Genomic DNA, 71,806 nt, shown 5'->3' on the forward strand with positions numbered 1-71,806 from the left:
CCAATATTGTACAATCCATTTGTGCAAAGCTCAGAGATTTACCCAGAAAGACTCAGAGCTGCAATTGCTGCCAAAGGTGAATCTAACATTCCCCAACAAAAAAAAATAAGAAAATTGACGCTCAAACAGAAGGGGGAACTAACAAAGAGTCACTGACAACAACCAAAACAAAACAGGTGGGGTTTTAGGAGGGGGTTCTGAAAGAAACTCATGGGGGTGCCCACTGAAAGTTGACTAGTAACCACAACTGGGACCTAATAGACACCCACCATGAGTGCCCACTAAATTTGCCCAAATAGAGGCAAACAAAAGAAAAACCCACAATAAACTTGGACAGGAAGCAAACCAAAGAGTGGAGCTAAACGAAACAGGGATGAGCAGCTAAAGGATTGTTTTTCTAGAACTCAAATAGGGCTCTCTCTCTCTCAAGAACACTGGGCCAGCCACTCTTAAATATCCCCTGGGCCAGCACAGGTGAAACACCTTCCCACTAACGAGATGACAAACCAGCACAGGTGTAACACATACTGACTAACGAGGTGACACCAATCGGTGTGCCTCACATGCTAATGTCCAACCTCGAAATATAAATGGAAAGCCAAAACCTGTCAATTGACTCAGTAGTGTGAATACTTATGTAAATTTGATATTTCTGTATTTCATTTTCAATAGATGTGCAAAAAACTTTTTTTCACTTTGTCATAATGGGGTATTGTGTGTAGATGGGTGAGAGAAAAAAAATATGCAATCCATTGTATGTTATTGAGAACATTTTATTGTTTGAAGTGTCTCCCCACACAACAATATGACCATGTATACTTTTACACTGCTGTCTACTGGCTTGCTTCTGAAGCGAAGCAGAGAATGCTCCCTGCTCTCCACCATAGAGCTCAACCCTTGGGAATTCTCTCTGGTCTGGGAGACACAAAATTCCATATTGGGAGTATTTTACCCAAAAGGCTCAGACTTTTCTGTTTCCATCTACGCAGGCTGCCCCCCGTGTCTCACTAGGCCATGACTCCGGCAGATCTGCTCTCACTTGGGGCCAAAGCCAGGCCACTGGTACTTTCAGCTGGCATTTACTTAAATGGCTAACTGTGAACTTGAAGATAAAGATGGCGCGACAGATGGCAGCATCGCGTCTAGCTCTTAGGAAACTTTGCAGTATTATTATTTTTTTTTATGTATTATTTTTTACATTATTAACTCAGGAAATGTTTTGTGTCATTACATACAGCCGGGAAGAACTATTGGATATTAGAGCGGTGGAAACTCACCAGAACTACCAACATTACGACCAGGATTACGACTTCCTTGGAGCAGATCCTTTGTTCACTCTCCCCAGAGGAATTGAACTAATTCCAGAGGCCGACCCAAAACATTGTCGGTGGAGAGGCACTCGATGCGGCCTGCTGGTTCGACTTAGGAGGCGCGCACACCACCCACCACTTCCGGGTATATTACTTGCTAATGTTCAGTCCTTGTATAACAAAGTTGATGAGCTTAGAGCAAGGATTTCTTTCCAGAGAGACATCGGGGCCTGTAATATACTTTGTTTCACAGAAACATGGCTCTCTCGGGATTCTCTGTTGGAGTCGGTAAAGCCAGCAGGATTCTCAGTACATCACGCAGACAGGAATAAATATCTCTCCGGGAAGCAGAAGGGCGGAGGGGTGTGTTTCATGATTATCGACTCATGGTGTAATTCTAGGAACATACAGGAACTCAAGTCATTTTGTTCACCCGACCTAGAATACCTCACAGTTAAATGCCGACCATATTATCTCCCAGGAGAATTCTCATCCGTCATTGCCAATGCCGTTTACATCCCACCTCAAGCCGAAACCTCGACGGCCCTCAAAGAACTTCACTGGACTCTATGCAAACTGGAAACCACATATCCTGAGGCTGCATTTATTGTAGATGGGGATTTTAACGTAGCAAATCTGAAGACTAGCCTGACAAAGTTCTATCAACATATCGACTGTCCTACTCGCGCTACTAAGACTCTCGACCATTGCTGTTCAAACTTCAAATCTGATTACGACTCCATCTGGCTCCTTCCGTCCTATAGGCAGAAACTCAAACAGGAAGTGCCCGTGCTTCATACTATTCAACGCTGGTCTGACCAATCGGAATCCATGCTTCACGATTGTTTTGATCACGTGGACTGGGATATGTTCCGGGGAGCTTGCGAAAATAATCTAGATGCATACACGGATACGGTGACTGAGGTTTTAAGGAAGTGTATATGAGATGTAGTTCCCAATGTGACTATTAAAACCTACCCTAACCAGAAACCGTGGATAGATGGTAGCATTTGCGCAAAACTGAAAGCGCGAACCACCGCATTTAACCATGGCAAGGTGACTAGTAATATGGCAGAATATAAACAGTGTAGTTATTCACTCCGCAAGGCAATCAAACAAGCTAAACGTCAGTATAGAGATAAAGTGGAGTCGCAATTCAACGGCTCAGACACAAGACGTATGTGGCAGGGACTACAGACAATCACGGACTACAAAAGGAAAACGTTGCCGAGACCGACGTCTTGTTTCCGGACAGGCTAAACGCATTCTTCGCACACTTTGAGGATAACACAGTGCCACCGACACGGCCCGCTACCAAGGACTGTGGGCTCTCCTTCTCTGTGGCTGACGTGACTAAAACATTTAAACGTGTTAACCCTCGCAAGGCTGCCGGCCCAGACGGCACCCCTATCCGAGTACTCAGAGCATGCGCAGAGCAGCTGGCTGGTGTGTTTATGGGCATATTCAATCTCTCCCCATCCCAGTCTGCTGTCCCCAAATGCTTCAAGATGGCCACCATTGTTCCTGTACCCAAGAAGGAGGTACCCAAGAAGGCAAAGGTAACTGAACTTAATGACTATTGCCCCGTAGCACTCACCTCTGTCATCATGAAGAGCTTTGAGAGACTAATCAAGGATTATTTCACTTCTACCTTACCTGCCACCCTAGACCCACTTCAATTTGCTTACCGCCCCAATAGATCCACAGACGATGCAATCACCATCACTCTGCACACTGCCCTATCCCATCTGGACAAGAGGAATACATATGTAAGAATGCGGTTTATTGACTACAGTGCCTTGCAAAAGTATTCATCCCCCTTGGCTTTTTTCCTATTTTGTTGCATTACAACCTGTAATTTAAATGGATTTAGTTTAGAATTCATGTAATGGACATACACAAAATAGTCTAAATTGGTGAAGTGAAACGAAGAAAAAAAAACATGTTAAAAAATAATAATAATAATTTAAATGGAAAAGTGGTGTGTGCATATGTATTCACCCCCGTTGCTATGAAGCCCCTAAATAAGATCTGGTGCAACCAATTACCTTCAGAATTCACATAATTAGTTAAATAAAGTCCACCTGTGTGCAATCTAAGTGTCACAGGATCTCAGTATATATACACCTGTTCTGAAAGGCCCCAGAGTCTACAACACCACTAAGCAAGGGCCACTACCAAGCAAGCGGCACCATGAAGACCAAAGAGCTCTCCAAACAGGTCAGGGACAAAGTAGTGGAGAAGTACAGATCAGGGTTGGGTTATAAAAAAATATCCAAAACTTTGAACATCCCATGGAGCACCATTAAATCCATTATAAAAAAAATTGAAAGAATATGGCACCACAACAAACCTGCCAAGAGAGGGCCGCCCACCATAACTCACAGACCAGGCAAGGAGGGCATTAATCAGAGAGGCAACAAAGAGACCAAAGATAACCCTGAAGGAGCTGCAAAGCTCCACAGCGGAGATTGGAGTATCTGTCCATAGGACCACTTTAAACCGTACATTCCACAGAACTGGGCTTTACGGAAGAAAGGCCAGAAAAAAGCCATTGCTTAAAGAAAAAAATAAGCAAACACGTTTGGTGTTTGCCAAAAGGCATGTGGGAGACTCCCCAAACATATGGAAGAAGGTACTCTGGTCAGATGAGACTAAAATTGAGCTTTTTGGCCATCATGGAAAACGTTATGTCTGGTGCAAACCCAACACCTCTCATCACTCTGAGAACACCATCCCCACAGTGAAGCATGGTGGTGGCAGCATCATGCTGTGGGGATGTTTTCCATCGGCAGGGACTGGGAAACTGGTCAGAATTGAAGGAATGATGGATGCCGCTAAATACAGGGAAATTCTTGAGGGAAACCTGTTTCAGTCTTCCAGAGATTTGAGACTTCCAGCAGGACAATGACCCTAAGCATACTGCTAAAGCAACACTTGAGTGGTTTAAGGGGAAACATTTATTGTCTTGGAATGGCCTAGTCAAAGCCCAGACCTGAATCCAATTGAGAATCTGTGGTATGATTTAAATATTGCTGTACACCAGTGGAACCCATCCAACTTGAAGGAGCTGGAGCAGTTTTGCCTTAAAGAATGGGAAAAATTCCCAGTGGCTAGATGTGCCAGGCTTATAGAGACATACCCAAAGAGACTTGCAGTTGTAATTGCTGCAAAAGATGGCTCTACAAAGTATTGACTTTTGGGGGTGAATAATTATGCATGCTCAAGTTTTCTGTTTTTGTCTTATTTGTTGTTTGTTTCACAATAAAACATATTTTGAATCTTCAAAGTGGTAGGCATGTTGTGTAAATCAAATTATACAAACCCCGAAAAAGTCAATTTTAATTCCGGGTTGTAAGGCAACAAAATAGTAAAAATGCCAAGGGGGTGAATACTTTCGCAAGCCACTGTATAGCTCAGCATTCAACACCATAGTGCCCTCCAACATCATCATTAAGCTCGAGGCCCTGGGTCTGAACCCCGCCCTGTGCAACTGGGTCCTGGACTTTGACGGGCCGCCCCCAGGTGGTGAAGGTAGGAAACATCACCATCACTCCACTGATCCTCAACACTGGGGCCCCACAAGGGTGCGTGCTCAGCCCCCTCCTGTACTCCCTGTTCACCCATGACTGCGTGGCCTTGCACGCCTCCAACGCAAACATCAAGTTTGCAGACGACACAGTAGTAGGCTTGCTTACTAACGATGACGAGACAGCCTACAGGGAGAAGGTGAGGGCTCTGGGAGGGTGGTGCCTGGAAAACAACCTCTCACTCAATGTCAACAAAACAAAGGAGATGATCGTGGACTTCAGGAAACAGCAGAGGGTGCACCCCCCTATTTGCACGCCAGTATTTCTACTTGCACATCCTCATCTGCACATCTATCACTCCAGTGTTAATTGCTAAATTGTAATTAATTCGCCACTATGGCCTATTTATTGCCTTACCTCCTTACTTAATTTGCACACACTGTATACAGATTGTCTATTGTGTTATTGACTGTACGTTTGTTTATCCCATGTGTAACTCTTGAGTTGTTGTTTTTGTCGCACTGCTTTGCTTTATCTTGGCCAGGTCACAGTTGTAAATGAGAACTTGTTCTCAATTGGCCTACCTAGTGAAATATTATTATTATTATTTTTTTTAATCGACGGGACCGCAGTGGAGAAGGTGGAAAGCTTCAAGTTCCTTGGCGTACACATCATTGACAAACTGAAATGGACCACCCACACAGACAGTGTGGTGAAGAAGGCGCTACAGAGCCTCTTCAACCTCAGGAGGCTAAAGAAATTTGGCTTGTCACCTAAAACTGTCAAACTTTTACAGATGCACAATTGAAAGCATCCTGTCGGGCTGTATCACCGCCTGGTAAGGCAACTACACCGCCCGCAACTGCAAGGCTCTCCAGAGGGTGGTGCGGTCTGCCCAATGCATCACCGGGGGCAAACTACCTGCCCTCCAGGACGCCTACAGCACCCAATGTCACAGGAAGGCCAAAAAGATCATCAAAGACATCAACCACCCGAGCCACTGCCTGTTCACCCCGCTATCATCCAGAAGGCGAGGTCAGTACAGGTGCATCAAAACTGGGACCGAGAGAATGAAAAACAGCTTCTAACTTAAGGCCATCAGACTGTTAAACGGCCATCACTAGCACATTAGAGGCTGCTGCCTATAGGCATAGACTAGAAATCACTGGCCATTTTAAGGAATGGGACACTAGTCACATTAATGTTTACATATCTGGCATTACTCATATGTATATACTGTATTCTATACTATTCTACGGTATCTCATTCACTTAATAATGTTTACTTATCTTGCATTACTCATCTCATATGTATATACTGTTTTCTATACTATTCTACTGTATCTTAGTCCGTTCCACTCTGACATCGCTCGTCCATATGTATATAGTCTTATTTTATTCCTACTTAGATTTGTGTGTATTGGGTATATGTTGTGTAATTTGTTAGATATTACTGCACTGTCGGAGCTAGAAGCACAAGCATTTCGCTACACCTGCAATAACATCTGCTAATTAAGTGTATGTGACCAATAAAATTTGATTTGAACACCTCACAAAGCAACTGTTTTGATTATGCAGATGTTGTTGATTCTGCTCTTCACAAGTCCTCACTGTCAGCCATAGCTACGGAAACACAATTTCCCTAGTATAACATAAGGGTGTATACACAGTGCTTGACTTGGATTGAAATAGGTGCCTATACTCATTTTGGGTGCAGATACTGTTTATAATTAGGTGTAGGAGCTCCACAATACTTTTGAGCTAATATTCAATAAGAGGAGCAGGAGCTCAAGCAGAAGAACATTTGAGGTGCAAGTACTCGGCTCCGGTGAGATCCTGCCCAAGTCAAGCACTAGTGTTACAGTCAAAAAGCAGCATAACCTGCAAAGATGCTATGATGAGGTTCTATGGTCAGATCCATGACACTTGGAAGGGTGTCCTGGCTAAATGTCCTATTCATGTATTAATATATATATATATATTGTATAAAAAAGAACTGATGTGTGGTCAGGCACTTTATTTTTCTGCAACATATTAATTTGTTAATGAAAACATTACCTGATATTAAATATAAAATGCATGGTTAGATTTTTCAACCCAAATAAAATATATATTTTTTAAACTGTAGTCCTGCTATTGAGATGCACAGTGCTAGAACCCTTAAAACAGCATAACTCTGTTTTGTCTTCAATGCAGACATGTAGTTGTTGTGAAGACAAATTAGTCAGAGAAATTAAGAGACAGAAATTAGGAAATTGGATGGTGGACATCCTTTACCCTCATTGTGTTTGCCCCCTCCTCTTGCCAGTAGCCATGTCCATGTAAACTCAGCAAAAAAATAAACGTCCCTTTTTCAGGACCCTGTCTTTCAAAGATAATTCGTAAAAATCCAAATAACTTCACAGATCTTCATTGTAAAGGGTTTAAACACTGTTTCCCATGCTTGTTCAATGAACCATAAACAATTAATGAACATGCAACTGTGGAACGGTCGTTAAGACACTAACAGCTTACAGACGGTAGGCAATTTAGGTCACAGTTATTAAAACTTAGGACACTAAAGAGGCCTTTCTACTGACTCTGAAAAACACCAAAAGTAAGATGCCCAGGCTCATCTGTGTGAACGTGCCTTAGGCATGCTACAAGGAGGCATGAGGACTGCAGATGTGGCCAGGGAAATAAATTGCAATGTCTGTACTGTGAGACGCCTAAGACAGCGCTACAGGGAGACAGGACGGACAGCTGATCGTCCTCGCAGTAGCAGACCATGTGTAACAACACCTGCACAGGATCGGTACATCGAACATCACACCTGAGGGACAGGTACAGGATGGCAACAACAACTGCCCGAGTTACACCAGGAACGCACAATCCCTCCATCAGTGCTCAGACTGTCCACAATAGGCTGAGAGAGGCTGGACTGAGGGCTTGTAAGCCTGTTGTAAGGCAGGTCCTCACCAGACATCACCGGCAACTACGTCGCCGATGGGCACAAACTCACCGTCGCTGGACCAGACAGGACTTGCAAAAAGTGCTCTTCACTGACGAGTCGCGGTTTTGTCTCACCAGGGGTGATGGTCGGATTCACGTTTATCGTCGAAGGAATGAGCGTTACACCGAGGCCTGTACTCTGGAGCGGGATCAATTTGGAGGTGGAGGGTCTGTCATGGTCTGGGGCAGTGTGTCATAGCATCATCGGACTGAGCTTGTTGTCATTGCAGGCAATCTCAAAGCTGTGCATTACAAGGAAGACATCCTCCTCCCTCATGTGGTACCCTTCCTGCAGGCTCATCCTGACATGACCCTCCAGCATGACAATGCCACCAGCCATACTGCTCGTTCTGTGCGTGATTTCCTGCAAGACAGGAATGTCAGTGTTTTGCCATGGCCAGCGAAGAGCCCGGATCTCAATCCCATTGAGCACGTCTGGGACCTGTTGGATCGGAGGGTGAGGGCTATGGCCATTCCCCCCAGAAATGTCCAGGAACTCGCAGGTGCCTTGGTGGAAGAGTGGGGTAACATCTCACAGGAAGAATGGGCAAATCTGGTGCAGTCATGAGGAGGAGATGCACTGCAGTACTTAATGCAGCTGGTGGCCACACCAGATACTGACTGTTACTTTTGATTTTGATCCCCCCTTTGTTCAGGGAAACATTATTCCATTTCTGTTAGTCACATGTCTGTGGAACTTGTTCAGTTTAGTTCTCAGTTGTTGAATCTTGTTATGTTCATACAAATATTTACACATGTTAAGTTTGCTAAAAATAAACGCAGTTGACAGTGAGAGGACGTTTCTTTTTTTGCTGAGTTTATATCCCCATTAAGCCTACATACATAGTTTCTCTGTCTCACATCAAAGCCATATAAACAAGCCAGCAGTGATGTGTTGACAGCTCCTAAATTCACAGGGTTTGTGTTTTTTTAAGATTCTAATCTCTGATGGAAGGAAAAATTCTTCATACATGCTCATCTACTGGGAAGGTGGTATTTACAACATACGACTGAGAAATGTCCACTTGAACGCCCCTCCAAATGGTAATTACTAATGGGAAACTTGTCTATCATTGCTGAGCATTGACTTCTCCCACATACTAACCTCTGATGTCCTCTACTAAGGAAATGACCTCGATAACAGCATTTTCGGGCAGTTAAATGCAACAACATTTAAAAAATAAAAAATAAACTATTAAAATGTTTTTTTAATACTATAATTTGTTTACAAGCATGATAGCTGTACTTATATGTTATGGTTGATGCAGCTTGTGTGCCATTAGCCAATCAGCCTTTTCTCAACGAGTTCAAAGCACGTGAATGCATCCAACTGGTATTTAGGACTGCACAACTAGTGATTTCCAACTTCCCACTTGGTTCTGAACGCAGCATAAGAATACCTTCAGACTGAAAGGTCATACCATAACTGAACAACCCAGTGGTAATGATATGGATGATTGCTTGCTGATGTCCTGAAGTACAAAGACGTACATTTACAGTGCCTTCAGAAAGTATTCGCACCCCCTGACTTTTTCCACATTTTGTTGTGTTACATCCTGAATCAATATATAAATATATATATACTGTATATATATATTTTTATGTGGTCACTGGCATTCACACAATACCCCATAATGTCAAAGTGGAATTATGGTTTTTGAAATGTTTACAAATTAATAAAAAATGTAAAGCTGAAATATCTTGAGCCATTAAATAAAGTTTAAAACAAATCTAATCAATCAAAAAGTAGCACAATAAATGTACATAAAAATAACAAGGCTATACACAGGGGGTACTGGTACCGAGGCAATGTACGGGGGTACAGGTTAGTCGAGGTCATTTGTAAAGTGACTATGCATAGATAATAAACAGCGAGTAGCAGCAGTGTAAAAACAAAGGGCTATGACTCCAGTCACCCAAGTCATAGCCAATCTTTTCAGTCTCCTGAGGAGGAAAGGTGTTGTCGTGCCCTCTTCACAACTGTCTTGGTGTGTTTGGACGATGATAGTTTGTTGGTGATGTGGACACCAAGGAACTTGAAACTCTCGACCCGCTTCACTTCAGTCCCATCGATGTTAATGGGGGCTTGTTCGGCCCTCCTTTGCCTGTAGTCCACAATCAGCTCCTTTGTCATGCACACATTGAGAGAGAGGTTGTTGTCCTGGCACCACACGGCCAGGTCTCTGACCTTCTCCCTATAGGCTGTCTCATCATTGTCGGTGATCAGGCCTACCACTGTTGTGTCGTCAGCAAACTTAATGATGGTGTTGGAGTCGTGCTTGGCCACGCAGTCGTGGGTGAACAGGGAGTACAGGAGGGGACTAAGCATGCACCCCTGAGGGGCCCCAGTGTTGATGATCAGCGTGGCAAATGTGTTGTTGCCTACCCTTACAACCTGGGGGCAGCCCGTCAGGAAGTCCAGGATCCAGTTGCAGAGGGAGTCCCAGGGTTGTTTAGTCCCAGGGTCCTTAGCTTATTGATGAGCTTTGTGGGCACTATGGTATTGAATGCTGAGCTGTAGTCAATGAACAGCATTCTCACATAGGTGTTCCTTTTGTCCAAGTGGGAAAGGGCAGTATGGCCTGCATCTGATGGTCAGTCTGAGGGGAGGGAGCATGGGTGAGGGGAGGGAACAGTGGTGAGGCTTCCACTCTCCCTCCCTCTGCTATGGGTGGCAACAATGTCATACTCTTTATGACCAGAGTGCATCAGATAGATGGGCTACACGTACAGAGACAGAGGGGCGCTGTTTCGCTCGCTCTGATGCTTTCTCTGGTAAAATACATTCGGCCTCTTGCGAATTGAAGGAAAATTATGAAAACACAGAGAGACGAAAGAAAATATTTTACATGTTTTTTCTTTTTCATTTTTTGGGGAAAGTCTGGCTTCCCTTGGCATCCATGAATATGTAGCCTTCTACATCTAGCTACATGTTGAACTTCCATCCTCTAAATCCAAGGGCACAATGTATGAATTTATGGTTGGATTAGAATCACCGGCCAGTACAGAGAATTAAGTAAAACCACAAGTCCAAATCCCTATCTCCATCCATGGCTAATTTAGGAAAGGGACAATTTTAGCTAGCTAGCTAGACACCGGAGGACAACAACACAATGAGATGCAACAATTCAAGGATGCTTTCTCTTGTGAGATACATTCTGCCTCTTGCGAATTGGAAGGAAAATCATGAAAACAGAGAAACGAAAGAAAATGTATTTTCTTGGTGAATCTTTGGGGAAAGCCTGGCTTCCTTTGGCATCCATGAATACACACCACTGAGTAGCACTGCATTATTTCTGCTTCATGCACCAATTCATCGATATTAAAAAAGACACAAGCCGCTAATAATATCAACGCAAGCTTTTCGGAGCTCTTTGCAGCTGCAGTGCTGGTTGTAGCCGTAGGCCTATAAGTGCACTTGATTTGCTCTCTGGGCCTGCCAGGTAGGCAGAGTTCTACCTTCAGACACATGAAATGGTTAAAATTGGGAACACTTTGCCTTCCCGGCACTAGGGCTGCTGAATCAAGTGCACCTACTGCCAATAGCGCGAAAAATAAGAACGCAAGGCGTTTTTTTTTTTTTAACAGAAATGTTTGGTTATCGACTAGGAAATCCTTGGAGATTGAATAGTGGGTTGGTGATCACTGTTGTAGAGGGTGCAACGGGGTAGAGAGGGAGCATACTTAATTTAAGATCGCACAGGACACCAGATAAGATAGGAGAATTACACCAGATATGACAGACTGACCCTTGGCCCCTAGGCCGGCTGTCTAGCTCCTGCCTTTCTTTTATTTGGATTGGTGGATACATCTCATTATTGTAATCTTATTTTGAATATGCGATAAGGGTTGTTGACGTCAAACGCCTGTATTCAATGGAGAGAGATGATATGCTACTAGCCCCAGTTCATGAATATGCATAGCCATCTCGAGAGAACTCCGATATAAAGTGATTTTTCTTAAAATGTCCTACTTATATCAGTACACTCGTAACAAGTTAAGCATTGCAAAACGTATATTCGATCAAATAAACCTCAAGTAGCATATAAGATATTTAAAAAAATGTGTTGACCAAATTCAACACTCTCGTTGACTCCTTACTTGGTGGACGAAACAACAAAAGCGCCACTTGCTGGTGGGAGACCGATTTTTCGCAGAGTTCGCTCTCTTTTCCTCTCTGTTTAAACAGACAAACATCACATGCGCACTAGCACTCAGTGCACAGGGAGCATCGTGAGCAGCGTCTAGGTTGTAATGTCATCCAAAAACATTGCAGACATTGGATAAAAATAAAATGTTAATATCTTCGGTTGTGAGTGATGGAAACAAGTCGGCCTCAGCGACAATTATTTGAATAATTCAATGGATGATTTGTGCACACAGGTGATGACTAAAGTGTCTTATTACGAATTTTCTAATCTGACATCTCTATGTGACCGTCTTTGGAAATTGTATTTCTGGGCCGGGCGTCAATTAAACTGCAGTGCCGAAGCAAAACTGTAGGAGCAGTCGAAACCGTGCTTTAGACCGGAACCCTGGCCCATTGCTCGAGATGCGCATATACTTCCTATTTGTCTGAAGTTCTTGTTTTTAAAATGGCGCCGTTAGACTTGGATAAGTATGTTGAGATTGCAAGACAGTGCAAATATTTACCAGAAAACGACTTAAAGGTGAGCATGAATATTATTTTTTATTCGTGTACTTAACCAATACCCATATGTTAGTACATTCGCTCTGGCTATATCAATCACATTGCGACATCAATATGGCTGGCTAAGCTAGCATGATTTCCTTCTTCAGCTAAATGAAGGCAGTTAACGTTAGCCAGTACAGTAGCTTGCCTGTTAGCCGAACACGTCAAACCTTGGGATAATCACGATAGAATATATGTATATTCTTGCTATTAGATATCTTGCTAACTAGTTAGACCTGTGAACTAGGTATGCATATGACTAACGTTAACGGTAGCTAACGTTCGTGGGCTAGCCATGGTTTGTGAACTAACAGGCTAACGCGTTAACTCTGTAGCAGATGACTATATAGGAAGGATACTAGCTTTCAGCACATACATTTATAGTCAGCTAGCCAGCTTAGTATAGTACAGAGCTATTGGTGTCTTTCGAAAACGTAACGTTGTGACCTGAAACCACAACGTTATTTCAACATTGGTTAGCTAATGTTAGACGTATCAATCAGGGCCCGGGAAGTTGTAGCTAACTACCATTACAAATCTAGGTTTAACAAATAACATGTGAAGAAGCTGGGTTGATCAACTCCACGATATGTACATCTGGTCCATTGATGTGATCGTGGAGTTGAGAAACCTGGATACCTGTGAAGATGCCTCCCATTTAGAGAGGGTTTCTGCTGATATGGCCAAATATTCGAAAATTGGCCAATTCAAAGATGGTCGTTTAGAAATAGCAGCAGGTCCAGTGTGCAAACCTTATTATGCAGCCTAATAATTTTGTCATGTCTCATCCCTCTCAGAGATTATGTGACTACGTATGTGATTTGCTACTCGAGGAATCAAATGTTCAACCAGTATCCACTCCAGTCACTGTTTGTGGAGACATTCATGGCCAGGTATTATCCAATGTTCTTTTTGATACCATCCCCAAATTAATTGGTTCTCTTACTTTTTTTGTTTTGTTTCTACATTAAAAATCATCGTCCATGATTTTAAATGCATTATCCCAATGTGTGGTTGTATTGTTTTAAATGATCAAACAAATCTATCTAGTATGCGCATTCTGAATATCCCCATTTTTATAGTAAATGTGAAATTCTCTTTCTGAACACTGTCTGCAGTTTTATGACCTATGTGAACTCTTCAGAACTGGCGGACAAGTTCCAGACACAAACTACATTTTTATGGTAAGTGTGAAGTTGTATTATATTGTTATGCTCTGCTGTAACAAAAATGGAATTTAGAACATAAGCTGGATCTGACTTGCGATTGATCTGAACCCTGGTCAATGCCTGTCTGTTTTGTCCAGGGAGACTTTGTGGACAGGGGATACTACAGCTTGGAGACATTCACGTACCTGCTAGCCTTAAAAGCCAAGTGGCCGGACCGCATCACGCTTCTACGAGGAAATCACGAAAGCAGGCAGATAACACAGGTGTACGGCTTTTACGGTGAGCAACATGCCTAATTGCTGGGGGCACATCAACTCTAACAACACATAAGACCATATGTATACTTGTAGGTTCTCGTGCCATAGTTATTGGGACAATTGGTAACTAACCTGGTACCAAGAAGCAAACAAGTAGCTGAATTTCTAGGTTATTATGGTGTAATTACCATTTAACCTTGAGATTAAAGTATACTGAACAAAAATATACACGCAACATGTCAAGTGTTGGTTTCATGAGCTAAAATAAACGATTCCAGAAATTCTTCATATGTCCAAAAATGTCTAAAAATGTCTATCAAAGTGAGCATTTCTCCTTTGCCAAGACAATCTACCAGACAGGTGTTGCATCTCAGGAAGCTGATTAAACAGCATGATCATTACACAATGATCATTACACGGGTGCAGCTTGGGTTGGGGACAATGAAAGGCCACTTTAAAATTTGCAGTTTTGTCTCACAACACAATGCCACAGATGTCTCAAGTTTTGAGGGAGTGTGCAATTGGTATGTTGACTGCAGGAATGTCCACCAGAGCTTTTGCCAGAGAATTGAATGTTACTTTCTTTAATATAAAGCGCCTCCAATGTAATTTTAGAGAATTTGGCAGTACTTTCAACCGGCCTCACGACCGCAGAGCACGTGTAACCACGCAAGCCCAGGACCTCCACATCTGGCTTCTTCACTTGCGGGGTCGTCTGAGACCAGCCACCCAGATAGCTGATAAAACTGTGGGTTTGCACAATGGAAGAATTTCTACACAAACTGTCAGAAACCATCTCAGGGAAGCTAATCCGCGTGCTCTTCTGAGACCAGGGTCTTGACCTGACTGTGGTTTGGTGTTGTAATCGACTTCAGTGGGCAAATGCTCACCTTCGATGGCCACTGGCACGCTGGAGAAGTGTGCTCTTCACGGATGAATCCCGGTTTCAATTGTACCAGGCAGACGGTGTGTATGGTGTCGTGTGGACGAGCTGTTTGCGGATGTCAACATTGTGAACAGAGTGCCCCATGGTGGCGTTGTGGTTATGGCAGCGGCAGGCATAAGCAACGGACAACAAACACAATTGCATTTTATCAATGCCAATTTGAATGCCCAGACATACGGTTACGAGATCCTGAGGCCATTGTCGTGCCATTCATCCGCCGCCATCACATGTTTTATCATGATAATGCACGGTCCCATGTTGCAAGGATCTGTACACAATTCCAGGGTTCGCAAAAGGAGCTTGAGGTGCTTAGAGTATGTGAATTTGGCATTCTGAAATTCAAGTACTCAGATATTTTCTCAAGTTGGTACTTGAGTTGGTATTAAAATTGGTATTAAAATGATGAGAACAGATAATGATCAAATACATTTATGAAAAATATTAGAAAAATGTATTGGTTTTGCTAATTCTAATTCGGGCAACTGGCTTTGTTTAAAAAAAAAAAATTGATATACTTATTTTGTACATAATGTTGCCGGTATCGTCTCGAGTCTGACACGCCAGACGCAAATGATATACTCCTTTCTCGGGGACAGGCCCAGATCCCCGTGATTTGCATGAAGAGGAGGTGGAGAAAAAGGGGCGGGCTGCCTTCTGAGAATTCGTAGGCAATCGAATAAACCCCCACTTCCTTCCATTCTGCTAGCAAATGTGCAATCTTTGGAGAATAAAACGGATGACCTACGTGCAAGATTAAGCTACCAACGGGACATTCAAAACAGCAATATCTTAAGCTTCACAGAGACGTGGCTGAATGACGACACCATCAACCATACAGCTGGCTGGTTATACGCTGTAACGGCAGGATAGAACAGCGGCGTCTGGTAAGACAAGGGGCGGAAGGCTATGTATTTTTGTAAATAACAGCTGATGCACGATATTTAAGCAAGTCTCGAGCTATTGCTCGCCTGAGGTAGAGTATCTCATGATAAGCTGTAGACCACATGATCTACCTAGAGCGTTTTCATCTATTTTTCATAGTTGTTTACATACCACCACAGTCAGAGGCTGGCACTAAGACAGCATTGAATGAGCTGTATTCCACCATAAGCAAACAAGAAAATGCGCACCCAGAGGCGGCACTCCTAGTAGCCGGGGACTTTAATGCAGGGAAACTTAAATCCGTTTTACCAAATTTCTATCAGCATGTTAAATGTGCAACCAGAGGGGACAAAAACTCTGGACCACCTTTACTCCACACACAGACACACATTCAAAGCTCTCCCATGCCCTCCATTTGGCAAATCTGACCATAATTCTATCCTCCTGATTCCTGCTCACAAGCAAAAATTAAAGCGGGAAGCATCAGTCTAGATCAATAAAAAACGTGGTCAGGTGAAGCAGATGCTAAGCTACAGGACTGTTATGCTAGCACAGACTGGAATATGTTCTGGGATTCCTCTGATGGCATTGAGGAGTACACCGCATCAGTCATTGGCTTAAACAATAAGTGCATCTATGACGTCGTCCCCACAGTGACCGTACGTACATACCCCAACCAGAAGCCATGGATTACAGGCAACATCCACACTGAGCTTTCAAGGAGCGGGACTCTAGCGGGATGCTTATAAGAAATGCCGCTATGCCCTCTGACAAACCATCAAACAGGCAAAGCGTCAATACAGGACTAAGATCGAATCGTACTACACCAGCTCTGACGCTCGTCGAATGTGGCAGGGCTTGCAAACCATTACAGACTACAAAGGGAAGCACAGCCGAGAGCTGCCCAGTGACACGAGCCTACCAGACGAGCTATGCTCGCTTCGAGGCAAATAACACTGAAACATGCATGAGAGCACCAGCTGTTCCAGAAGACTGTGTAATCACGCTCTCCGCAGCCGGTGTGAGTAAGACCTTTAGACAGGTCAACATTTACAAGGCCGCAGGTCCAGATGGATTGCCAGGACGTGTACTGCAAGCATGCGCTGACCAACTGGCAAGTGTCTTCACTGACATTTTTAATCTCTCCCTGTCCGAGTCCATAATACCAACATGTTTTAAGCATGTAGTGCCTGTGCCCAATAACACTAAGGTAACCTGCCTAAATGACTACCGACCCGTAGCACTCACGTCTGTAGCCATGAAGTGCTTTGAAAGGCTGATCATGCCTCACATCAACACCATCATCCCAGAAACCCTAGACCCACTCCAATTTGCATTACGCCCTAACAGATCCACAGATGATGCAATCTCTAATGCACTCCACACTGCCCTTTCCCACCTGGACAAAAGGAACACCTATGTGAGAATGCTATTCATTGACTACAGCTCAGCGTTCAACACCATAGTGCCCTCAAAGCTCATCAATAAGGACCCTGGGACTAAACATCTCCCTCTGCAACTGGATCCTGGACTTCCTGACGGGCTGCTCCCAGGTGGTAAAGGTAGGTAACAACACATCCGCCACACTGATCCTCAACACGGGGGCCCCTCAGGGGTGTGTGCTCAGTCCCTTCCTGTACTCCCTGTTCACTCATGACTGCACGGCCAGGCACGACTCCAACACCATCATTAAGTTTGCCTATGACACAACAGTGGTAGGCCTGACCACTGACATCGACGAGACATCCTATAGGGAGGAGGTCAGAGACCTGGCCGTGTGGTGCCAGGACAACAACCTCTCCCTCAACATGATCAAGACAAAGGAGATGATTGTGGACTACAGGAAAAACGAGGACCAAGCATCTCATCAACGGGGCTGCAGTGGAGCAGGTTGAGAGCTTCAAGTTCCTCGGTGTCCACATCACCAACAAACTAACATGGTCCAAGCACACCAAGACAGTTGTGAAAGAGGGCACAACAAAACCTATTCCCCCTCAGGAGACTGAAATGACTTGGCATGGGTCCTGAGATCCTCAAAAGGTTCTACAGCTGCACCATCAAGCGCATCCTGACTGGTTGCATCACTGCCTGGTATGGCAACTGCCCGGCCTCCGACTGCAAGGCACTACAGAGGGTAGCGCAAAAGGCCCAGTACATAACTGGGGCCAAGCTTCCTGCCATCCAGGACCTCTATACCAGGCAGTGTCCGAGGAAGGATCTAAAAATTGTCAGACTCCAGCCACCCTAGTCATAGACTATTCTCTTTGCAACTGCACGGTAAGCGGTACCGAAGCGCCAAGTCTAGGTCCAAGAGGCTTCTAAACAGGTTCTATCCTTAAGCCATAAGACTCCTGAACACCTAATCAAATGGCTACCCAGACTATTTGCATTGCCCCACCTCTCCCCCTCTTTTACACCGCTGCTAATCTCTGTTATCATCTAGGCATAGTCACTTTATTAACTCTTCCTATATGTACATATTACCTCAACTAACCGGTGCCCCCGCACATTGACTCTGTACCGGCACCACCCTGTATATAGTCTCGCTATTGTTATTTTGCTGCTGCTCTTTAAGTACTTGTTCCTTTTTTAATTTGTATTATTCTTATCTGTGTTTTTTTAAACTGCATTATTGGTTAAGAGCTTTTAAGTAAGCATTTCACTAAGGTCTACACCTGTTGTATTTGGCGCATGTGACTATTAAAATTTGATTTGATTGGGCGCCGCCAAACCTCACATCGATGGCTAAAATGCCGGGCAAATGTAGATTCGTCACTACTCAGATAACAAAATAATCAGTACTGACTTACCACTCACGTATTGAGTAAATAAGTAGTGAAACAGCGTATTATTGAGTAGAACTTATAAGGTAGTGATGAATACTACGGCAGTTTTTTTTTTTTTTTTAATGCGGTTTTTGTGATATACTGCCATCTGGTGGTGGCTAGAAACAATTCTATAACATTAAGTATTACAAAATGATGGTCCTTGAAAATATTAGTGCTTGAAAAGGTACTTGAATTTGATTTGCCACTGTCTGTACGAACCCTGCAATTCTTGGATTTCTTCCATGGCCTGCGTACTCACCCGACATGTCACCCATTGAGCATGTTTGGGATGATCTGGATCAACATGTACCACAGCGTGTCTCAGTTCCCGCCAATATCCAGCAACTTCACATAGCCATTGAAAAAGAGTGGGACAACATTCCACAGGCCACAATCAACAGCCTGATCAACTCGATGCGAAGGAGATGTTTTGCACTGTATGAGGCAAATGGTGGTCAAACCAGATACTGACTGGTTTTCTGATCCCAGCCCCAACTTTTTTTTAAAGGTATCTGTGACCAATAGATGCATATCAGTATTCCCAGTCATGTGAAATCCATAGATTAGGGTCTAATTCATTTATTTCAATTTTATTATTTCCTTATTTAACCTTTATTTAACTAGGCAAGTCAGTTAAGAACAAATTCTTATTTACAATGACGGCCTACCCCAGCCAAACCCTAACCCGGACAATGCTGGTTAAATTGTGTGCCGCCCTATGGGACTCCCAATCACGGCCAGTTGTGACACAGCCTGGAATCGAACCAGGGTCTGCAGTGACGCCTCTAGCTCTGATATGCAGTGCCTTAGACCTCTGTGCCACTAGGGAACCCATACATGGGAACTGTAACTTAGTTAAAGTTTTGAAATTGTTGCATGTTGCGTTTATAGTTTCGTTCAGTGTAAAAAATAATAATAAGTGCTGCCAGATTTTGTAAAGTGTTCTAGAATTTTAACTTGTTATTTTTTGCAGATGAGTGCCAAACTAAATATGGGAATGCAAATGCGTGGCGATACTGCACTAAAGTGTTTGACATGCTAACAGTAGCGGCTGTAAGTCCAATCACCATGACCGTTCACACTTCTTTGAATGCATGTGCTTTATCTATCTTACATTTTCCCACACATATGAATCAATCACTTACAGAGTTTCTTACCACAGTTGATAGACGAGCAGGTCCTTTGTGTGCATGGGGGTCTTTCACCTGACATCAAGACCCTGGACCAGATCCGCACAATCGAGCGCAACCAAGAGATTCCCCACAAGGGGGCCTTCTGTGACCTGGTGTGGTCGGACCCAGAGGATGTGGACACCTGGGCCATCAGTCCGCGAGGTGCTGGCTGGCTGTTTGGCGCCAAGGTCACTAATGAGGTAAACGCATCAAATTGTTGTCTTGAGTAGAGGGCTAACTACTACAGCTTATAATGATGATATGCATAGACCTAGACGGTAGGCTTGGGTGGTATATACAGTATACCGGGATATTTTGAAATACCAAAGGTATGATTTTCAATACAGTAAAAATGCTCGGGGTTTGCATGCTATGCCACTGCTTATAAATATAAGTTAACTATCTAAGATGTGCCAAATAAATTATCTCCAGTTCAGGGCTCCAGTTATGCATTTGGTTCTCTAACTTGCTAGCTAAGTGGCTAGCTTGTAAGATCAAGCTTCTTGGTTACAGCAGAGACAAACAATCCCCTCCTGGATCAAGATCCCTGCTGCCCAATTTTTGTGCATTTGTGTTTTTTTTTTTTTCAATTTGAAAGAGACCTATGTTGAATACTGAGCTCATCTGTGGTTCTGTTTGACCCATTTCAGTTTGTTCACATCAATAATCTGAAGCTGATTTGCCGTGCACACCAGCTGGTCCACGAGGGCTACAAGTTCATGTTTGACGAGAAGCTGGTGACAGTGTGGTCTGCGCCCAACTACTGTTACCGCTGTGGAAACATTGCCTCCATCATGGTCTTCAAAGACGTGAACACCCGGGAGCCCAAGCTGTTCCGCGCCGTGCCCGACTCGGAGCGGGTCATCCCTCCCAGAACAACAACACCTTACTTCCTCTAATCACAAGAGCCATTTTGTTCACCCCAAAAATAGCCCGTTGCCTCTTTCCCTCTCCCATTTCCCGTTTGCAGTCTTAAGGAAGTGGATAGGTGTAACTAAGAAATGACAATACAATGGCTTCACCTTGGTCTGGTCCAGAACTAACCATAGCTCTTACCCCTTCAGTGTTTACAGATCTGAAGGAATGAGATGTGTATAAGCAACATGATGTAAGCTCCCCTAAGCCTCATTGAAAGGTTGAGCTGTCACTCATTTGTTTACTTTACATCTGTCTCATCCCTTTTGATCTGCAAAAACCTAAGTGATAGATGCTTCTGGACTGAATCTTGTAATATGTTTAGGGGATCTATCTATATTTCTTAAACCTATCTGGTTTGTTGTCATCTGCAAAGGGTTAGTGGTTTTGGGACTGGGCTATTGTCCCCACTGTCAACTACCCCCCCCCAGCTTCTCCCAACGGGACTTGCATTTCTCTATTTGTTTTATTGAACATTTTCTTTCTTGAAATATCCCATCTCAGTCCTGCCTCATTCCCTTGATAGTATTTGATGTTGCCAAATGCATATTTGTTTTTGTAGATTAACATTGTTGCATTGGATGAATTGACTCAATAGTACTGTTGGCCCTTCATTTCAATTGAAGCTCTATCTTTATACTTCACCCCAATACTCCTGATTTTAATTTCTACTCCCTCAATTTCTATTTGATGTGAGTAAATGGGACACGCTGTTCCTATTAAATGTAATTGTAGCCAACAGTGTATTTGTATGAATATGTTTTGCAGCTTTGTGCACATTCAACGGTCATTCATCTACTCTGCTTCTTTATAGGGATATTATCAAATGCTGTCACGGATTGAATTCCTTGAATTGCACTGTGTCTCAGAATTCCATGTTAACTATTGAATGGAATTCAGTGATGTGTGAGTTTTATCGTTCCAACTGGGTCGATATTGCAATTACGCTAAAGGCATGTCAGATCTGATACTATGGACTCTCAGCTGTAATCTATAGAAGAAAACAGTTTTAACCTCATGCCGTACTATCTTCACAGATATTATTTCCACCGAAGACAGCAACTTAAGTATGCTGCTGTTGTTTTTAAAACCAGATCAGGGTGATTGGGGAGGGGATACGTCTTGGGGACTGAGTGGGCGATTAGGCTTTTGTACATTCAAATAATTGTATTGATTATTTTTCCAATTTTTTTCTGATTTGTTGTATTTTATTGTTGTAGACCGCAATCAACCTACCAATTGAAAATAAAAAGCCTTTAACTTAAGTACCTGTTTATTTTGTTAAAATATCCAACGGTGGTTGCTGCATTTGTGGCAGACCAGCTGGCATCCTGACTAGACTACGTTGGTGTGCAAATAAACCGCCAGTCACTAGAGAACAAACTGGATGAGCTCCGTTTGAGACTATTCTATCGACGGGACCTGAAGAACTTTAATATTCTATGTTTCATGGAGTTTTGGCTGAACAAGAACATGGATAATATACTTCTGGCTTTTCCATGCATTGTCAAGACCGGTCAGCATCCTTAGGTAAGATGGGGGGTCTGTCTCTTTGTTAACCAACTGGTGCATGATCTCTAATGTTAAGTAAGTCTCTTTTGCTTGCTTGAGTTACCAAACCTCATGATAAGCTGCAGACCATATTATTTACCATGAGAGTTTATCTATTTTTTTTGTAGCTGTCCATTTACCACCACCAAACCGATGCTGTCACTAAGACCGCACTCAACGAGCTGTATAGGGCCATAAGCAAACAAGAAAATGCACACCCAGAGGCGGTGCTTTTTGTGGCCGGTGATTTTAAAGCAGTGAAACTGAAATCCGTGTCCACATCACTAAGGATCTATCATGGTCCAGACACATCAACACGGTCATGAAGAGGGCACGACAACGTCCCTTCCATCTCTGGAGGCTGAAAAGATTTGCCATGGGCCCTCAGATCCTCAAATTCTGCAGCTGCACCACTGAGAGCATCACCGCTTGGTATGGCAACTACTTGGCATCTGACTGCAAGGGACTAGAGGGTAGTGCGTATGGCCAAGTACATCACTGGGGCAGGGAGCTCACTAGATCCCTGCCATCAAGTTCCCAGTTGTCTTGAAAGCACCATAAGTCCAGAGAATGCCAAACTGATGACAGTTTGACAAAATTTGCCCAGAATGACCGCTGCGCCACGTTCCTGTTCCAGTGAGGTGAGTCCAAAAATGTCTTGCTGCTGCATAAATGATGTAATATGCCAGGGAGATATGTATTCTGTAGCTAAGAAAGTAATACTAAGTGTATGTTGTGTAGTAAGCTGTTAGTAACCCATGTGCCTCACCCTAATAATTTGGTCCCTTTCCCCCTCATAACTTAGCCTACTGTTCTGACTTGGTTGGTGGTGCACATGTAGCCTATAGCCTGTTTTAGAGAAATGTAATCATAAAATATTGTAAGTGCTTTCATTGCTTATATGCCCCCTTTATTTATCCTACGGTTCTGACTTGGTGTACAGGGAGAATACTGTAAGAACGGCCCATGTTCTGAATTGTGTCGCTGTATATTTCAAAAGTGCTGAACTAATAGTTATATTGACTACGTCCGTCCTAGCTCGCTCATTGTCAATCGAAAATACGGATTGTTTCTTATCCGCTCGTCGTCCCCTTATGCCATAGTTTGTACATCTGAATTGTTAGTAGAAACCACATTTGTTTAAGCAAGTCAGCCATGTTTTTTTTTAAGACAGTAAATGAGGCTGAATAAACTGTTTTGCTGCCAGACAAGGATTCACTCTGTGGTGCTGAAAAGAAAGCTCTGCTGTTGGGACAGCTTTATGTAGGTCCTAACAGTGTGGGCAGCATTTGTCACCGCTATAGTGCAATGAATGTATTGTTTAGTGTTGTGTAGTGGCTTTGCTGGCATGCATCAATTTTCTTTTGAGTTTGCCCCACCCAGATTTACATGCTGAAATTGTCATTGCTTTCTGCTTCCGTATGGCAAGCTGTATCGATGCACCAAGTCTGGAACAAACAGTTGCCCTGAACAGCTTCTATCCCCAAGCAATAACACTGCTAAATAGTTAACCAAATACAGTGCATTCAGAAAGTATTCAAACCCCTTGACCTTTTCCACATTTTGTTACATTACAGCCTTATTCTAAAATTGATTAAATCGTTTTTTTTCTCATCGATATACACACAATACCCCATAATGACAAAGCAATAACTGTTTTTAGAAATGTTGGCAAATGTATAAAAAATAAATATATATATCCCATTTACTTAAGTATTACTCAGTACTTTGTTGAAGCACCTTTTGGCAGCGATTACAGCCTCGAGTCTTCTTGTGTATGACGCTACAAGCTTGGCACACCTGTATTTGGGGAGTTTCTCACATTCTTCTCTGCAGATCCTCAAGCTCTGTCAGGTTGGATGGGGAGCGTGGCTGCACCGCTATTTTCAGGTCTCTTCTCGGATATTTGATCGGGTTCAAATCCGGGCTCTGGCTGAGCCACTCAAGGACATTCAGAGACTTGTCCCGAAGCCACTCCTGCGTTGTCTTGGCTGTGTGCTTAGAGTTGTTGTCCTGTTGGAAGGTGAACTTTCACCCCAGACTGAGGTCCTGAGCACTCTGGAGCCGGTTTTCATCAAGGATCTCTCTATACTTTGCTCCGTACTTTCCCTTGATCCTGACTAGTCTCCCATTCCCTGCCGCTAAAAAAACTCCCCACAGCATGATGCTGCCACCCCGAAGCTTCACTGTAGTGGTGCCAGGTTTTCTCCAGATGTGACACTTGGCATTCAGGCCAAAGAAACCTTGTTTTTCATGGTCTGAGAGTCCTTTAGGTGCCTTTTGGCTAACTCCAAGTGGGCTGTCATATGCCTTTTACTGAGGGGTGGCTTCCGTCTGGCCACTCTACCATAAAGTCCTGATTGGTGGAGTGCTGCAGAGATTGTTGTCCTTCTGGAAGATTATACCATCTCCACAGTGAGTTCTTGGTCACCTCCCTGACCAAGGCCCTTTTCCCCCGATTGCTCACTTTGGTTGGGCATCCAGTTCTAGGAAGAGTCTTAGTGGTTCCAAATTTCTTCCACTATTCTTGGGGACCTTCAATGGTGCAGAAATGTTTTGATACCCTTCCCCAGATCTGTGCCTCGATACAATCCTGTCTCCGCGCTCTACGGACAATTCCTTCAATCTCAAGGCTTTGCTCTGACATGCACTATCAAATGTATTTATATAGCCCTTCTTACATCAGCTGATATCTCAAAGTGCTGTACAGAAACCCAGCCTAAAACCCCAAACAGCAAGCAATGCAGGTGTAGAAGCACGTGGGACCCAACTGTGGGACCTTATAGAGACAGGTGTGTGCCTTTCCAAATCAATCAATTGAATTTACCACAGGTGGACTTCAATCAAATTGTATAAACATCTCAAGGATGATCAATGGAAACAGGATGCAGCTGAGCTCAATAATGAGGCTCATGCAAAGGGCCTGAATACTTATGTAAATAAGGTATTTCTGATTTTAAAAAATTCAACATTTGCTAACATTACTAAAAACCTGTTTTCGCTTTGTCATTATAGGGTATTGTGTGTAGGTTGATGAGAGAAAAAATTATTTCATAAATTTTAGAATAAGGCTTTAACGCTATAAAATGTGGAAAAAGTCAAGGGGTCTGAATACTTTCCGAATGCACTGTAGATTTGGCCCTGTTTTTTAGGTTGTTGTCCTGCTGAAAGATTCATTAATCTACCCGTGTCTGGTGGAAAACAGACTGAACCAGGTTTTCCTCTAGGTTTTCGTATGTGCTTATTGTAAAAAAAATAATATATATCCTGAAAAACTCCCCAGTCCTTAACGATTAAAAGCATACACACAATGGTGATTTTAGCATGTAAATCTTGATGTGGCAAAAAAAAAAAAAGTGGGATGCATGCCAGCAAAGCCACACCATATTTTCTGCTGGCCAGCCCCACCACAGAAAGCACTGAGCTAGGCTGAAACACCTGCATTTTGGAGCTGCCTTACTCAAGAAAGCAAAAATGAGACCATGTTTGTACGCAGCTTTATTAACTCAGACTTTTTTTAAACTTTTTTTTTTACATTGTTTGCAAAATTATATGTGACACGTATTAATGCCATAATAACAAGAAAAACAGGCAAAAAATATATGTTTATGAAGCATGTGACAAATACAATTCGATTGGATGTCAGAAGTGGGATGGCGCAACTACCTGCAACAGTGCGAACTCTCTTTGGATTGTGGTTAGCATACTTCAGTTGACTTGAAGTCAGGGTTTTAGCCCTGCAGTGGTTGCACTTTGGTCATAATTTACTTTCATACATGATTTGAAGCTATCATAATTAAAGGAATATATTATATCCTTGTGTTTCTGATTATGATAACCTTCGGCAGTTTGACTAATTCAAGTATCTCATGAAAGTATACGTTCATACTTCAAAATCAAGGCGTTTATTTCATTTATTGAAATGACTGGAACTCTTACAGACAGGCGTTTAACCAGGTAGCAAAGACGACTGACTGAAAACGTGCCCCTCGTGCAGAACGTTGACGCTTTTTCTCCATTCACCCTCCTCCTTCCACAGTCTGAGCACACACATATACAACCACCCGCAGTTAGTTTGACTGCCATCGGCTTGGTGCACCACGGTTCCGTTTCTTTTTCCTAGTGTAAAACAGCTGTAAATGACAGTGCGGCACTGCATTGGAGGCTCTGACTTAAAAGGGTTCATACATTTACACCTGGATACGGTTGCTCTCAGGACGACAGGGTGGAGACATCAAGACTGAGTCAGGTAGTTAGCCAGTTTAGCTAACTAGCTAACGATAGCTAGTATATTTGGAGTAGTCGAGAAATGGCTAGCTAGCTATATTTTCTTTAGCTGGCTAGCTACAGTAGCTACGTATCCAACTGCCCAGCTGTTTACGCAGCTAACTAGTAGCTGGGTGAAATTGGTTGCACATCATTAGCAAGCTGCTTAGATTGATGCATTGCTAATAGCTAGCTAACTATGATTGCATAGACAAAAGAATCGAGATACAATAACGGGTTTGCATTGCCAAGTAGTGGAAAGGCAATTTTTTTCATGCACGCTTCCAAATCTACCTAGTTAACGTTAGTAACCTTAACGTTACCAACTAGCTATCTAACGTTAGCTAGTTTACAGGTACATTTTTTTACATTATTGATTTGATTAATTTCATTTTTACCTTTATTTAACTAGGCAAGTCAGTTAAGAACAAATTCTTATTTTCAATGACGGCCTAGGAACAGTGGGTTAACTGCCTTGTTCAAGAACAGAACGACAGATTTGTACCTTGTCAGCTCGGGGATTCGATCTTGCAACCTTTCGGTTACAACGCTCCAACCACTAGGCTACCTGCCGCCAGCCGCTAGCTGTTTAGCTAGCTATGTAGTTTTTTGCACAACATTAAATCACCCACATAAAATCGTGTATTTACGATAGCTTAGCAAGCTAGTAACTGGCAGTGCGTTGTCACTGTGGCCGTTTAATTTGTGCACAGATTGTCGTTTTAATCAATACCTCTTCACTGATGTCAAAACAATGTCTCATTTTAAGACGTATAGGCACCTATAGGGTCGACCTCTACTGTTTCAAGTGGATTCGGACTTGACACAAGCCTGTCCTGTTCTGAGAGGTGAGTACATTTCATATGATTTCTGTACCCGGATGATGATATGATCCACGTTATACACTGGGGATTTGAAATGCAATTGCGTCCAAAATGTCCACTGAAAGGAAATGATGGCAATGAAGCAAATTGTGACGATTTTCCCACTACTTCCAGCTCCAGTCTGGGGAGGGAGTCATTAATTTAAATAGAACCTACTTTTTGGACTATACAGTGCCCCTAGAAAGCATACAGCCCCTTTTTGTTGTCTTATGGACCAGAATGAATTGACAATCAACTCTCCTCTTGATCCTGTACCCAGTTATTGGCAATGATAATCATACCAATAACATGATGCTACCATCGCATGCTTTAATATGTGGATAAAAAAATTATGTTTGATTGGCCCAGACACGGGCTAAGTTCTCAATGCTGCCACAATATACTAGGCTACATTAGTGATACCATCGATACTGCATACAGCCCCTTTTTTGTTGTCTTATGGACCAGAATGAATTGACAATCAACTCTCCTCTTGATCCTGTACCCAGTTATTGGCAATGATAATCATACCAATAACATGATGCTACCATCGCATGCTTTAATATGTGGATAAAAAAATTATGTTTGATTGGCCCAGACACGGGCTAAGTTCTCAATGCTGCCACAATATACTAGGCTACATTAGTGATACCATCGATACCGCTTCCCTTCCCTTAACAAGGAGGAAGCTTGGCCCCAGTGATGTACTGGGCCGTACGCACTACCCTCTGTAGTGCCTTGCGGTCGGAGGCCAAGCAGTTGCCATAACAGGCTGATGCAACCAGTCGGGATTCCCTCGATGGTGCAGCTGTAGAACCTTTTGAGGATCTGAGGACCCATGCCAAATCTTTTCAGGCTCGTGAGGGGGAATAGGTTTTGTCGTGCCCTCTTCACGACTGTCTTAGTGTGTTTGGACCGTGATTGTTTGGAACTTGAAACTCTCAACCTGCGCCACTGCAGCCCCATTGAGGAGAATGGGGGTGTGCTCGGTCCTCCTTTTCCTGTAGTCCACAATCATCTCCTTTGTCTTGATCACGTTGAGGGAGAGGTTGTTGTCCTGGCATCACACGGCCAGGTCTCTGACCTCCTCCCTATAGGCTGTCTCGTCAATGTCGGTAGTCAGGCCTACCACTGTTGTTATTGGCAAACTTGATGATGGAGATGATGATGGAGTCGTGCCTGGCCATGCAGTCATGAGTGAACAGGGAGTACAGGAGGGGACTGAGCACGCACCCCTGAGGGCCCCCCCGGTTGAGGATAAGCGTGGCGGATGTGTTGTTACCTACCCTTACCACCTGGGGGCGGTCTGTCAGGAAGTCCAGGATCCAGTTGCAGAGGGAGGTGTTTAGTCATAGGGTCCTTATCTTAGTAATGAGCTTTGAGGGCACTATGGTGTTGAATGCTGAGCTGTAGTCAATGAACAGCATTCTCACATAGGTGTTCATTTTGTCCAGGTGGGAAAGGGTGTTGAGTGCAATAGAGATTGCGTCATCTGTGGATCTGTTGCACATTTCCTTGACCAGCCTTTCAAAGCACTTCATGGCAACAGATGTGAGTGCTATGGGTCGGTAGTCATTTAGGCAGGTTACCTTCGTGTTCTTGGGCACATGGACTATGGTGGTCTGTTTGAAACATGTTGGTATTACAGACTCAGTCAGGGACAGGTTGAAAATGTCAGTGAAGACACTTGCCAGTTGGTCAGCACATGCTCGGAGTACACATTCTGGTAATCCGTCTGGCCTTGCGAATATTGACCTGTTTAAAGTTCTTACTCACATCGGCTGCGGAGAGCGTGATCATACAGTCATCCGGAACAGCTGATGCTCTCATGCATGCTTCAGTGTTACTTGCCTCGACACGAGCATAGAAGTAATTTAGCTCGTCTGGTAGGCTCGTGTCACTAGGCAGCTCGCGGCTGTGCTTCCCTTTGTAATCTGTAATAGTTTGCAAGCCCTGCGACATCCGACGAGGATCGGCGCAGGTGTAGTATGATTCAATCTTAGTCCTGTATTGATGCTTTGCCTGTTTGATGGTTTGTTGGAGGGCATAGCGGGATTTCTTATAAGCTTTCTTATAAGCTTTAGAGTCCCGCTCCTTGAAAGTGGCTGCTCTACCATTTAGCTCAGTGCAGATGTTGCCTGTAATCCATGGCTTCTGGTTGGGGTATGTATGTGTGGTCACTGTGGGGACGACGTCATCGATGCATTATTGATGAAGCCAATGACAGATGTGGTGTACTCCTCAATGCCATCGGAAGAATCCCGGAACATATTCCAGTCTGTGCTAGCAAAACAGTCCTGTAGCTTAACATCTGCTTCATCTGACCTCTTCCTTATTGACCGAGTCACTGGTGCTTCCTGCTTTAGTTTTTGTTTGTAAGCAGGAATCAGTAGGATAGAATTATGTTCAGATTTTCCAAATGAAGGGCGAGGGAAAGCTTTGTACGCGTGCGTCTGTGTGTGGAGTAAAGGTGGTCTAGAGTTTGGCAAGTCTTGTATTCTCGCACAAATTCATGAATTAGTGGCTTTATATATATATTTTCTTCGAAAAATCAATATATTTTTCTGTAAAACTGTTTATAATTGGTTGCTCCTATTCGGCAAAAGGGGAAGTAATATGCTTGAGCTGGTTGGCTTTGACAGCAGTTAGCCTAAGTGTTGGACAGTGTAGAGCCCTTTGGTCATAGGGTGATGCAGAAAAGATGCTTGCACGCTACGTTTCAGTGTGCGTGTATTACCCAATCTTACACACACACACACACCTTGAATGCATGCGCTGGTTAGCAAGTTACATGCTGGTTGCCAGAGTGTGATCACCAGAGCTTGACAGTGAATTGTTGGACAGTGTAGAGCCCTTGGGTTTTCTGGTGATGCAGAAAAGGCTCACACACACATACACACACACACAGAGGATATTTCAGTGTCTGTGTGGGGGACAGTGTGCATGTTGATTTGTCCCTCTTCAGTTGCATGACTTAGCAGATGAACAGTGCCTATTTAGCCTCTGGCCCCACTGGCATCCCACACACAACCTTAATTTTAACCAGGACCAAACCTCTCATAATAGGTTACTCACTGTGATGAGGCTTGCAGTTCTTCCCTATGGTGTAGTTTTACCTTTTTCAACAGTTGTCTAAAAGACACAAGTTCCCACCTTTTTTTGTAGTCTTCCAAACAATATGTATTCCACAGACATGGCATTTGCAGGCTTCAATTGAAAAACTATTATTCCAATTGATTTTAGTTTTAGCTTACAGCCATTTTGTCAGATGAATATTATCTACAACAAAGAATGATACATGACAAAATGCTCTTTAGTTTTAACATACGTATTATGGCCTCTATCAAGTCATAAATGCTCTTTGGTTTTTCAGGGGAGAGAAGCAGGTGACATGACTGGAGCTGGGGCTGAGGATGACATCCCATTGGGTGAAAGGAAGACGGTCACAGACTTCTGCTACCTGCTGGACAAGTCCAAACAACTCTTCAATGGTCTAAGGTCAGTCTCTGTCTCTTGAGGTTTCTGTATTTGTGTTTTGATTTATGGCTGTTGTTGAGTCGTTTCTAAATGTTTACTTCTCAATGGAATACTCTTCAGTTATGTGACATTCAATGCAGTAAGGTATAAAATATATAACAAATACGCTAGGTTTGGGCACTGTTAATCGATCAATCCAATAACCAAACGGACGTTAGTATTAGATTACTTGAGTGAGTGTTTTAACATTGAAAAAGCTCTAATTGGTAGGCCTATATTAACATTGAAAAAGCTCTAAACGGTAGGCCTATAACATTGAAAAAGCTCTAAATGTAAATTATCCTTGTGACATTTTTACCTTCAAGGATATACCATGATATTTAAAATTCTTAATTTAATAAAACAATAAACTTTTGAATGTAGTTTTTATAACAGTGCATTGAGCTTCTTCTGTTCATTTAGCCATACAGTCTTGTCTCGAGACCGGTATGTTATTTCCCACATAGCAATTACAGACATGTACCTAATGGAGTTTCCACAAGACCTGACACCGATCAATGCAAAACACTCACCAGAAAACCCTTTTGTTTCAAAGTTAGTTCTATCATGACACACATCATATTTCTCTTGTCAATAACAGAGTTTCCATCCAACCTTTTATGCGAGTAAAGTACGTCAGATAAAAAATGTCACGACAGGCCTGATGGAAACAGATATTTTGTGGGTAAACTTTCCAAATGTCGACAAAACAAAACTGTAGACAACGTGGGATCATGTTTTTGTTGGGGAAATAGATTATGCTACAATTGAGGTGGAAATGCTTTTGTGTGCAAAGATTGACATAACCATCACGGCGAAGTAAGCATCGTGTTACTGCAAGTTATGTTGTGTGGTCCTCCCACTGCGACTTGGAAAAGCATGGACAGTTTTTTAGGCTACAGACAAAATAAGTTATGATGAACTTCACAGGGTGGTGAAAGTGCACAGTGATGAGCTTGGTGCTCCTTTACAAACCATAGACGTGGTGGTGAAATGATGATCGGTGCTTGGCTGCCAATTGAGAAGTAAAAATTATCCTGCTCTTATCCATAATCTCGTCATGTACCGTCTGCATTGTATCTGCAAGTGGTTGGCTGGAGCTCACGTACCAAGATCAGCATGGGCACATTTGCTGTTTATGGCAGACTTTTTGTGCCAAAATCATCGACAGTGATAAAAATAAAATGGAAACACAACTCTTTTTTCCCCCGATAAAGTAAACGTTATACGACTAAGTGCTTTTTATGTTCACCAGGTCAGTTTAATTGAAACACACCTCTGGTAAGAAAATGCACATATTTTTTAAATGCAGATTTTAGAATATTCGCATTAAAATCTGTCACAAATTGCTGTTAGCCAAAACTCCCGGATTAAAGCAGTCTGTCCCATTTACCTCTGCCATGTGCCTTTGCTTCGTTTTGATTTGTCGGCAATATTTATTTAAAAACATTTTTTGCAATTCAGATATCCGAAAACATGCCATGATATTATTTGAATAGTAAAATGTCAAATGCCAATCCCTCACCTGCACACGTTATATTAAGTAAATGGCTCGTAGACCTGAAATGATCAGTGTTGAAAATAAGGTCCACACTCTTAGAATTAAGGTGAATAAAAATATTAAGCTGTATTACACAATTTCTTTGTATCAACCCCAATTTAAAGAGTGGAACCATGTCATTTCTAATGTGGCTCTGTCTCTTTTGCCAAACCTTACTGTTGGGTTAAGATGTTTTCTTTTCAATACATCACATACACAGAATACACGCATGCAATCACGCATACATTAAAATGGAAAAATATTCATGTCAGACCATGTGTTCGGCGTATCCCATGTGGCCAACGGGTTGTGTTTGAGTTAATCAGTCATTTCTCGTCTATTTTTAGTCTGGGTATGTCAGTAGCTGCAGGCCTCCCTTCGCTCTCTCTCTGTCTCCCTCCCCCGCTCTATCCCTCTGTCCCTAACAAGTGTGTACAGTAGTAACAGCGCGTGCCTGAATGATTGTCTGAGAGCTTGGAATTGGTCGCTTCATTACTTCTCCATTCTGCTCGTCCCTGGGATGTATGGCTAGAAACTGAAGTGGCGTGACTGGCATCCCACTCTGAAACAAACGCTTCCCTAGAAGAGATGGGAAACACTGCCTACTCTAATTGCAGCTCGACTCACTGCAACGGTGTTGTCAGACAAAAGTGTTGTGGCTGGTAGTAATTGAGAAACATGCATCGCAATGATGTTGTCAAACATGACTGTTTTGGCTGACGCATTGGTGAAACCGGTCTCACTGCATCAGCGTTGTCCTGCGTAGAAGCCCTTTGTGTTGACATGGGAGGGCTTTACGGGGGTGTGTTTATGATAATTGCCTGTGCTTGTCCGCTCAAGCCAACATAAACAAGATTTAACACTCAACAAAACATGGTTTCACCAATCCCAAATGAGCCCAAAGGACTGGAGCATCTTGCACTGTGCAATCAGCTCTCTGCACTAGGGATGGGCACTGTTATTCAAAATATCTGAACTGACGTTAGTATTAGATTACTTGGGAGAGTATTCATTTTGGAAAAATAATGTCCACTCGACATTGAGACTTGTCCCGAAGCCACTCCTGTGTTGTCTTGGCTGTGTGTTTAGGGTCGTTGTCCTGTTGGGTGGTGAACCTTCGCCCCAGTCTGAGGTCCTGAGTGCTCTGGAGCAGGTTTTCATCAATGATCTCTCTCTACTTTGCTCCGTTCATCTTTCCCTCGATCCTGACTAGTCTCCCAGTCCCTGGCACTGAAAAACATCCCCACAGCAAGATGCTACCACCACCATGCTTTACTGTAGAGATGGTGCCAGGTTTCCTCCAGATGTGACGCTTGGCATTCAGGCCAATAAGATCAATCTTGGTTTCATCAGACCAGAGAATGTTGTTTCTCATTGTCTGAGAGTCCTTAAGTGTCTTTTGGCAAACTCCAAGCAGGCTGTCATGTGCCTTTTACTGAGGAGTGGCTTCCGTCTGGCCACTCTACCATAAAGGCCTGATTGGTTGTCCTTCTGGAAGGTTCTCCCATCGCCGCAGAGGAACTCTGGAGCTCTTTCAGAGTGACCATCGGGTTCTTGGTCACCTCCCTGACCAAGGCCCTTCTCCCCAGATTGCTCAGTTTGGCTGGGCGGTTTTGCACACTCAACATTTAACCGTGTGTATCAAGAATGGTCCACCACCAAAAGGACATCCAGCCAACTTGACACAACTGTGGGAGGTATTGCAGTCAACATGGGCCAGCATCCCTGTGGAACACTTGACACCTTGTAGTCCATGCACTGACGAATTGAGGCTGTTTTGGCGGCAAAATGGGGTGTAACTCAATATTAGTAATGTGTTCCTAATGTTTTGTACACTCAGTGTATTTTGACTATCCGGATATCCGAAAAAAATATATAATGATATTATTTGAATAGTGAAATAATGTCAAATGCCCATCCCTACTCTGCACACTGGTCCTATAGTAGCCGTCACACTGGGCGATTTGTTAACACACGACAAACATCCTCCACCTTACAATTTGGGAGTTACCAGGGAAACAGCTCCAAGGGTTTGTGTGTGTGTGTAGTAGAATCTATGACTCATGCGAAGAGATGAGGATGGAACGATAACTAATGGAATTGATTGGCCTAAATGTTGACATGGATGTTTAAAAAATAAAGAAATCACATTATTTTATGTTGCACTCCATGTGATCATTATGTATGTTTACAGTATAGGATTGCAAATGATTTAGAAAGAAACGAACTCGTGTTGCTGTAGAGCGTGGCAATTTCCCTCCAGCTTTGGTGTCTCTTTATTTTGATCACATTAACTCCCTGACGAGCTCAGGCTCAAAGACAGCTGTTGTCTTTTATCGCTCCAGACTTGGTTCCACATGGAGTGTGATGCCTGTAGCCCTGTACCTGGAAACCTTTTGTAATTGGTAGGATTCACAGGTGGCTGGTGGAATCTTAATTCATTGGGGAGGAGTAATGGCTGGGATGGAATAAATCAAACGGTATCAAACACATCCAACCCATGGTTTCCATGTGTTTCATTCCATTCCAGCCATTATTATGAGCCGTCCTCCCCTCATGAGTCTCCTGTGGTAGGATTCTTATCATCCTGATGGGTCCAGGCAGCGTAGCTTTTTGGACGAGGCCTGCGTGTGAAATCTGGGGCACAGTGACCCTGTCTCTGGAGGCTTGGTCCCATCCTGGAATTAACCAAAGCCAGCCCTGCTGCAGTGCTCTGTTCCTCCATGCTAATTACAGAGGTTTGGTTATTAGAATCAGACCAAAGATTGGGATCAGTGTCCTAGTTCTTCTTTGGGACTTTGCTTGTTTGGTGCCCTGTGTCTGATTTCAATTAAATAATTGGAATTGTTATGAATAAACTAGGGGATTTATCATTTTATATATGGTAACTGCAGACATGTCAAATGCAACAAAGCTTGCCTTTTTACACATTGTAAATAAGTACCCTTCCATTCACAATAGAAAATACTTTGTAATTACAGTGCATTAAGAAAGTATTCAGACCCCTTCCCCTTTTCCACATTTTGTTACGTTACAGCCTTATTCTAAAATTGATTACATTCATTTTTATCCTCAGTCTACACACAATACCCCATAATGACAAAGTGAAACAGGTTTTTAGACATTTTTGCCTAAAATGTATAAAAAATAATACATACATTTTATATATATAAGTATTCAGACCCTGTGCTATGAGACTCAATTCAGCTCAGGTGCATCCTGTTTCCATTGATAATTCTTGATGTTTTTTTTCAACTTGATTGGAATCCACTGGTGGTCAATTCAATTGATTGGACATGATTTGGAAAGGCACACACCTGTCTATATAAGGTCCCACAGTTGACAATGCATGTCAGAGCAAAAACCAAGTCATGAGGACGAAGGAATTGTCCCTAGAGCTCCGAGACAGGATTGTGTCAAGGCACAGATCTGGGGAAGGGTACCAAAAATGTTCTGCAGCATTGAAGGTCCCCAAGAACACAGTGGCCTCCATCATTCTAAAATGGAAGAAGTTTGGAACCACCAAGACTCTTCCTAGAGCTGGCCACCGGCCAAACTGAGCAATCGGGGGAGAAGGGCCTTGGTTAGGGAGGTGACCAAGAACCCGATGGTCACTCTGACCAAGCTCTAGAGTTCCTCTGTGGAGATGGGAGAACAAAAGGACAAGGACAACAATCTCTGAAGGACAACAATCTCTGCAACACTCCACCAATCAGACCTTTATGGTAGAGTGGTCAGACAGAAGCCAGTAAAAGGCACATGACAGCCTGCTGGGAGATTGCCAAAAGGCACTTTAGGGACTCTCAGATCATGAGAAACAACATTCTCTGGTCTGATGAAACCAAGATTGAACTCTTTGGCCTGAATGCCAAGCATCACGTCTGGAGGAAACCTGGTACCATCCCTACAGTGAAGCATGGTGGTGGCAGCATCATGCTGTGGGGATCATTTTCAGCCTGCAGGTACTGGGAGGGAAAGATGTCTGGATTGAGGGAAAGATGAACGGAGCAAAGTACAAATCAAATTTATTTGTATAGCCCTTCTTACATCAGCTGATATCTCAAAGTGCTGTACAGAAACCCAGCCTAAAACCCCAAACAGCAAGCAATGCAGGTGTAGAAGCACGGAGAGATCCTTGATGAAAACCTACTCCAGAGCGCTCAGGACCGTGGACTGGGGTGATGGTTCACCTTCCAACAGGACAATGACCCTAAGCACACAACCAAGACAACGCAGGAGTGGCTTCAGGACAAGTCTCTGAATGTCCATCTCTAGAGAGACATGAAAATAGCTGTGCAGCGACGCTCCCCATCCAACCTGACAGAGCTTGAGGATCTGCAGAGAAGGATAGGAGAAACTCCCCAAAGACAGGTGTGCCAAGCTTGTAGTGTCATATCCAAGAAGACTCGAGGCTGTAATCGCTGCCAAAGGTGCTTCCACAAAGTACTGAGTAAAGAGTCTGAAATACTTATGTAAATTTAATATTTCACTTTATTTTTTATAAATTTGCTTACATTTCTAAAATCCTGTTTTTTCGCTTTGTCATTATGGGGTGTTGTGTGTAGATGTAGGGGGAAAAATATTTAAGCAATTTTAGAATAAGGCTGTAATGTAACTGTGGAAAAAGCCAAGTGGTCTGAATACTTTCCGAATGCTGTGTGCACGTGTGTGTGTTATTATTTTGAGCAGATGGTCAGGGGGCTGGAACATAACTGCAAATTGAATCTTAAGACCAGACAGATTTATTTGCTTAAAACACAGGGTTTCCGTTAGCCGGTAAATGCCGGCTTTTGGCCAACTAAAATAAATGAAAAACCGATAAATAAAATTGTTGCTGGCAAAATCGACCTAGATAAGAAAAATGTATCCATTGCAAAATAATGCTTTTTATTCATTGATCGAAATACCAGTCGATGTGCTCCAATTTCAAAATCAAATATACTTCATAAGCTAATAAATCCTCAAGCTGCTTGGAAATTAGTGTTAGGGGTGTGTGTGTGTGTATCTGTGTATGTGTGTGTGTGTGTGTGTTTATATTTTTACTCACGCAAAAGACTTGAGGTCCTCAAGGGACTTCAGCTAAGTGTACCCTGACTGGGCAAAATTGGCAAAGATTGTGTTTGATTATCCCTGTTCCCAGTGTGCCTGCCGAGAGTGGATTCTTTCTCCAAAACAAGAGTAAAAACAGCTTCAAAATCGCACCTTCTTGAGGACAAAGTAATGAGGCTAGCTAGTGTTCATCAAGCTGCTCCAAGTAGTTGGACAGTTTAAACTTCCCAACAGCAGCGGCTCACTTTGAGCAGGCCAAGGTCCACTGCAAACGCAAGTAAATTGGATGCAAATGAATGTGTTCGTCAGACCCGGTCCTAGCAGTTCTGCTGGCCCCCTAGGCAAGATCAACATATGCCGCCTGTATCATGTATAGTATAAAGATTTGGAATGGATTGCTAGACTTGTATAATGTGTATCATGCGCCACTGGGAGTGTTTCAGTTGAGCTTATTCAGTAGCACTTCGAAACGAAAGATCGTTGCCAACTATTCACATCGGAGAGTTACAATGTTGCAATCACTAGGCAGCTAACTGCCTATATTAGAAAACATACTTGTTATCAATAAACCACGTTCATGGAGTGTACAAAACATTAGGAACTCTCTTTCCATGACATAGACTGACCAGGTGAATCCAGGTGAAAGCTATGATTCCTTATTTGTTGTCACTTGTTAAATCAACTTCAATCAGTGTAGATGAAGGGGAGGAGACAGGTTAAAGAATGTTTTTTTAAGCCTTGAGACAAGTGAGACATGGATTGTGTATGTGTACCATTCAGAGGGTGAATGGCAAGACAAAATATTGAAGTGCCTTTGAACGGGGTATGGTAGTAGGTGCCAGGCGCACCGGTTTGTGTCAAGAACTGCAACGCTATACATGTGTATGTATATATATATATATATATATATATATATATATCACACATCATAACCCCACTATAGTTCAAATTACAATAAACATAACATTTACTAACATCATCAGTAGAACTGTACAAAGAGTGAGATCATTTCAGCTTTGGAAACAAATGCTTTCATGAATGCATGGCTAGTGCCTCATTTCACAGGAGCATTGTAAAATACGTTTTCTTTCAATGAACCAGCCTTAACGAATTTTGTTTTCCAATGTCAGTTATACAATTTCTTAATTTTGTGGCCGTCTAGTGTCCTCATTCCACTGCTGTGGTGCTGAATCGCAGCGGGAGTGAGACGGGCTGGCCCGGTCATGGCTAGAAGGGATCAAGCTTTTGTCAAATGAACGTCAAAAGTAGATTTTTTTTTGTTGCATTTTACCTAACCCTTTTCTTAACCTTTTAATATAATTATCCTAACCTCCCACGAAAAGTCAAATTTGACGTTAATTTGACAAAAGCTGGGGCCCTTCTAGCCATGACCAGCCGGCCCTGGTGTTCATAGACATACACGTTTAGTTTTTTATTAGGCCTAATCTAAATGTTCATGCCTAGGCTAAATTAAACTAGAGGGGCCTAGATTCTATTTGAAAACATCTGCTTTATTTATTTATTAATTAAAATGTTCATACAAATAGGGCAGGTCGTTCGCTAATTATATTACGCAAATGTTATATTTTGGAGTTTGTTTTATTAGTTTAATATGTAGGCAACTTGTTCTTCTAGGCTAAATGTTTTAAATTTAAAATTATATTCAGTTATGATTTATAGCAGGGATGAAGACACAACAGTCAATGTTTTGCTTTTCAATACATTTTCATTTCTATTCTGTTAAAATGAATTACAATCCAAATGTGATTTTGTGCACCTTGGTGGACGCCCTAATGCGTTAAGCACCCTATGCATATGGAAGTCCGGTAAATGAAAATCTTGCGGGTCACGTTGTCAAGCGGCAAATTTTCAGAAACCCTGCTAAAACATAATAATTTCGAACCTTGCTTACATTAGTATACGATCACATTCTCTATATTATGCATGGGAATACTTTGGAACAGATTTTCACAAAATAAATCACTTGGTGGTGATGTTTAAAAATGCCCCTGCTCCATGGTATTGGAATAGCTTTATGTAAAGTGAGTAAGAACATTTTAAGTGGATGATTAAATAAATAGCATTTCATTTACTTAAGACCCACCCCTTTTTACACAACGACACCCACATTTGTATTGGTTATCCAGTATCTTATTAGTTTGACCGGAAACAACAGAGCAGGTTTAGCGATCTTGCGGATTTCCTTCTCCATCCCTTCACTCTGCTTGGGAATAAGTATTTTGGGTATTAATCTTGTTCATAGCGATACGAAATTAATGGTGGATGGAATTAGGCTAAGTTGAATTCTGCTTGATTATTTGACCCATATTCCTGACTTAACAGTCATGACATTGTTTCCCACAGCCAGGAAGGGCGTTAGGGTAAGAGATAATCACACGGGGAAAAACTGAGCAATCAGTAGGCCTCAGTGTTACATACCAGTATATAGGAGCACACGTTTTCTTTGTGTCATGTTTACGAATGAATCTTTTATCCATTCTCCTTTGAATATCTTAGGAAGGCAGTATCGTTTAACACAATGTGTTTTCAAAAATAAGTGCACACCCATACATCTCCCCTTTTGAGTACAAAGACTAGAGTTTGAAATGTATCGTTGGTCTGTCTGTTGTGTTTAGTGTATCTGCATTCCATATTCTGTATGCCAGTCTGGGTGAGAAATTTGTCAGATGGATAATTGTGGCAAAAATGATGTTGCAGGGAAGGATTTTGGCTGTGTAGTGTTGACCAGTATCGTATTGGGTGTTTTCAGGCTATGCGTGCGTTTGCTGCTGCACTTTTGCCGCCACAGCCACCATTGCCCGTTCCTCTCCTCAGTCTCCAGACACGTTGTCATGGCAATGCTTCAATGATAACAACGAGGCCCGGAGCTTCAGCGGGAAATTAGAGGCAAAGTGGCCGACTTGCACCCCAGCTGACAGGCAGACCTCATCCGATTCCATCACATCCCCACCCCTCTGACTCACTACTGCACGCAGCATAGCCCACACACACACACACACACACACACACACACACACACACACACACACACACACAACTCCTCAGGCACAACGTTGGCTATTAGGAAAGCAAAAAATAGCTCAATGTCCAGAGAATGTTTCTGAGGTAGACCTTCAGAGGGTCTCAACATAGCCTTTCTGCTTTGCTGTTGTGTGAATGAGTTGATTTGACAGCTCAGAGGTGACCTGGATGTAAGTTTTGCATATGTATACTTCGCTATTAAAAAATATGGTTACTAAAACTATCTTCCAAAGACAGCACTACTGTTTCCTCTGTTGATTACCCAGCTCAAATTTTAGTTCGACCAAATCCCTCTTTGCTTCCCCTATTTTGTTGTAATTTTTATGAATTGTTATTCAGTTGCATCATAATATACTCAGGTGTAGCTCTGGGACACTCAGTGGGTAGTGCCTCTGAGGCAGACAGATGTACACTTAGAAATGATAAAACCATGTGTCATTACAAAGCTGTCGCATAGAATTCCCCCAAATAATAAAAACATAATAAAGGTGATATGTGCACACCTGCAAAAAGTGTTAAATGTCATACTTGTAGTAGTAAAGGCCGCCCCCAAGGCACTAAGCTCTAATAAAGAGGTGTAATCACATTACAATGTCATCATTTGCTATGTGGTTGAAGGCTGGAAGGTTTCCCTTTCTCCAATCAGGAGAGAAGGTGTGAGACTGTTATACTTTTCCTTCTTCTCAATCCTCCTCACCCTTTTGTCTCTTGCAGAGATCTTCCTCAGTACGGACACAAGCAGTGGCAGTCCTACTTCGGCCGCACCTTTGACGTCTACACCAAGCTGTGGAAGTTTCAGCAGCAGCACAGGTCAGCTGATCACTGACGGCTCCGTTCTCTCTGACACACATTTCCCCAGATAGATCAACAACGTTTGAGCCTAGTGGATGAGATGGAGAAATCTGTTGGCTTAAACGTTCATTTTAAACGCAGCATTGCTTCTTTTTTTCTGTTCTTGCTTGGGAGCAGGCAGGTCCTGGACAATCGGTATGGCCTGAAGAGATGGCAGATAGGGGAGGTGGCGTCCAAAATAGGCCAGCTGTACTACCACTACTAGTAAGGTTCCTCCAACTGCACGCACTCACACACACAGACTGTCACATATCCTTATCATTCATGTCCTGGAACATTTTGTTGGTCTGATCTGTGCTTTAACTCCGGTAACTTGTGTGAAAACAAATCCTGGTTCAAGCAATTGATTGTACTTCATGGAGAGGTTGGTCCAGTATCTAGGACCTAGGAGTGGGCCCGACTCTAAATCCATTATTCGGATGTGCACAAAAAGTGAATTTGGGAAAATAATTCTGAAACATTTAGTATTTGCTGCCATTTGTAGCTATTTAGTTGCTAAATGTAGCACTGTTTGTGTGCACCTGTGAATTAAGCAATATAAAAGGTACAATGACTAAAAACAAGAGGAAAATCTTGTCAACTAAAATTACTTACTTTTTTGGGATTAAAACTAATAGGTTTGGCATAACTGCATTTTGGAAAGACTGACTAAAACAAAATAAAAAAACGGGTGGCAAAATAAATACCTAAGTATCATGTAATCCAATGTGGTGGTGTGAGGTGCATGGATTTTTTAAAACGATATAAAACCAAGCTGACATGCAGAATTTGTGTTTCCTAAAGTGTTCTTTAAGTGTATTGAGTTTTAAGTTGATCAAATTTGTTTCTTAATACACTTATTCAGGAACTACCGGTGTACCAGTGTCACACTCAATACAGAGAGTTCTTGGCACACCATTTTCTCTTTTTGTGTTGTAGTCTTCGTACCTCAGAAACAAGTTACCTGAATGAGGCCTTCTCGTTCTACTCGGCCATCCGTCAGCGGTCCTACTACTATCAGGTCAACAAAGAGGATAGGTGAGTGCCAACGCATGGCATTTTATTGATTTTTAAGACATTTGTTCGAGCACTCTGAACATGCCCGTCTGGCTTCTATTCAGGTTTTGTCCCAGGAGGTTAATGCTAGCCAGAGGCTGTTGTAACATAGCAAAACAACTGAACTATGCACTTTAAAAGCGGCCTGGGTCAATTGAATACAGACATGGTATGGATAAAACCATATACCTTTGTATTTGGAGTGAAGTATCCCTGACTGTCAGACAACTTAACAATAATGCAAAAATACATATGAGTAACGGGTAGTTTATATACTTGCAATTTCTGTGATAAAAAAAATATATATTTTAACCCTCAGCACATAACTTTTTTCGACATGTTCAAGTGCTTTTGAAGTCTGAACAACTCTTCAACCAATGAGATTTTAGCTAGCAAACTAATGTTGTTAATAACTTAGCTAGCTTGCTAATGTTGGCAATGTGGTCAAACTAGCTACATGATAAAGGCTGTAAATGGCTTTGTTTCATTACCTTCAGGTTGAAAAGGTGAGAAGTCAGTGATGAAACGTGTCAACTTGTAGACTCAAATTCTGAGTTTCCCACTTGTTACTCCGACTTGGACCGTCATTCGGCTATATTAGAGTTGGACAGTTGTATTTCCGACAGCACTTGAATGCACATTTTTAGCCACTTAATAATTATCTGTTTGCTGCTGAACCAGGTGAACGTAGTAATGGGTTAGCTGGCTTGCTAACATTTTATTTATTTTTTTATGACATTTTTCAAAACCCAGCTAAACCTGGGAAAGGTGGGTGAGTGATTTAGCTAGCAACAAGGAGCAACAATCCACATGGGCATAATGATAGAAGTAAATTTTTATGTAATGTTATATGATATTTGTTGGTGTTTATGGTAGACTGAGACAAATTACATAATCACATTTAACAAAATTGTTGTGAATGTTCCAACAGCTACATTTATTTAGTGCTGCTGGAACAAAACACATTAACATTTTACTCTGTGTGTGTTTGTGCTTGCCAGGGAAAGATTGTAACACAACTTTGCTTTCTTCCATTGTCTTCCCCCTCCTGTTAGGCCTGAGTTGGTAGTGAAGAAGCTTCGGTATTATGCCCGCTACATAGTCGTCTGTTTACTTCTGAACAAGATGGACCTAGTGAAGGTGCTGGTCAAGGTAAAAAATCTGAGGATAAACAAACGATTACCAGAGGAAGTTCTCAATCTCATTTGTATTTATTTAGGCCTTTTTGTTGTATTTTATTATTGGAGTTTAATATAAAGTGGAGTGCAGAAGTTTCAGCCTGAATTTTTCATTTTTTACTCTTACAAAAATACACATATTTAACTAGCATGCATTAGTGTGCTGTGTATAGTGTGTATAACAGTGGTCTCCCCTCCTGCAGGAGCTGTCAGAGGAAATCGAGGACTATACCCAGCGATTCAACACAGAAGATCAGTTAGAATGGAATCTGGTCTTACAAGAGGTGGCAGCTTTTGTGGAGGTCAGATTCCGAATAGGTTGTGTGATTGTATTGATATTTAGGCTACGTGTGCCTTTTTAAAATTGATTTAGTTCTGTCCTTGAGCTGTTCTTGTCTATTAATGTTCTTTCATGTTTTGTGTGGACCCCAGGAAGAGTAGCTGCTGCTTTCGCAACAGCTAATGGGGATCCTAATAAAATACAAAAGAATAACTTGACTGTATATAAAGAAACACTGCAGGAGTGTTTTACTCACTAATGATTGGCAGTTAACCCCCTAGAGTAAATTTGCATTGGCTGCGTCTCAATCCACCTTATCTGTTGATGTCGCCCTTCCGCATATGCGGTGAAAGGTGGCAGAGCTAGAGGGGTGTTTGTCAGACCATGAGACATCCCGAAAATCAGTCTACTCACAAAAACTTCGGTAGCGTCCGAACAGTTTGATCTACAAACTTCATGGAAAGATGAGACTAACGAACACGATAGTTCTCCAATTTGCGCCATGACCTCCACAAGTCTCACGTGACTCGTCTGAAGTCGGTACAGCCGATCTGCCAACTTCGGTCTGTAGCGTCCCAACAGTTTGGGCTACACTCTATGACCCCTCTGTGGAAAGGCGAGTCTCTACCGGACATGTATATGTCAGTTGTTTTGCTCTAGGACGCTTACAAGAATAGTCTGAAGATAGCCGGGTACCAGTTTAAAAAATGAATGAAAATATACACCACCCGAGGGCCATTATCAGCAGCCATCACTCCTGTGTTCCAATGGCACGTTGTGTTAGCTAATCCAAGTTTATCATTTTAAAAGGCTAATTGATCATTAGAAAACCCTTTTGCAATTATGTTAGCACAGTTGAAAGTGTTGTTCTGATAAAATAAGCAATAAAACTGGCCTTCTTTAGACTAGTTGAGTATCTGGAGCATCAGCATTTGTGGGTTCGATTACAGGCTCAACATGGCCAGAAACAAAGAACATTCTTCTGAAACTCGTCAGTCTATTCTTATTCTGAGAAATTAAGGCTATTCCATGCGAGAAATTGAAGATCTCGTACAACGCTGTGTACTACTCCCTTCACAGAACCAGAATAGAAAGAGGAGTGGGAGGCCCCGGTACACAACTGAGCAAGAGGACAAGTACATTAGAGTGTCTAGTTTGAGAAACAGACACCTCACAAGTCCTCAACTGGCAGTTTCATTAAATAGTACCTTAAAAACACCAGTCTCAACGTCAACAGTGAAGAGGCGACTCTGGGATGCTGGCCTAGGCAGAGTTCCTCTGTCCAGTCTGTGCTCTTTTGCCCATCTTAATCTTTTATTTTTATTGGCCAGAATCAACTAGTCTAAAGAAGGACAGTTTTATTGCTTCTAAAATGAGCACAACACTTTTCTGCTGTGCTAACATAATTGCAAAAGGGTTTTGTAATGATCAATTAGCCTTTTAAAAGGATAAACTTGGATTAGCTAACACAACATGCCATTGGAACACAGGAGTGATGGTTGCTGATAATGGGCCTCTGTACACCCATGTAGATATTCCATAAAAAAATCTGCCGTTTCCAGCTACAGTAGTCATTTACCACATTAACAATGTCTACAGTGTATTTCTGATCAATTTGATGTTATTTTAATTGACAACAAAATGTATAAGTGACCCCAAACCTTTTTGAATGGTAGTGTATATGGAGAAACTAGTTCAGTGCCTAAAATAAGGGGTTAAATCCTTGTCAAAAAAGTAAGAGTCCTGATCTTTTGTATATCTCTCAGATACAGAACAGACACTTCAGAACAAACTTCCTTTAGATTTTTTGTGGGACTATCTGTTATTCCATGAAGCTGTTATGCGTTGCAATGGGCTAATAGCAGTAAGCTTTAAAAAAACAAACGTTTTTTTTTACCTTATGGAGTTCTAAAATTTCAAATCAAACAGCTAAATGATCCTTGGTATGACCATATGTTCGCTTAGTAGAACCCCCACGTACTTAGACTCTTAAAGATTTGAAAGGGATACTTCAGAATTTTGGCAATGAAGCCCTTCATCTACTTCCCCAGAGTCAGATGAAAAACTCATGGATAACATTTTTATGTCTACATCCAGTATGAAGGTAGTTAGCCAATGCTAACTAGCGTGTATGTTAGCAGTTTCCCTAGACTTCCAATCATTGCGCTAACACTAGTTAGCAACTTCCTTTAAACTGCATGCAGAGACATAAAAATGGTATCCACGAGTTCATCTGACTCTGGGAAAGTAGAGTAAGAGCTTCATTGCCAAAATGACCCTTTTAATGGACATTCTATGTGCAGGGATATTTCATAAAGATTCTCAGAGTAACCTTTTGCAGTCTTGAGAGAAATTATCAGCTTTGAGGATGGATTTGGCTTATGTCGTTATAAGCAAAGGTTTAGATTTTTAACGATATTGGTATGAACTTACTGTATCCCGTCACGATCTCTTGATGACTTTTACCTTTCTGTGCCTACTGCCAATTTCCTACTACGAAAGGGGAAAATGTCATCATAACTTATGAATGAAGGATATACCAACACTTAAAGGAGGCTTCCACAAGTCAGCAAAAATCAGATGGGTTTCCACCAAGCATTACTGAAGTACTGTAATTTAATTAATTCAGGATTATGGGGTTGAAATTATCATTGTATATTTATGTCAATCTGTGATATTTTGTGTGAAAGATTTTACATACCACAGAAGTATTACTAGAATGGTGTGCACAATGGAGTTGAAGTGAAGCTATGAATGTTTTGTTTCTGTGAGCAGGCAGACCCAGTGGTGGTGCTGAACGATGAAAATACTGTGGTCTTCACATCCAATCGGCTACAGGAGGGGGGCGTGCCTCAGTTGGAACAGGGAATGGTAGTTGGCCAGCTCACCCTGGCAGATGCACTAATCATTGGAAACTGCAACAACCAGGTGTGTGAACACAGATTCTAGTCTAAAGCGCAGCTCTAAAACAACCTCTTGACCAGTCTGGGGACCCACATTCTAAACTATAATCATTTGTGTTTGTCAGGTAAAATTCAGTGAGCTAACCATCGATATGTTCCGCATACTCCAAGCTTTGGAGCGGGAACCAGTCAACCTGGCTACTACAACTTCTAAACCTGGAACATTGGTGAGGGGGAATACTGGAAACGCATCTTACACTGTGTGGTGGACAACAACATAGACAGAATATTGCAAATGTAAAAGTCTCGAATGTGATATGGGAGAAAGGCAGCGCCGGAAACCCTACATGAAACCTGTCCTGTAAACAGCTGCTTACTCCGTTTCTTCCTTCACAGGCCCTTACCCCATGTCTTCCTTCACAGGAACCCAGCGAGAAGCCAGCCAAGAGAGAGAACCCTCACAAGTACCTGCTGTACAAGCCAACGTTCAGCCAGCTCTACACCTTCTTGTCTGCCTCCTTTAAGGTCAGTCTCCAACTGTCTCCCCGATGTGTCTCCCTTCACTTGTAACCTGTGAGAAAGACCCGATCGCGTGACGGTTAACAAAATTTCATGACCGCCACAGCCCTAGTCCTACCCAATGGAAATGAAAACGCTGAACAGAAAGAAATCTACATCCTGTTCTAGAGTACATCCTAATGGAATCCCATCAGAATTGTATGAAATATCAATAAAATGTATATTTTAAAACATTAATGATTTTTGGATGATATTGGCTGATTTTAGGTGTTGTTTTGTAGGAGTTGCCAGCGAACAGTGTGCTGCTCGTCTATCTTTCAGCTACTGGAGTCTTCCCTACCGGACGCTTGGATTATGAGGGTACACCAGCCCCCCCCCCCCCCCCCCCAATTCTGTAAACACACACACACTCACTAGTTCACACACTGGTCACGTTCTTGCAGCAGGAGCTGAAATTCATCTGATAATTTATTCAAAAAATTTGATTGATTTTTTATCAGGACCATATGACTTTGGAGGAGTTCTCACCAACACAAACCGTGATGTGGTGAATGGGGAGACTGTACAGAAAAGGAACCAAGCCCAAAAAGAGATGCACTGGTAAGGAACAGGCTCTGGCAATCCACTGTCCTCAATATGTTTTTTGGCAGACATGAGATGCATGTACAGTATTGGCCTTTAAAAAGTTACATCGAACTTCTTGCACAGCCCACTTTATTTATTAACACACTCTACAATATTTGCCCAAATTGTTTGTAACGTGTGTGTGTGTACATGCAATTACTGTTGACTCCTGTATGCCTTAGCCTTCACCCTGGGGACTTGTTCCCTTTCACCCGGAAGCCTCTTTTTGTCATTGTGGACTCTTCCAACAGCACAGCCTATAAGGTTGGTGAGAATTACATTAATCACAATTACACCTTTTTTGGGTTAAGAGAAGGATAATGATAACTGAGGTGCTTTTCATACATTGCTAAAACACTCAACTTAAATTGATTGATGTTAGTTCCCTGGATTTTCATCATTATTTTACTGAACAACAATATAAACGCAACATGCAACAATTTCAACGTTTTTACTGAGTTACAGTTCATGATCCCAAGTGGCGCAGCGGTCTAAGGCACTGCTAGAGGCGTCACTACAGACCTGGTTTGATTCCAGGCTGTATCACAACCGGCCATGATTCGGAGTCCCATAGGGTGGCGCACAATTGGCCCAGCGTCGTCCGGGTTAGGGCTTGGTCGGGGTAGGCCATCATTGTAAATAAGAATTTGTTCTTAACTGACTTAATTAATAATGAAATAAAAATATAAGGAAATAAATCAATTGAAATAATATCACTAGGCCCTAATCTATGGATTTCACGTGACTGGGCAGGGGTGCAGCCATGGGTGGGCCTTGGAGCACAGGCCCAGCCAATCCCCACAAAAGTGCTTTATTGCAGACAGAAATACTCCTCMCTMCCMCCCCCCCCCCCCCCCCYAATTTTAAGATGCATTTAAGGAAAAGTGGACTATTCCTTTTGAGAATTCAGTCTGGCGTGATCCTTACTAACGCTATGCCTTGTATCTCCATGTAGAATTTCACCAATCTCTTTGGTCAGCCGCTGGTGTGCCTGCTATCTCCCACAGTCTATCCAAAGAGCATGCAAGGTTAGTTTGTCACTATTATTATAGCTTTTTACACCTCTGTACTCCTCTTAATTAGCGTGTTACAGGCAACCGTCAATTACTTTCAATGTTGAAGTCGGCAATTACACTATGCCATACTCTTAACTATTCTAGAAAATAGCTCTTAGAGCTTGTCAGTTAATTCTCAAATGCGTTGACCTATTGATACCAGCCATTGTACTCATTTAGGCCTATTTATGTGGCAGATTATTTTCCATTGGATTCTGCAATTATTTTAATTCATTTTATTGATTGGTTTAGAAATGTGTGTGCAGAATAAGCCACGTGAGATGAGACATTGTTTTTGTGGGTGTTCTGAGAAACTGTTCTATGAATGTCTCTCAACCTGGTCTCCTTCTCTCAGACCAGTCTCAGCGCGGCAGCCTCTTCACACTCTTCCTGTACTGCCCCCTTCTGGCCTTCCTGTCAGTGTGTGGCCTGAGCAGCCTGCGCCAAGGATTGTGGGAGAAGGCTGAGGAGTTTCTACACAAGGTGTACCGTGACATCGGCCAGATGATCACACGCTCACAAGCTATAGGTGTGTTTTTTGGCAATTTTTTAAAGATTTTAAGTGCAAATATCACAACCATAATGGTGGAATTTCTCCTTCACAGACCAAGCCTTTCTACAGTTCTACGGTGATGAGTTCCTCCGATTGTTACTGATCCGCTTTGTGTTTTGCTCGGCTACACTGAGACTGCACAAGCTCTTCCGGGTAAATCAGTTTTATTGTGCCCTTGGTACTTAGTTACATCTCCCATAGTTATTCATGGTAATTAGGGGGTTAAATGTAATGTCCCTTCTCTCTCTGTCTGCCGTTTGCAGGAGTCCAGGAGCTTCCCGGAATCGTACCCTCAGCTCCCCAAACAGGACACGGTGGAGAGCAGCCTCCTGCAGAAGCACGTTCTGGACCTGGCCGCCATGTTGGATGTGCGGAGCCTCTTTTGGGACGGAACGCTGGACGTGAACTACTAACCTTCAGCTGCCCAGCTAGTCACCACAACTATACAAACACAGACCAACCACAGACACACAGACCACCGCTATACACATTCGCACAAGAGTCCTCATCTTTCAGAGGTAATTAAGTTACTGGTTGAACACACTGCAATAGTGTCCATTTCTTTTTAACCCAAGATCCCCTTATTTCCCCTACCTTATCTACTTTACCCTATCGGCTATACTTATTTTGAGTACATTCATACAGCTACTTGTGGAAGTCAACTATGTACAATGCAAACATGAACAAGTTACCTAGCTACTTATATCCACATGAGATGAGCATGTACTACGTGTTGTTACTCAAAAAAAAGCACTCAAATGAACACATGGTGCAGCTATTTTATTCTGAGGGTGACAGGAGGACACATGAAGCTATCGAGGGCTTTATAACACTTAAAAAGACAGAAAATAAATTAACATAGTTTTACGACAGCACTGCCTGCAGTGGGTTCTAGATGGATGCTTCCAGCTATCTGAACTGCAAATGAACTTCAATGCAAGCTGTAGGGAAGTCTCCTCTTCTGTGCATGGGTAGATGTGTTGGCCAAGTTTACTGGATGTAGGGTTTAGAGTGAGACTAACCTCCATATTTGTTTACCCAACTAGATCTGCTGGTTTTAACACATCTAATTCTAATGTAATTGCCTGGAAGTTGCTTTTTTTGTTTCGTTTCAGTAGTCTGTTCTGTAAAACTGAGGCCTGGATGGGTAAAGTAACAGAGTGCCTATGCAGACCCTCATGAACAGTTTAGCCCTGTTCAGAAACAACCACTTGCCCCTACCCTCTAGGCACCAGCTCTGACCTGTTTAGGTACCAGCTCCTAACATCTAGGTACTAACATACGGTGGCGATGTCAGCGGCTCTGAATGATCTGCAAACATATCCGCTCATTTAGTGCAGTGACTGAGCAAGCAGGAGGTCGCTAATCTATTTTCACTGTCTATTACTCCTTGTATCAGAGCAAGTTTTCGGACTGGGTTTACTGCGGGTATATGTTTAAGCACCCCGCAGGCACACAGCTGCCCAGCTCCTCACAGGCCAATCAAAATAGATAAATAGACACATCTCTCCCAATCTTCTGCTTTTCAAAGATATCACTTGAGGAACCAGAGTAACACTCCTTCTGGGGTGGATCTTTTAAAAGATTTAGCTTTGACCTTGATTGGCAGCATATCATTGGCTGCATATCTTTTGAGACATTGTAGGGATGGAAAAGGCCTCTCTCTCTATGCTGTAGCCTATATGTTTTGGGGGTTGCATCCCATGGCAATTATAGTCTTACGTATTCTCTCCTTAACCGGCTTTCTCCTGACCAGTTCTTTCAGACCAGTGGGGATTACGGAAATTAGGTAAAGGGGGTAGATTCTGAGATTCACCCCTCCTGATTCAAAAACCTATGGTTTCTGGAAAATGTAGGACTTTGAGAGGCCCTGTGTCATTCATTATAACTAAGCCCCCATTCCTCTGTTTTAGGCATGATGGTTTACTGGAGAGAGTTCATGCTGCTGTTTCTCTTTCTTTGCATGTCTTATCAGTATTCTTGTCCAGAGTTTACTCTGTCGAGTTCATGTTAGTCTGTTTGCAGGTCAGTTCCAGCGTTAGCCGTCTAGCAAGTGCCCTGCATGGCAGCAAGCGTCATCTAATTTCCTTATATTGATGGGGGCTTGAAGCAATGGAACCGGGTAGTGCTGAAACTGACTCCTGGCAACCAGTTTTAAGTACGTGTGTGTGGTGATGAACAAAAATAGCCAAATCATTTTGTTTTTTGTATTTACTGAGAGGAAAAAATGAATTTCAAAAGTAAGAAATCACCATTTTAAATGTATATTTATGTTTAATTGAAAATAACAGTACGTGATACAGAGAGATGTTTGGTCTTTAGTACGTATGTCGAATTGTTAATTGTAGAAGCTGTGAAAAATATATGCAGTTGGCACAGCAATTTTAATGAATGAACTGCACATTGTTCCCCCCATCAGTTGTTTTGGTCAAATTCAGCCAGCATACATTCCAAGGACATGGAGAGAGTCGGGGAAACTGACACGGTTCTCCCCATAGAAACAAACAAAAGTGGACCATTTCAACATGGGAAATACTTCTCCCCATGGCAATTATAATAATATTTTGTTTATTTGTTAATAATGATGATAAAAACAATAGTAGCCTTGCACTTTACTGTATTGAATTATGACCTAATCTTATTTGTCGTGCTGTCGGTAAAAAGGCATGTCAGAGACCGTCCAATCCATTATTCCCTATGCCACCCCTACGATCATTGTAATACACATTTAGATATTTGATGTTTTTGTCAATGACAATGGACAAGAACACTGTCCATATTTTTTGTAAAAACCTTAATTGTTGTGATATATGATGTTATCTGTGTTATTTCATTAGAGCATGTATGTCTGTCCATGTTTGGGATGGCAGCACAGGGCATGATCATCCAGATCACACAAGACTAGCATCCTAGCTCACTGGGAAGCACAAGTTAGTGCAACGAGCTACACTACCGTAGCTCATCTTCTCTTCACTTAGGGGACCCACTTTCATAGAAATGTACATCTACAAAGCCTCTGTGGACTGTTTCATTCAAACTGCCTTTTGGTTTTATCCAGTTTTTTTTCTTCAAGCACATCATGGACCGCGGCATCAGTCCAATTTTTAATTGCCACCATTTTTATGGACCACTCCAATTTCCATAAGAGTTATCACTGCCAAAACAAGTTGACGGATGAGCTTTCAGGGGAAGGCCATGAAGAATTACTGTCCAGTTGAACATATCACCCATGTTTTCTTGGACTATCCTTGATTCATGAATTTACAAACATGATGAAGTCCTCAAGGGAAGAGGAAAAGACGGAGCACCCATACTTAACTAAACCTGATTCAAAAAGGTTGCAAGTTGACGCATTGTGACCGTGTCATATCATACACTGTGAATTGTATGCAGTAAAACCATTTTGGGACATGTTTTCCTGCTTTGTCTTTGGGCCTTTGTTTACAGCCCGTTGTAATCTCGTGGTGACTTTACTCTCCTCCATGTAGTGTGTTATTGTGCATTGTAGTTAGGAGTAAGAGGGGAACAAAAAGCACTCATATTCTTATAGAAAAGTGTCAAAGCTTCCTGTGCAAACTGAAGCTGCCCCTTTACCGTGTATCCCCATCCCAAAATAGGTCTTACTAGTGAGGATAGTACAGTATATGTAAAGTACATATGATATTTATGCATAATGACAAAGCCCTAGACACCATTTATTTATGTTATAATACCGGTAAACTTGTAAATTGTGACAGGATGTGACCGACCTCTTTCCCCTGTTGGCATGTAGTTGAAGCCCTTAATAGGGTGAAATGTTGAGAAACAAAGGAATGTCCATTCTATAAATTACGTATCTATTATTTGAAAGTCATGTCAATTCTGTGCAATACATTTCTATCTGCAATGCTTTGAACGTTTCGCACCATTTGGATAAGCCCTAGATGAGTAACACAATGATATGGAACAAAAATATATTTAAGTATGAACATTAATTTCTTGGGCCTAAATCTAAAATGTTACTTTGAGAGTAAGGGTGTTCTTTCTACCGGTTCCTACTGTTGTGGGAGGGAACGATTTCAAAGTGATATATTGGTCGGAATACTCTTTCTTTATAAGTTAAGGGTTTCTAGAGATGCTAGTTAAACATTATTTGGCATTCTTTGTTTATATCCTTTAAACGGTTCTGTACCATTTGTTGCCAATTATATTTGATGTTATTAAGTATGAAGGAAAAATAAGTTGACTAAAATACCAAAACATGCAAGCTTTTTTGAATGCTTTAAGAAAATTAAAAGTTTGACTGTTTTGTTTTAATTTGTGTGAGATATATTGTCTTTATTGTTTAAAATGTATTTTATATAGGTGATTGCTTTGACTCCTCAAAAGAAAAGATCTGTTACAAAAGCATCACTCAAACATTTATTTCACACACAATCAACAATACAGTAGACAAGAGATGCCTTTGGACTGAAGACATTAACAATTTTGCGGAAAATGCCCCTGAATGAATTGACACACCACTCCAATTTTAACTGATTTTTCCCCCAATGTGTTCCAGGGATATTTTTCTAACCAATGTCCCTCACTTAGCATGCTATGAATTGTGCCCATTTCTTCTTGCTATCAAAAGGAAAAAAGTCTTTACTGTGTTACAATGGTCCCTTTTTTGATGGTCTTCAGTTGTTGCTGAAAGCATAATTATCGACGGGGTTTATGGACATATGTTGTAGACGTCAGTGATGGTTGTATAAAGATAATTTACCTGTTATGTCTATTACAATTAGATACCTAGCTTGTGGGGGCATTGGTTCATTCTCTGGGTGGCTGTAAGGTGTACTTGTTTAAAACCCTGTATGAAGAGATGTCACTTGGAGCTTAACATTTCTGGTTAAGCAGCTATGAAAGTTTATTTGATTTTGGGTTCTATTCAATCCATATTGCGGAAGTTCAGTGTGATTTAAAGGCAATGTTCCCGCATCAGCGGAGACTACATTCACGGTAAACGCTGCATGTCGGCTCAATTGAAAATGACCTTTACTGCCGCCAACACTGCTTTACCTATTTTTTTTATATAAATTCAACCTTGCCTCCTGATAGGTCCAGCCTTTTTAAATTGATAGTTCACTTATACCCTAGCCCGAAAAAATAATATACTATTTGGATGAGGTGTTTCTCGAACTAGTTTGTAGATTCACACGTACCATTGTGTTCAATCTGAACAGGAATACAGGTTCCACAGCCAAATTCACCACCAACCTGCAGACTAGAGGGCAAATGACAAGGACACTTGTTCCCAGTTAAGATGATCCATGAGTTTTATTGCAGCAGGCACTTTACAATGAAATCCCCCACCCACCAATTAATTGAATCTCAATATCTTTATATTAAATGTACTTTTGTCTGTACAAAACTGACAATGAGAAAAACAAATCTAAATATTCAACACTGATGTGAGCCAAAGGACATACTCGCAAGCTCACACAACACACACACACACTGGTACAAAGGTACCGTTGGTACCAAGTAACAGTTGATGCACAGCCTTTTACCTGCCATGTTCATGTCATTAGGGAAACTCTTCTTTCCCCCACCCTCAAAAGAAACATGCGGATACTTATGAATATTAGAACAGAAATGCAATGGTGAAAGAACGACAACCTCGTGATTAGGTAAAAATGATAATCCTATACATGAACATGTATCAATTTCCTTAGTTACAGCTAAATACTTTCTAACAGAAAATAATGTTCCCTTTGTTTGTTTTTTTGTCTTTAACTTATGTAGTGTAAAGGTTTTTATTCTCAGGAAGAAATGTATTGTAATTATAAGCTACTTTCCCTTATACAGAAGGCAGTCACTCCTCTTGTCAGTGGTCATGCAGGAGATGCTCCATGTGATAAAGCACGTCCCCTCAAACCGTCTTTCGGGCGGTCAGAACTCTTATGATTGACCCTAAGCCCCCAACTGCGAAAGCCTGAGTGAAGAAAACGAGGGGAAGAGACAAATGAACAAATATCATACACACATGCTAAATTAGGTCAGGGATGGGCAACTTTTATGGGGGTGGGTGCCACATCTGAATTCATGAGGGGCCACAGTTGCTCGTGGGTCTGCATAACCACGTGCATACCCCCCCCCCCCTCCCCCACATCGTGAGAAACGTTTTAGTAGCCCCCCTCTTGACAGCTGAGAGAAAATGTTGCAGTTTTAAAGCCAGTTTGCCATGGGGCGGAGAGACAATTTAGCAACTTCATAACAAGTTTCGTGCAATTCTACACATTTTGCTATACAGTGGAGAGATATGTCTACTGTTTTTAATATATCTGAGTGAGACTGACTAACAAAATCAATGGGGGCTCCCCGGGCCAGTAATTCAACCAAAAACTGCTGATGCACAACTAAACTTCAAAATTGCACCTGGAGTATTATACTATTCCAACAGTTGCCCCCCTTCCTAAAAAAAAAAAAAAAAAGTTCGATAAAAATTTAAGTTCAGAGGGCCTTCAAAGAGGGTGCCACCAGTTGCCCATCCCTGTATTAGGTGGCTTAGAGTTTAAAGATCACAAGTTCAGAGAGCTTTCACACCTTTTCGTGCCACTGTAGGAGAATGGCACTGCTATTGTCAGAGGGCTTCTCAAAGCCTCTATATATGTACTTCATAAGCAGGTCCACCCCGCTTCTGTCTAGCGACTTGACAGCTGGCTCGATATCGCTGGACTTGAATGACGTCAACACTCTCAGCACTATTGCCAGAGCCCTTTCCTGAAAGACAGAGCAAGACAGCGAGAGAAAGGGAGAGAGAGCATGTTAAAGGAAGTTATTTACAACTGCAGATTCCCACGAGAGAGAGGCAACCTTTTTGGGATGCTTGCTAAGCCTCTCCTGCCATGTTATGGACGCCACATTGCTTGCTTAGTGAGTACCACTTCCACCTGATTCGCCTCATGCCTGGCTTGAACTCGGGACCGCCCTACTTGACAACATTCCAATGGTTTGAGCCACAAGGAAAAGTATCAATTGGATGGCTCCATCCGCAACATTTCAAGCTAGCTGTGGAGTGAGCTTACGGTATGTTCTTAACTCTGTAATACTAGTATTCTAGACCAATGCCAATATTGACAAAAGGAGCTTCCCACAAAGTTACATGATGCAAGAGTACAATTTCAGATTTGATGCACATCTTGGCCCATTACCTTTATTGCTGGATTCTTAGTGTTGAGAGGAGGGTTCCGGAGAGCAATGTGAAAAGCTGTCATCATGTCGCCTGTGCACTACAGTCGGTTAAGGAATTTAATACTTCCTATTGCCATATCCTAAATAGGTTTAAGGGGCAGGAACACAATGCATCTCCACAAGCAAATGTTTTTCCACCAACAAACAGACCGATATCAGGGAGGGTTTTGATGGCAGCATCCAATGTGAGATCTCTTTCCTGAGGGCACACAGTGTGTGGTGAAATCTGAATGTATTGCACTGTTTTTAAAATTGTATAAACTGCCTTAATTTTGCTGTACCCCTGGAAGAATAGCTGCTGTCTTGGCAGCTAAATGGGGATCATAATAAAATACAAATTCCTTAGGCTGCATTTACACAGCCAGCTCAATTGTTATATTTTTCCTGGAATTGGTTTTTCGTAAGATCTTTTTCAGAGCTGACCTGATTGGTCAAAAGATCAGAGTTGGGCTGCCTTTGTAAAACGCAGGCATAGAGGTGTCCATCTCACCTGACCAGACCAACCATATTCCCCTCAAATGGAGCAGGATGACGCAGAGAGATGGATAGCTATACCACCAGACAAGGTGGTGGGGGGAGGGTATATATATTTAAGCAAATCCTGACCTGAATGTGTCTCACTCGAAATAAGGCCCTTATTAAGGGGGCCATGTTGACCCTACTGACACTGATACTCCTGCCTCACCCAAATCAAATGGCTCAGTGATTCCCCCATCGATACTGGAGCAACTGCTTGTACTTTGCATGCTAGTTATAGCCAACTATGTTTAGACGTAACTACCTAACTAACAAAAAGTTGGGACATCCAAGAGTCTCGGGTTTAGATAGCTCTGGAGGGCGCCCTGGTCTGGACCAGAGTTAAAGACGGTTCAGCCAGGGATATCCTCCATTGGCTAGTTAGCCACCAACCTAAAACGACATATTTACACAACATCAACTAAGCTAACTTGCAAGATACATTTGTCAGTACGAACACAAAATCAGCTATGTTGAACATTTGGGTTTTTGAATGAAAAACAAAATCGCCGAGGCTATCTGATAGCTAAATGTGCTAGCTTGCTAGTTAACACGGGGGGCATGCGCATGAACGTAAAGGATATTGCCTGATGAGGTTGTCTATCTCCGAGCCGTCGGGTCCTTGATTGTCGACAGCCTCATCGTGATCATCCACGAATTTGTTCTCATCAAATTCATCTATGTCGAGTTTCCTGAATCGCGACGAAAGAGTGTTTTTCGCCATCGGAGCCACTTCGCTGGAGGAAACAGTAGCTAGCAAGCCAGCGAGCTAGTCCTCCACGGCGCTGTTGTTGAGTTGATGCGAGCGTAGTACAGTGTACTTGCCCTGTCGGTGCTTTTGCTAGCAACCACAGTCTATGCAGATGTGACAATCTAACGGTGTTTTGATTGTAATTTATCTGCCAGTGTTACACAATCATTACTTTTCAACCAAATATCTAGCTAACTAGTTTGACACGCGATAGTGTTGTTGTCAGAATCATTTTCACCTACGTGAAGCCAGCAGCATAAACTGTCCCTTCCGGGTCAAATATTTGAAAAATCCTTCACAATAAGTGTGCTGCCCTGAAACCAAATCAAATTTGATTGGTCACATACACACGGTTAGCAGATGTTAATGCGAGTGTAGCGAAATGCTTGTGCTTCTAGTTCCGACCGTGCAGTAATATCTAACAAGTAATCTAACAATTTCACAACAACCTAGACAATTATTGGAAATAAAATATAAATGCCAAAAAAACAGTACGGTTTACAGTACATCACTGTCATAATATATTACTGTAGTTATCAAACTCAATACATTTGGGAAAAAACGATGTGATTTTTTGTTTTGTTTCAGTCCATTGGCCTTTCTGCCGCTTATATTCCTCTCATAGAGAATGATAGAGGCCTCTAGTGTCCAAAAGGCTGTGTTTGCATGGGCAGCACCATTGAGGGCTTCCACCATTTTAATGTAGTCAGCTGGGTGGGACTAAAGGCGTCCGAAGGCTTCCCAGCCGAAACAATTTGGGAGAGTTTGTGCATATACTATGATGACATTTTGTGACGTTTTTGTTAGTTTAGGACTTCGGTGAGACTATTTTGAGGAAGTGTATACTGACTATGGCGTCTCAAAATGGACAAACAGTACTATTGCCGCTTTTTCTTGTTTTTCAAGCGACACTCTTTTAAGGCAGTATGCGAGCACACTCGTTCGGTTCGGCTAGCCGAGTTTGGCTAGGCGCCAGTTTACCTGAAGCATGCTGACACCTTTACAACTTAATTGGCTGATCCCTCCTGGTGACCATGTTAGAGTCATGTCCATCAGGAGGGATCAGCCAATCGTGAAGAAGAAAATGTACCACTTCAAAATGGAGATTGTCTCAACGGCGCTGCCTATCCTGTCTATGATTCCTGTAGTTCAATGGATGCTTTTGCTCTGGTTGGCTGTGAAGTTGAGGGATGGGGCTGTTGGGAAAATGTAGCATAAATTACCACTCTCAAATTCATATATTGCATTTTGAGATCAACTACATTAGTCTGACTGTGCAGAATCAATGATTTACAGATCATCTTGCAATCCAAACAGATTCTCTTAAATGCACGGATAGACATAAATATAGGTCTATGGATGCAAGGACCCAGACCAACAGTCAAAAGAAAGGTGACAACCAAAGTGGAGTAAAACAACCGTAGCCTATCATTTTTGTTATTACTAGGGTAAGACAGGACTGAAAATGTTTAGTTAAATTCTTCAAGAACCAATATTAGAGGAGCCACATGTAACCTCATGTTTGAGGGGATACATCTGAGCAAGGTGCTGTGTAGATTCACTAATGTTCACATAATGAGTTGAGGTGCTAAAATCATTTTTTATAAACTGGGGGATTCGAGCACTGAATGCTGATTGGCTGAAAGCCATGGTATATCAGACAGTTTACTTTGACAAAAAGTACTATTTACTGTTCTAATTACATTAGTAACCAGTTTATAATATAATAAGGCACTTCGGGGGTTTGTGGTATACGGCCGATATACCACGGCTAAAGGCTGTATCCGTGTCGCGTCCTGCATAAGAACAGCCCTTAGCCATAGTATATTGGCCATATACCAACTCCCCCCCCTTATTGCATAAATATATCAGAGATTTGGCGCAGCTTTTTCTCATTCGGTGGGGTTTTGCGACAGACTTCATCATTTAATGGTGTATTGCCGCCACCAACTGGACAGGGGTGAAAAATTTGTCAAAGAAAAGTAATTTCATTAGAGGGAAGGGAGAAATAACATCAATCCACATAAACTACAAAAAATGATTTAAAAAATAATATATATATATATATATATATATATATATATATATATACAGTACCAGTCAAAGTTTGGACACACCTACTCATTCAAGGGTTTTTCTTTATTTTTACTATTTTCTAAAAGTGAAGACATCAAAACTATGAAATAACACATATGGAATCATGTAGTAACCAAAAAAGTGTAAAACAATTCAAAATCTATTTTATATTTTAGAATCTTCAAAGTAGCCACCCTTTGCCTTGATGACAGCTTTGCATGCTCTTGGCATTCTCTCAACCAGCTTCATGAGGAATACTTTTCCAACTGTCTTGAAGGAGTGCCCACATATGCTGAGCACTTGTTGTGGCTGCTTTCCCTTCAATCTGTAGTCCAACTCATCCCAAACCATCTCAATTGGGTTGAGGTCTGGTGATTGTGGAAGCCAGGTCATCTGATGCAGCACTCCATCACTCTCCTTCTTGATCAAATAGCCCTTACACAGCCTGGAGGTGTGTTTGGGGTCATTGTCCTGTTGAAAAACAAATGATAGTCCCACTAAGTGCAAACCAGATGGGATGGCATATCGCTGCAGAATGCTGTGGTAGCCATGCTGGTTAAGTATGCCTTCAATTCTTAATATATCACAGACAGTGTCACCAGTAAAGCACCTACTCCATGCTTCACGGTGGGAACCACACATGCAGCGATCATCCGTTCACCTACTCTGCGTCTCACAAAGACATCTCACGTCTCAAATTTGGATTTCCACCGGTCTAATGTCCATTGCTCGTGTTTCTTGGCCCAAGCAAGTCTCTTCTTCTTATTGGTATCCTTTAGTAGTGGTTTCTTTGCAGCAATTCGACCATGAAGGCCTGATTCACGCAGTCTCCTCTGAACAGTTGATGTTGAGATGTGTCTGTTACTTGAACTCTGTGAAGCATTTATTTGGGCTGCAATCTCTGAGGCTGGCGGCTCTAATAAACTTATCCTCTGCAGCAGAGGTAACTCTAGGTCTTCCTTTCCTGTGGCGTTCCTCATGAGAGCCAGTTTCATCATAGCGCTTGATGGTTTTTGTGATTGCACTTGAAGAAACTAAACATTCTTAAAATTTTCTGGATTGACTGACCTTCTTGTCTTAAAGTAATGATGGACTGTCGTTTCTCTTTGCTTATTTGAGCTGTTCTTGCCATAATATGGACTTGGTCTTTTACCAAATAGGGCTATCTTCTGTATAGCACCCCTACCTTGTCACAACACAACTGATTGGCTCAAACACATTAAGAAGGAAAGAAATTCCACAAATGAACTTTTAACAAGGCACACCTATTAATTGAAATACATTCCAGGTGACTACCTCATGAAGCTGGTTGAGAGAATGCCAAGAGTGTGCAAAGCTATCATCAAGGCAAAGGGTGGCTACTTTGAAGAATCTAAAATCTATTTTGATTTGTTTTACACTTTTTTGGTTACTACATGATTCCATATGTGTTATTTCATAGTTTTGATGTCTTCACTATTATTCTGCATTGTAGAAAATAGTAAAAATAAAGAAAAACCCTTGAATGAGTAGGTGTGTCCAAACTTTTGACTGGTATTGCATATATATACATGTATGTGATCCCACTCTCTGAGGAGCTACCTGGATTACTTACATTTCAAGTCATTTAGCAGACGCTCTTATCCAGAGTGATTTACAGTAGTGAGTCCATACATTTTCATACATTTCTTTCATACTGAACCCCCATGGCAATCAAACCCACAACCCTGGCGTTGCAAGCGCCATGCTCTACCAACTGAGCCACACTGTGTCGTGTCATCCCACTCTCTGAGGATTCAGAGCCTAAGCAGGGTATTTAAGTTTTCAAATGATATATTCCCACTCCTTCAGTAATTTGAAAACTTAAACACACCTGTAATCAGTGTGACTCAGTTGGTAGAGCATGGCGCTTGCAACGCCAGGGTTGTGGGTTCGATTGCCACGGGGCCTCAGTATGAAAGAAATGTATGGACTCACTACTGTAAATCACACAAGATAATTGACTTGCTAAATAACTTGAAATGTAAGTAATCAAGGTAGCTCCTCAGATGTGAGATATTTTAATCCCAGAAATATTTCATTTACAGAAACAATGATGTAGATCTTTCTTGACTTCTTTTCAACTTGTGCAGTGCCGTTTCACACGATCGCTATAGAAGACACAAAGTCCACTTTCTTCACATTAAGAATTTCTGGGTCCTGCTGGTGATTCACTACAAGGGACCTTCAGAGATAATCTTTCTACCCTTTTGATAGCCTCCTCATAGGGAAACTCTCTCAACTGCCCTGATTTTGGCAAACCCAGTCTCTTTCACCCTACTCGGGCATTCCAGGGATGTCACCTCATGTTCTCTACCACAGTTACAACACTTTGCTCCTTGTCGATTTGGAGCAGCTCCGTGCTCAGGCCAATTTCATTAAACATGCTGAGAGTATGTTATGGAGTACCACAGTGTGTTATTTGACAGACAACCCTATGGTTAATTTTCTGTCTAAACATTTGTTGGTTATTATATAGCTATTTATGTGTGAAATATTTATTTAATGCCGTTTGAATGTTCATAGTGAATAAAGGTTGAATGTTCTCTCTGAATATTAACCAATTATAATAACACATTTGAAAAATGTTATGCGTTCAACATACTCTAAATTATTGCTAAATGTGCATCAAGTGGTAGCAATATTTCAATTATTTGGTTTTGATTCCTCCCCAAATTCATTAACTATTGCAATACTATTTACTGTACAACGAAACCGTTAAAAAAGATGTCCATCACTTATCCTACTAAATTTTTTTTTTTTTACTGAGAGATTTTATTTTGAAACCGGAAATCTAATTGATACCAGTTCTTGTCAGGATTACGAAGATTCTGATTGGTCGATAATAACCCGGTAGATGTTCCTACCTGGCCCCTCAACTTCCTTTTTGGTGAGCTATCAGCGACGACGATGGTAAGCAATAATCGACAATAAATCAATCTAACACAATCTTCCATCATCCAGACAATTTGTATATAGTAACATTTATAAAATAGTTGGCACACATCGCTGGGCTTTGCGTGATTAATTTTTGATTGAGTCCGCCTTCGAATTCGTTGATTAGAATGTCCTGCACGTTCAGAATCCAGTGGTACTTTTTTTGGGCTAACCCCTCAGATGGTCAGGTTTACATAAGTACTACGAGAGACAGACAAATTAATGACATCGACTGTCAACTAGGTAACTTTTATCTCACATAGTGTAGTTAGTTGGCAATTTTAAGTTTTTATTAGTCGCTAGGTAGACCATCTTGCAAATATGTTATCTAGTGTGAAGTATTTAGAGGCATTGACATAATTAGGCACTTGTCAGACGAAAGTTTTATTTTGGGTATGTTTGCTAGTGCTACAAATGTGAATGCTGCATTTCAAGGTTCAGAGTTTGGGCATCTTGCCTGAACCATCCTCAATCGTAATTTAAGTAGTCTAGGACACGGTCGTCATTTATAGGAGGCCATGGCTGTGTGTTTTGGTTTTCCCTCTAGGGTGAACATTGTCATACACTTGACTCAGATAAATTACAATGTTATTGTAGTTATCCTGTTAGATCTGTATGATTAGACAGATTGCAAAATATTCCATGTTAGTTTGAAGTCATCAGTAAAGAACTACCGTTCTAATTAATTATTTGTTTATCAATGTTTTTTTTCAGGCTAAAATCAAGGCCCGAGACTTGCGGGGCAAGAAGAAGGAGGAACTCCTTAAACAGCTTGAAGACCTCAAGGTGGAACTATCTCAGCTCCGTGTTGCCAAGGTTACGGGTGGTGCTGCATCCAAACTGTCCAAGATGTGAGTATTGTTTAGAATCACTTGCACTTGCTAACAGTTCATTTTACCTTTCCTTCCACAATGTTTTGCAGACAGGTCATATGCAGAAGTGTCTAGTGGCATCATTAAAAGCAGGCATTAGGTGAATGTAAACACAACTGCACCCATATGAGCATTTCCTCACCTTTGGACAACAATGTCAGGAGTTTAGATGGAATGCTCACAGATGTGAATTACTGTGTCCAATTCACCACGCTTGACGTCTATGGGTCCTCAATGCACACATTTCTATGAGGGTGCAGGTAGGCTAGGTGAGATCACAACCGCGCACTTCACAGGATCATTATCCGCTCAACCCTCGAACCAGTTACTGGTCCAAGGCTCTTAACCACTAGGCTACCTGCCGCCCCTGGTAGAACCTGAACTCTCAGGTAATGAACTTGTTGACCTGGTTCTGTGTTTCCTGATAGCGACAGAACTTGAGCTTAGAAGGGTTTAGCAACGCATCGTTCCTATAATGTCCAAATATGTCACATGCGTTTCCCAAAACTCTGCGTAGAGAATGTTCACTAAGTGGGTCTTTGAAGCATGTGTCGATACTGATAGGATCGAAAGGAAGGCAGTGCTGCTCTCAGATCAGCGTTCTCTATTAAATTTCTTACCTAACATAAGTAGTCGTACACACTAGTGACAACGGATCAGCTCCTAGAGAGACTATCACCTATGGCTACAAATATTGAGGTGTTTTATTCTGTTGTAGCCTCTATTGCATTAAATCTTAATTCTCACATCATTGTGCATGTTGTTACACAGGAAGTATATTGAGGCAAAATGACTAGGCCACAACAGCAAAATAGAACTCAATTGTATTTGATTGTTATTGTTATTGAAATATGGAGGCATATGTAGCCTGTTTACCTTAGAATGAAGTAATCTCGGGAAGCTTGGCCCTGAAGGTTTTTCAACAACCTTCATTTGAGCATTTTAAAGGGAACTTTAAGATGTATTTTATGACATGGGTGAAAGTTGATTGAATTTATTCCCGGTACGGAACCTCCTGTGTACACGCGCTTAATCATAGAATTACATATACAGTGAACAGAAATATAAGCGCAATGTGTAAAGTATTGGTCCCATGTTTCATGAGCTGAAATAAAAGATCCCAGAAATGTTCCATACACACAAAAATATTATTTCTCAAATTTTGTGCAGAAATGTGTTTACATCCTTGTTAGTGAACATTTCTCCTTTGCCAAGATAATCCATCCACCTATATGTGATATGTGTGGCGTATCAAGAATCTGATTAAACAGCATGATTATTATACAGGTGTACCTTGTGCTGGGGACAATAAAAGACCACTCTAAAATGTGCCGTTTTGTTACCCAACACAATGCCACAGATGGCTCAAGTTTTGAGGGAGTTTGCAAATGGCATGCTGACTGCAGGAATGTCCACCAAAGCTGTTGCCAGAGAATTGAATGTTAATTTCTCTGCCATAGGCCTTCTTCAATGTCATTTTAGAGAATTTGGCAGTACGTCTCACAACCGCAGGCCATGTGTATCCACGCCAGCCCAGGACCTCCATCTTTCTTCTTCACCTGCGGGATCATCTGAAACCAGCCACCTGGAAACCTGATGAAACTGAAGTATTTCTGCATGAACTGTCAGAAACCGTATCAAGGAAGCTTACCTGCGTGCTCGTCGACCTCACCAAGGTGACCTAATTGCAGTTCGGCGTCGTAACTAACTTCAGTGGACAAATGCTCACCTTTAATGGCCACTGGCACGCTGGAGAAGTGTGCTCCTCACGGATGAATCCCGGTTTCAACTGTACTGGGCAGATGGCAGACAGCGTTTATGGTGTTGTGTGGGCGAGCGGTTTGCTGTTATGAACAGAGTGTCCCATGGTGGCGGTGGGGTTATGGTATGGGCAGGTATAAGCTATGGACAATGAACACAATTGCATTTTATTGATGGCAATTTGAATGCACAGAGATACCGTGATGAGATCCTGAGGCCCATTGTCGTGCCATTCAACGCCATCACCTCATGTTTCCGCATGATAATGCACGGCACCATGTTGCAAGGATCTGTACACAATTTCTGGAAGCTGAATATTTCCCAGTGTTTCCATGGCCTGCATACTCACCAGACATCACCAGTCACCCATTGAGCAGGTGTGGGATGCTCTGGATTGATGTGTACGACAGCGTGTTCCAGTTCCTGCCAATACAGCCATTGAAGAGGTGGACAACATTCCACAGGCCACAATTAACAGCCTGGTGAACTGCATGAGGCAAATGGTGGTCACACCAGATACGGACTTGTTTTCTGATCCACGCCCCTACTTTGTTTTCAATATGTAACTTTTTGTGTGACCTGACCAAATTGACATAAAAATGTATTATAGATCTGTCAATCTCATTGAAAGCAAATCTAAGAAGCGCTAAATATGTTCTGGGGGTGCTGTTTCTATTATTCCCATTCTTGAGGTTTGTTTTTGCGTCTTTTACTTTCGTTTTTGTACACCGGCTTCAAACAGCTGAAAATACAATGTTTTTGGAAAATTAGGGAAACTCATAACCAGATCATTGCCAGATCGGCACACCCCTCGTAAAACATGTTAAACTTGAATGTACTACACATTGTTTGACATTGATATATGGCAGAAAGCAATTGTACATTTCCCTACATCTTATCGGTACAATTTGAAAGATAAAATTAAAACGTAGTAAATAGCAATATGTCATTAGTTGCCATGATCAGCATTGCAGATATTGAGATGAGTAAGATTCAAGACTTTTCTTTCACACAGCATCTGCGCATGTGGATGGGTTAGCTTCACGCTCTTACAGCATGGGAGTCACAGGAGAAGTTGATTATCGTGCTTTAACGCTCTGTTGTTGTGGAAATTGACCCACTATGCTGTTTACTTTTTGCATCTACGTCATATTGCGGAGTCTACCTTTTTAAGTTGTTTTAAATAAAATGTTCAAAGTGCAATGTTTCATGCATTTCACTTATTCCCACCTTTTATTTCAGCCGTGTCGTTCGGAAGTCCATTGCCAGAGTCCTGACAGTCGTCAACCAGACCCAGAAGGAGAACCTGAGGAAATTCTACAAGGTAGACCTTTTATTTAAAACTTTGTTGCTGGCTTCATGGATTTAAGTTATAGGATGTTATAGTATAGAATCACAGTATCTATGCGTCATGATGGTACAGTATCCTGAGGTCACTAGCAATACTGAGCTCTAATTGTCTTCACGTATTTGGTGCATCAGCATTAGATTCTTTTCACAAATCTTTATTTGGTGCATCAGCGTCACTGATTCTTTTGCTGAATCATGATGTGGAGTTTTCGCTAGTTGAAATCCAGCCACATCTGCCCTAAGTAGGGCTGTTTGCGGTGACCGTATTACCGCCACACCGGCGGTCACGAGTCATGAAGGCAGTCAAATTCCACATGACCGTTTAGTCATGGTAATAAGGCTTCTCCATGCTTTGATGCTGCTGATGGTCATTAGTAGCCTACCAAACTTGCTAACTGCCTGGTACTCAGCACTCTACTGTCCCTCTAATCACTCTGACATCAATGCAAATGTGATCGAAAATCTAATCAAACACTTCATGACAGCTCTTGTTGCCAAACATTTCTATAGGCTATGCAATTGCTTGAGAACAGTTTTGATGGCCTCCCATCAGCTTTTTATAGGTTAGGCCTAATATATTTATTTCCCAACTTTCCTAATATTAAACATATTATATTTACAACAGGAGTATAGCCTACCTGGCTGGCATGAAAATGAACCACGGGAAAAGCATTCTCCATTCGCTATTTAAGTGCATAGATGACGTGTATTTTTTCTAGCTGCCCTGTTTCAATACAGGTGCATGATAATGGTCCATTCTAAATCAAATACATTTTCACACGTATATGTAAAGACAAGATTAAATCAAGAATAGTTTGATGGGTGACAATATTAGCCTATCACTTGTGAATTATATATTATCACTTTTGGCGACTTTTTCTAATCACACCTCAGGCCTATATGTTTTGATAAGGTTTGTATTACAACTAAAGTGGCCAAATAACTTCTTAAAATTAAGCACATCCGCTTTACAATGCGTGTAGCGCCTAACTGGCATACATAAGCAGCAGGTAAGTTTCAAGTTTGGGGAAGATCATTTTCACCATTTAAAATGCACCTTTATAATAAAAGCATTGCATGCATAATCGCATTTGCGGTCACTTTTGATAATGTTTTTCCACTAATGGAACATTTGCGCTTATAGCCTACTACGATGTGTGCATTGCTGCTCTTATAATGTGAATAAATAAACTATTAGGCTGTCAACATTTTAAGCTAAACGTTCTGATCTGTTGCCTCAGCCACATTGCATAAAAACGTTTTTTTGATGCTAGTGGTTGTATTCATTTGGGAGCTATCGCATCCCACAATTGTCCCAGACTATATTTGGAATATTTATTTCTCGCACAGAATAGAATAGGTCAATTTATGTACTATGGGGATAGTAGATTGACATAGGCTAGTGCTTTTGGTGTTCATTAGGCCTACCCATCTTGTTGGCTGTAAATTTGGACAGTTCTTCCAATATCTTCAATATGCACCTCGGAATTGCATAAGGACACGTGCAGTTGCGTCCCCGACGTGTCGGTCTTCACTTGTAGCCTTTGAGAAAGACCCGATCATGTGATGGAGAGCCATGTGAGTGCCGGGGAGAAGGGCTTCAAACGCAGCACCCGGGGAGAAGGGCTTCAAACGCAGCACCCGGGGAGAAGGGCTTCAAACGCAGCACCCGGGGAGAAGGGCTTTCAAACGCAGCACCCGGGAGAAGGGCTTCAAACGCAGCACCCGGGAGAAGGGCTTCAACGCTGCCACCCGGGAGAAGGGCTTCAAACGCAGCACCCGGGGAGAAGGGCTGTCAAACGCAGCACCCGGGGAGAAGGGCTTCAAACGCTGCACCCGGGGAGAAGGGCTTCAAACGCAGCACCCGGGGAGAAGGGCTTCAAACGCAGCACCCGGGGAGAAGGGCTTCAAACGCAGCACCCGGAGAGGGCTTCAAACGCAGCACCCGGGGAGAAGAGGCTTCAAAACGCAGCACCCGGGAGAAGGGCTTCAAACGCAGCACCCGGGGAGAAGGGCTTCAAACGCGCACCCGGGAGAAGGGCTTCAAACGCAGCACCCGGGAGAAGGGCTTCAAACGCAGCACCCGGGGAGAAGGGCTTCAAACGCAGCACCCGGGGAGAAGGGCTTCAAACGCGCACCCGGGGAGAAGGGCTTCAAACGCAGCACCCGGGAGAAGGGCTTCAAACGCAGCACCCGGGAGAAGGGCTTCAAACGCAGCACCCGGGGAGAAGGGCTTCAAACGCAGCACCCGGGGAGAAGGGCTTCAAACGCAGCACCCGGGGAGAAGGGCTTCAAACGCAGCACCCGGGGGAGAAGGGCTTCAAACGCAGCACCCGCGGGAGAAGGGCTTCAAACGCAGCACCCGGGGAGAAGGGCTTCAAACGCAGCACCCGGGGAGAAGGGCTTCAAACGCTGCACCCGGGGAGAAGGGCTTCAAACGCAGCACCCGGGGAGAAGGGCTTCAAACGCAGCACCCGGGAAAGGGCTTCAAACGCAGCACCCGGGAGAAGGGCTTCAAACGCCTGCACCCGGGGAGAAGGGCTTCAAACGCAGCACCCGGGGAGAAGGGCTTCAAACGCAGCACCCGGGAGAAGGGCTTCAAACGCAGCACCCGGGGAGAAGGGCTCAAACGCAGCACCCGCGGGAGAAGGGCTTCAAACGCCAGCACCCGGGAGAAGGGCTTCAAACGCGCACCGGGAGAAGGGCTTCAAACGCTGCCACCCGGGGAGAAGGGCTTCAAACGCTGCACCCGGGGAGAAGGGCTTCAAACGCTGCACCCGGGGAGAAGGGCTTCAACGGCCACTGGTCGCAAAGGGCATGGATTTTTTTTTTTAGGGTGCATTACGGCCACACAAAGGGGATGCCGCCATGAAATTCTAGGCATTATGAAGTGCTTGTCAAATTGTAAATGAGAGACTGATGTAGTGTGTACAGCTTGCGCAAATAACTAAACTGAGTTTTCAAATCATCATTAGTCGCATCAAGCAGCCTTACAATGGATTAAAAATCAAAACATATAGTCCAACGTTTGTAGAACAAATCAAGAACACTATATTAAGCATATAGGAATACCCATTTCTTTGTTAACCGCTCAACAGAATAGCCGCATGTGCGCTCTCCCTCAAAGCGTTTGGAGAAAATATTATTTATATTTTATTCAGCTTTGTCTATTTGTGTTCTTGATACTATAAAATAATGCCACGGAATTCAAAGCAAATCGTGTCTGCTAAATTAACTAGTGTAACCCACAGCCAATTGGCATAGCCAGATCAGGACCTAATATAAGGACTACAGAGAATGCTATTCTGTTCTTCTGAAATGGACTACATTTTATTCATATCATGCTTCTTTAGACCTGTCTAAAATAAACATTTGATTTATTGTGAAGGTGTAGGCTATATTAAATGGATTTATTAAACTTTTTAAATGTTGATGTTCCAAAGGTATACATCAGTGGCTTGTAGGCTATGTGTGTTTTGTTAGTTAACGGTCAATTACTGTGAGACCGACAGTTATTTTCTTGACAATCATTGGCTGATGAAATTTTGTGACCGCCACATCCCTAGCCCCAAGAAGTAAATGTAGTTGGCTAGCTAGCGTTGGATTTGGTTATGGGTTCCAAGACTAGGGGGTCATTTGCAGAATGGCACTTACAGCCTGGATCAAGGACTGCGTTGCTGAATCTCAAACCAGCCCCTCGCCCCTGCCAACTCACTCGGAGGGTACTCCGTTGTCACATGTTGCTGACGAGACTTCAAGTGCCGAGGGGATCAATTAAACTCATCAACTTCAGGACATTCGGGACGTTGCATGTGGCATATAATTATACACGCCTCTCCATTATTTTTTAAATTGTTGTGTGTGTTGGGAAGACGTTGTTCTGAAGCTGTTAAACTGGCTATTGGAGGGTCTTATTAGCCCCTACACCGTGAATCATTTTCACTCCCTCAGCTTTGGTACACTTGTGCATATGGCGGAAGAGCATGTGAATGTGCAAATGGAGGGCAGAGGGGAAGGGACTGTTGAGATTTATTAGCGTTGAACTAGTAGTTAGCAGATTTGAAGAGCTGGATATGATTTGGTGAACTGATTCCAAAATCAGCTGTTGTGGATCCTTGTGTTCTGACATAAAGCTTCATATTTCTAGAAAATCGTGAATAACAGTAGTTGAGCTTGCTTTCTGGAATGTCCCCATTCTGTATATATATATTTTTTCTTCACTTTCTTTCACACATACAGTCAAATGTATATGTAATTACCTGGAATAAACCACCTGTAAATAATTCTTCCACCTGTAAATAAATATTTCTGGCCTTACATTTTGGAACACGTGTCATGGTCAGTTGTACCTGTACCAAAAAAGACTTGAATCCCTGAAATCATGGAAATTGGAATAGTGATTTGAATGGAATTGGAATCTTTACACTTTTTTGCTTCTTTTGCAGGGTAAGAAGTACAAGCCCCTGGATCTGAGGCCAAGGAAGACCCGTGCCATCCGCAGGCGGCTGAACAAACATGAGGAGAGTCTGATGACCAAAAAGATGCAGAGAAAATCACGCTTGTACACTATTCGCAAGTTCGCTGTCAAGGCTTGAGTCTGTACCTTTTTTGTATTGAAAATAAATTACCTTTCCCAGGAAAAAATATAATGTTGTCTTGTAAGTGTTTGAATTAAATCTATCAGAATCCCAAGGGAACAGCATTTTTTAACAGTAATTGTCTTTTTTTAACAATTGGAAAAAATGTACACCGTTTAAGATGTGACAAACAAAATAACAAGGGAAACGACATG

General features: G+C 42.3%; 4 protein-coding genes across 5 annotated transcripts; 3 read left to right on the top strand and 1 right to left on the bottom strand.

Annotated features, from left to right (window-relative positions):
- The first annotated feature begins 12,040 nt into the window (after positions 1-12,040).
- LOC112080616 (serine/threonine-protein phosphatase 6 catalytic subunit) lies at positions 12,041-21,431 on the top strand. Its single transcript, XM_024146450.2, has 7 exons — positions 12,041-12,500; positions 13,321-13,416; positions 13,642-13,707; positions 13,830-13,971; positions 19,579-19,658; positions 19,768-19,977; positions 20,428-21,431. The coding sequence occupies exons 1-7, from the start codon at positions 12,426-12,428 to the stop codon at positions 20,674-20,676; spliced, it is 918 nt and encodes a 305-aa protein (XP_024002218.1). The 5' UTR covers positions 12,041-12,425; the 3' UTR covers positions 20,677-21,431.
- A 4,860-nt stretch (positions 21,432-26,291) lies between these two features.
- Positions 26,292-50,026, top strand: scai (suppressor of cancer cell invasion). Of its 2 annotated transcripts, none has more exons than XM_024146451.2 (18): positions 26,292-26,492; positions 27,279-27,357; positions 30,746-30,870; positions 41,234-41,329; positions 41,489-41,575; positions 42,290-42,388; positions 43,462-43,558; positions 43,788-43,886; positions 46,640-46,792; positions 46,893-46,994; positions 47,164-47,292; positions 47,568-47,646; positions 47,787-47,886; positions 48,093-48,174; positions 48,866-48,938; positions 49,321-49,494; positions 49,571-49,671; positions 49,782-50,026. In XM_024146451.2, the coding sequence occupies exons 3-18, from the start codon at positions 30,764-30,766 to the stop codon at positions 49,929-49,931; spliced, it is 1,728 nt and encodes a 575-aa protein (XP_024002219.1). In that variant the 5' UTR covers positions 26,292-26,492; positions 27,279-27,357; positions 30,746-30,763; the 3' UTR covers positions 49,932-50,026. The 2 variants fall into 2 exon arrangements, with proteins under 2 accessions (XP_024002219.1, XP_024002221.1); XM_024146453.2 differs by having other exon boundaries at positions 47,191-47,292.
- A 4,771-nt stretch (positions 50,027-54,797) lies between these two features.
- Positions 54,798-58,262, bottom strand: LOC112080618 (actin-related protein 2/3 complex subunit 5-like protein). Its single transcript, XM_070442643.1, has 4 exons — positions 57,833-58,262; positions 56,694-56,765; positions 56,086-56,262; positions 54,798-55,474 (listed from the first exon to the last, which is right to left on the bottom strand). The coding sequence occupies exons 1-4, from the start codon at positions 57,971-57,973 to the stop codon at positions 55,412-55,414; spliced, it is 453 nt and encodes a 150-aa protein (XP_070298744.1). The 5' UTR covers positions 57,974-58,262; the 3' UTR covers positions 54,798-55,411.
- A 4,655-nt stretch (positions 58,263-62,917) lies between these two features.
- On the top strand, positions 62,918-71,663 carry rpl35 (ribosomal protein L35). The gene is made up of 4 exons (XM_024146455.1): positions 62,918-63,007; positions 63,746-63,882; positions 66,907-66,988; positions 71,460-71,663. The coding sequence occupies exons 1-4, from the start codon at positions 63,005-63,007 to the stop codon at positions 71,607-71,609; spliced, it is 372 nt and encodes a 123-aa protein (XP_024002223.1). The 5' UTR covers positions 62,918-63,004; the 3' UTR covers positions 71,610-71,663.
- Positions 71,664-71,806: the final 143 nt, after the last annotated feature.

This window comes from Salvelinus sp. IW2-2015, unplaced genomic scaffold (genome assembly GCF_002910315.2).
Source record: "Salvelinus sp. IW2-2015 unplaced genomic scaffold, ASM291031v2 Un_scaffold16393, whole genome shotgun sequence".
NCBI lineage: Eukaryota > Metazoa > Chordata > Actinopteri > Salmoniformes > Salmonidae > Salvelinus > Salvelinus sp. IW2-2015.

Bases quoted from the DNA above. Each gene is read 5' to 3' on its own strand.
- LOC112080616 (XM_024146450.2), top strand. From the start codon at position 12,426: ATGGCGCCGTTAGACTTGGATAAGTATGTTGAGATTGCAAGACAGTGC. The intron at 12,501-13,320 runs GTGAGCATGAAT...CATCCCTCTCAG, and splicing joins TACCAGAAAACGACTTAAAG to AGATTATGTGACTACGTATG. The intron at 19,659-19,767 runs GTAAGTCCAATC...TTCTTACCACAG, and splicing joins ACATGCTAACAGTAGCGGCT to TTGATAGACGAGCAGGTCCT.
- scai (XM_024146451.2), top strand. From the start codon at position 30,764: ATGACTGGAGCTGGGGCTGAGGATGACATCCCATTGGGTGAAAGGAAG. The intron at 41,576-42,289 runs GTAAGGTTCCTC...TTTGTGTTGTAG, and splicing joins CAGCTGTACTACCACTACTA to TCTTCGTACCTCAGAAACAA. The intron at 49,495-49,570 runs GTGTGTTTTTTG...TCTCCTTCACAG, and splicing joins CACACGCTCACAAGCTATAG to ACCAAGCCTTTCTACAGTTC.
- LOC112080618 (XM_070442643.1), bottom strand. From the start codon at position 57,973: ATGGCGAAAAACACTCTTTCGTCGCGATTCAGGAAACTCGACATAGAT. The intron at 56,263-56,693 runs GTAATGGGCCAA...TCTGTCTTTCAG, and splicing joins CTAAGAATCCAGCAATAAAG to GAAAGGGCTCTGGCAATAGT. The intron at 55,475-56,085 runs GTGTGAAAGCTC...TTCTTCACTCAG, and splicing joins TCCTACAGTGGCACGAAAAG to GCTTTCGCAGTTGGGGGCTT.
- rpl35 (XM_024146455.1), top strand. The intron at 63,883-66,906 runs GTGAGTATTGTT...CTTTTATTTCAG, and splicing joins GCATCCAAACTGTCCAAGAT to CCGTGTCGTTCGGAAGTCCA. The intron at 66,989-71,459 runs GTAGACCTTTTA...CTTCTTTTGCAG, and splicing joins ACCTGAGGAAATTCTACAAG to GGTAAGAAGTACAAGCCCCT.